Consider the following 71733-nt stretch of genomic DNA (forward strand, 5'->3'; position numbering starts at 1 on the left):
TGATTAAGTGTCACAATGTGTTTAATGTGTGGCCCGAGACACCAAAAGATGGACACCCCTGCCTAGAGGGTACAAGGTAAACACACAGGAAGACCTTCAAGTATTTTCACACAAAACTACTCACTGGACTCAAGAGTGGTCTTCCCATTAAAATTCCTTCTACTGGCAAAGGTACGAATGTTGTAATTCTAACATTTCTACTTAACCCAAAATAAGTTTGTTCCTTCTGCTTCGTGACAGAGTAAGTCAAACACACATATACACTTATCATTAATAATTCTTTATTTGAATGTCTCAAGGATCCCAAACACCATTTAAAATTAAAATTGCAAAGCATTCCATTCAATAAAAGCACATAAAACCCTCATAAGTATTACAATTCATGATATAGCTTTTACTCTGACAAAATTTATATTACCCTTTATTACAAAGGCACAGAAATCATTTGAGACCTCAGATATTTACTCTGCTGCATATTAATGCCGCACTGCTATTGTGCAACTTAATACAATTATTAAAGCTCAGGGTACGGTCTTCCAATGTCTTATCAGGAGATAAAGACTCTTTCTATAAATAATTAAAAGAAACAGTGGACTCTAAGAGCAATATAGGCATAACGAAAGGGACGTGGAAACTTCTGCCAGGGTGGTTGTATTTCTCGCTGGAAGTTAAGACTTTAACTGTGGAAGTCCTACTACCTGCAGCAGGCACACTGGGCCCAGCTTTGCAAAGAGCAAAGTAAAACGAGCAACTTCTAACAAGCTAAAAAAATACTCTGTGTAAGCTTGTATGAAAGCAGTACTGAGATCATTCATAGACGCTCCTATCACTCCGTCAGTGGCTGGTCTTTAAAAATATGTACCTTCCAGGTCAGTTCTGGATTCGGTTGTAGCCACCTTGCCCTGCAGTGCTGCTGGCTCCAGAGTCTCCCTGGGTCTCTTTGACAGGCAGGGGGGTCCCAGCCGAGTCATGGCCTGTGCTGGCGGCATCTGGACTGGCAGCCTCTTCTGCTCCCTGGTCAGCATTCACCTCATCCTCTGGCAGTCCAGAGCTGGCTGCACTCTCGTCACTCTCATTTGTCATGGCAGTCCTCTCTTTCCTCTTTTCTGCCAACACCTCCAGCCCCATCATCCTGAGATAATGAAGCCTTTCGTTCTTGGGCACAAAAGTTCGGATTGAAGCCTTTCCTCGCCACCCGCATAACACAATGGGGCACTGCAGGGTATCTGGTTTCCTACAAACAAAATGGCTCTGTGTAAACATTAGAAGTCCTCATAATTGCCTCTAAAGAGATATTAACATGCAAGCTCTCCAAAAATTATGCCACTGAGCCACTGGGAAGGCACTTCAGTCTGTGATCCTATGAAGGGTTTTCTCAAAGGAAGATCAGCTTCTTCCTTCATGACCTGAATATTATCAACACCCTCAGCTTGGCCAGTTTCTCCTTCTAAAGCTCACAGTGGAATCTGCAGATTTCACATTTTCTGTTACAATTTCTATACATATTTACTCTTCTCAAATTTGAAGACCTATCTGTGAAGCCTCATCCTACCCACCACCAGACATTTCAGTCCCCTTACTTAATGGCCCTTCACACATCGCCCTCCGTTTTCACAGATGAACAAACTGGGGCTCCCTGAGGCTGGACAACTGCACCCAAAGTAACAGTGCCAGCAGACTGGGCAACCAGGACTGCAACCCTGGACTGTCCATGGATTTTGAGACTCAGTGCTTCACATAATTTGGTGTGAGTGACCCAACTCTTCTTGGTTACACACCCACGTAACAGTACTACTCCCTGGGGAACAGTGCCCGTTCCCAGCAGGCAGCGCTGCCTAGGTCTGAAGCATTCCCGTCTCCCCCAGCCTGCTCAATCCCCTTACAGATGTGCCCTCTACTCGCCAGGCAGCCCCAACTCTCCTTACCAGAACTGAGAGGGTAGTCACTGTCTGAATTACTCATGCACCACTTACCAATACTATGAACATTATTTACTATACGTATCATATAATTTCTTTCAGATGTGACTCTGGTATACTTTTTAGGCTCCTAAAGACTCCATATAATTAAGCGTATGTCCCAAACCTACTTGATGCCAGAAATCAGTGACACAGGCTGAGAAAGAAATGAACATAGAAGGGGGGGGGCTGAATTATGTCTTTAAAAAACAAACAAAAAAAGAAAAGGGCCTGAACTAAGAGAAATAGACACTAAAAAGAAGGACCTTTTCATTTTTCCTAGGGTAAAGCATGGATAGTAAATTTATAGAAAATGAGAGAAAAACACAAGTTTCCCAATTTCTACTCTCAACTACTAAAAACTAGCACAAAATATCCTAAGGTTCTCTACGTGAACCGCGTAGTACCATGATTTTCAAAAAAACTGTTTCTAGGCCATCGCCCCTATGGTTTTGTAAAACCCCCACGTTCCTGAGACACTGGCAGTCCTTCCTTGTTTTCCATATCAGGAGGAAGCACGCCCCAACACCTCCAGCTTTAAAGCTTCTCTTGACCTGTCCACTCACCCTAGGAAGCCCCATGCACTGTGCTTCACAGCAAGCATCTCAAAATGAGCTCTCCACTGCTGTGTCCCAGCCACCACACCCACTCCCGCCATCACCACCCAGCCAATGTCAAGAGCCTTCACCAGGAGCACCCTCTTCCCTCCCCACTGAGTTCCCACAGCCCCCTTTCCCCTTGGCTTCTACAATATTTTCTCTCCTCCTTTATCTCCCACCTCCCCCCGCAGCTCCCATTTACTGCTCCTCTAAGGCTGACACATTCCAAGGCAAGGTCCTGCAGACCCTTCTCTTCTCCACCTATAACATCTTCCTCAGTTATCCCACTAAGCCTCAGGGCTTTAACAGGATCCACCCACTCATGAATCCCAAAGGCCTGTATCTAGAACATCCTCTCCCCTCAACGCCTGAAATTGCAGTCCAGTGGCCTACTCAAGTCTATTTGACATCCATTCCAGCAATTCAAACTCCTGTGTTAGTGCTTCCCTCACTTCCCTCTTTAGATGGCAACTGCTCAATGCAAACACCCAAAAGCCAACACTGAGTGCTCCTGTCCCTTCCCTGCCCTAAATCCATCTCGTCGGATCTACTCCAACAGACCCCAAAGGGACCCCTGTGCACCACTCTGCCCTCGTCTCCCTGCTGCCCTCCTTTTACCCCACACCCCTTGCCTCCCACCCAAACACAGACTGCTCTTCACAGCACCCAGAGACCGTGTGAAACCTGAAGCTGCATGGGCCTGTCAGACTGTGCAGGGTGCTTGGCCTGCCCTCCTCCAAGATCCACGGACTGCCTTCCAGCTCTTCCTACCTCAAGTCTGTGCTTCTCAGCTTCCTTCTCACCTTTCAGACTTAGGTTTAACGCTACCTTCCCAGACAACCTGCGATGGCTCCACCTAAACCCTTCCCCAAATTCCTCTGTAGTCTATACTACTGCATTTCACTTCCTCCTCCCAGAAAGTGTTTAATTTCACAAAGACCAGACTCCTGGGAGCAACTGCGGATTCTGCTATGCACTAGCTGAGGCACTGCGGGTGCCCACCTGAGTTCTCTGTCCCATTTCTGCAAAGTGCTGACAATCCAGGGCCTACCCCTTGCAGTACTCCTGTCAGACACTGCTGGTTGCATGAAAGCAGGGCTGGTCAATTGGTGGCTGTCAGTGAGCCACAGGGACCCCCGTGCCCCGCCCTGGAAGACTGCCTGATGCCTAACAGGTAATCCACACACTGAACCAACGAAGATACAGAGCTCAACCTCTCTTAACTGTTCGATCTTTACATTTATTCTGTTTAAGGCACACATTAGAATTGGATTCTAAAGCACAGAAAATACATATTATGCATTTTATTCTCTTGATAAAAATATATTTGGCCTGAGCTGAATGTTCTACTAAAAAAATATCTTCATGGTGATATAGAAGATTGGTATTTCCGTTCTAAATTTCCCCAATACTGTTTTCAGGGAACATTAATAAAACAAAAGGCTTCTAAGCCTCCCGCCCCCCAAAACAAGAACGCTGAGGCCCAATGGCAGGAGCACGCTCACTTACGTAGAGTCTGGCTCATACTTCAGGACGACGCTCCCCTTGGCTAGAAGAGAAACAGACAAGCATTGGCCAAGCTTTCTGGTCAGTGAACACCTCTGTTGAGCAAGTTTACTTGCCCAGAATCGTGGCAAGAGAGCAACACATAGTCTATACTCTTGGATTCAAGGATCTTGATGGAGGAAGAACTTTGTAAAAACATGAAGCCACCAGCTGGGCAAGCACCAAGTAGGGCCGTCGACAGCGTGGTTCAGGACCACGTGGAAGAGGACCGAGTCAGACCATCAGGGATTTAGGCAAAGCTACTTAACAAACCTCTCTCAGCCCAGGGAGGTGGGAACTAGCTACTGGTTAATTCTCCAAACTCCCATAAAAAAATGTCAAAAATTGTATCACAATCACCTATGGGTAGGTTAAAAAAACAAAACCAAAAACAAGTATAAACGGTTCCTTTATCCTGTAAAATAATCTCTTTGATTTGCAGTGGTAAATAAATACACAAGACGATTACAGAATTGTACACCTAAAAACCTACGTAATCTTATTAACCAACATCACCCAAATAAATTCAACAAAAAATTAAGAGGAATAAAAGGTTTTTAAACTGTATTTTATTGATGATGTTATTAGTTGTCCGGATTTTCCCCCTTTGCCCGCCGCCTCCACCCAGCTCCCACTACCTGAGGCAACCCCCCCCCACCCTTGTTCATGTCCATGGGCCATGTGTATAAGTTCTTTGGCAACTCCATTTCCTGTACTGAACTTTTACGTCCACAGGGCTATTCTGCAACTATCTATTTGTACTTCTTAATCCCGTCGCCTCTTTGCTAATTCCCCAATACCTACCTCCCATCTGGCCACCAACAAAAAACGCTGTGTCCATGATTCTGTCTCTGGTCTTGTTTAGTTTATTTCTTAGATTCAATTGTTGATAGATTTTTACTTTTTGCCATTTTATTGTTCATAGTTTTTATCTTTATTTTTTTAAAGATTTTATTCATTTATTTTTAGGGAGACAGAGAGAAGCATCAATGTGTGGTTGCCTCTCACAGGTGCCCCCAAATGGGGACCTGGCCTGCAACCCAGGCATATGCCCTGACTAGGAATTGACCTGGCGACCCTTTGGTTCACAGACCTGTGCTCAATCTGAGCTACACCAGCCAGAGCTGATCATTTTTAAAAAATAAATTTCTTTTTAACATTTCATGTAATAATGGTATTTTGATGATGAACTCCTTTATTTTGTCTGGGAGCTTTTTATCTGCCCTTCCATTCTAAATGTTAGCTTTGTTGAGTAGAGCAATCTTGGCTGTAGGTCCCTGCTTTTCATGACTTTGAATATTTCTTACCAACCCCTTCTAGCCTGCAGTTTCTTTTGAGAAATCAGCAGTGTCTTGTGGGAACTACCATATAGGTAACTATCTTCTTTTCTCTCACTGCTTTTAAGATCCTCTCTTTAACCTTTGAGCTTTTAATTATGATGCATCCTGGAGTGGTCCTCTTTGCATCCATTTTTTGGGGGACTCTCTGTGCTTTCTGGACTTGCATGTCTATTTCCTTCACCAAGTTACGGAAGTTTTATTTTTTCAAACAGATTTCCAACTTTTTGCTCTTTCCCTTCTCCTTCTGGCATCCCTAGGATGCAAATGTTGGACCTCTGGAGGTTGTCCTACAGGCTTATGCGATCCTCATTTTTTGGCTTTTTCTTCTTGTTCTGATTGGTTTTTGCTTCCTTATGTTCCAAATCACTTTTTTGAACCTTGGCTTCATCCACTCCACTGTTGATTCCCTATAAATTATTTCAATTAATGTATCCTTCGTTTCTGACTGGATCGTTTTTATGCTGTTGAGGTCCTAAGTTCCTTGAGCACCCTTATAACCAGTTTTCAACTCTGCATCTGATAAGATTGCTTATTTCATTTAGCTCTTTCCCTGGAGCTTTGAAATGTTCTTTCAATTGGGCCACACTTTTTTGTCTCCTCATTTTGGCAGCTTCTCTGTTTCTACGTATTAGGTAGAGCTGCTTAGACTCCATGTCTTGGTAACATGGCCTAATGTAGTAGCTGTACAGCCTCCCCTATTACCCAAGGTAGGTATTTTGTGTGGACCAAGTACACCCTCCTCTTGTAGTTGAATCTTGGCAGACCAATGGCGGAAATTTACCCAGGCCAGCCAGCTGCAAGTACTGGCTGTTTTACCACCAACCTCGACCCTCTGTGGAGGATCCACTGTGCAGGGGGCTGGGTGGTGGTGCTTTGACATGATCTGCAGCTGCCTACTGGGTGCCCTGGCCCTGGGGTTTCCTGGGTAACGCAGGCCAAGGTCAGCCCTAACCCTCACCCTTCCTGAGCTATAAGGCAATCTGAGATGGCTGCTACTTGTGCTCGGCTTGTAAACTACCAGGCAAGCCAAGCTGTGAACCATTGCAGTGCCTGGGTCTCAGAGGCAAGATGTTGCTTATTTGAAAGAATTTAGTAAGTCGTGAAGCGTGACCAAAGATTAACCATTCATATGGAAAAACACATTCAGTGGTTTAGGAAATGAGACATAGGGGGTCTGGGTGGGACCTTAAATGGGTATCTCTAGGAAGAACAGAGTCATGTTCTCTTCCTTATTCATTAAATCTTTGTATATATTCATCAAAGTGGGAACTTAACATTGTCTTGTGGGTAACTAGCCCTTTGAATGTTTGTAAACCTCCCTCTTCAAACATCTCTAAAGCAGTGTTCTCAAGTCCTTGTCTATGGAGTAGCTGTTGAGCAATAGGCCTCTAAGTTGTGTGGGGCAGAGTCTCTGGGGAACTCCAAGGTAGGTCAAACAGTGTTAGCCAGGTTGATGGAGTCTCAGATATGGTACCAGCTTGCCAATCTGTCAGGGGAGGGTTTAGAAAAGGGACAATAGCCTCTGCTCGCCTTGATACCAGATACATCAATTTCTCCCTGTATGCCCCTGGTGCCTTTTGAGCTGCTACCCTGGTGCTGCAGCTCAAAGGGAGTGAGTCTGAATGGATGAGTCTGTGTGTGGGTTAAGAGGAACTGCTTGGGGCTCCAGAACTTTCTTCCACTGACTCAATCCTCACTGGTTTTTGCAGCCAGAAGTTGTGGGGACTTATCTTCCTGGCACTGGAACCTTGGGCTGTGGGGCCTGATGTGGGACTGGGACTCCTCGCTCCTGAGATAAGCCTCCCAAATTTTTATCCACCACACGTGGGTGAGGGACCAGCCTGTTCCCCATCTGCGCCCCTCCTACCAGTCTCAATGGATGTGGTTTCTTTAATTCCATAACTGTCAGACTTCCATTCAGCTTGATTTCTGATAGTTCTGAGTGATGGTTGTTCTATATTTTAGTTTTAATTTTGATGTGGCTGTGAGAAGAGGCAAGCTATGTCTGCCTATGCCTCCATCCTGACCAGAAGTCAAAAAACCAGCATTCTTGGTAGAATTATTTTTATTCTTAGATAAAAACATCACTAGAATGATTTGAAGTGGAGATTTATGAAATACAAAATCAACGATACGACCAAGAATCTATCTGGATGAGAATCTCTCTTGGCTGGCTAGCAAAACCATCACAACTGCTGGCAAGGCTGCATATTCTGCTTTAACAGGATGGACTGAAATGCCGAACCGCCCAATAACCTGTGCTAGCTGGTGTCCTGCACCTCGTGACACAAGAAAACCCAAGCCCCTTCCCTGGCTGTCTGCTTGGTGGGTAGGTGAGACGGGAGCTCTGGCTGGTTGGCCGGCCAGGTCCTAGCAGCTGCAGACCACTGGTGGCAGCTGGGAGACGCAGCGTCTCTACCAGGGTCTGGGTAGTAGGGCAACCCCAGGAGTGCATCTGACTCTCAGAACAGAGATGTAACTTCTGTCTACACAAAACCCTCTGGGAACTGCAGTCAATAAAAGAAAGCTGTAATGTAGAGAACATAAGACTGAGAAAGATCCAGTAAAAGGGAACACCCACAGCTGTACTGTCTCTGTAAGCATTTGTAAGAACTAGTTATGCCTCTACACAAGTCAAACTGCTTACCCAGGTCCTTGGCTTGGCTGTAAGTCTCACTACTAAGTTTTCTAAAAAATGGATTTTCCTGGGTTAATAGAATTTTAACATCTTCCAATGATACATTGATAATTCTTGAATTAATAAATGGATACAATGTATAGATTCCCTGTGGGAACAAAGAAAGGTCACAGTTATGAATCATGAAGTGAGAGCCCTGCCCTCAGGGCCTTTCCAAGTCCCATGTCCAGCCCTCACCCAACCACAGCCCCCAGGCAGGTGTAGCACCCTGCCTGGAACCTGTAATAATCTGTAAGCAAATACTCCCCAAGCAGAAAACCAGCCTCAGAGAGCTCAACAACAGTGAGGGTCAAAGGGATGGCAGGGGCCAGTCCAGCTCTGAGCTGTCCAGACCTTTTGGGCTGGCTCGGAAGCTCCCACTTGTGCCCAGCTACTTCCCGTTTATTTGTGGCTAGTGCTATCCAAGTCTATTTCCCAAATTACCTCCTGGGCTAACCGGAAAGCACAGCCAAACTCTTCTCCGCTGTTACTTCGACACCAGACTTTTATCCCGGTGTTAATAACCTATAAGGGAAAGAATAGTCAGGATAAGCAATTAAAATAATCCCTTCTACTCTGAGGAGGCTGAGCTGTAACTGAAGAAAAGAAGGAAAAGAGAAATGGAAAACCTTTGAAAAGTCATCTTACTAAAACTGGGGTTAACAGCAGTTCTCAAAGACCAACTGATCCTCTTTTCAAATGGCTTTGGTTGATGTGGCTTATACTGACTAATAACATGAAACCAGCAATCTTTAAAAATACAAGAATATGCTGGCACACTCCATAGACCATCAGGAGTAAGGATGCTGTCACCCTGGAAACCACTGTGGACACCCAATATGGAGATAATGTTCTAGTACTGTTACAAAAATACTCTGACCTCATGGACCTCTAGGTAACACAGGCAAAAGGAAAAACAAGTTGGGAAAACAGTAAAGCAAATGAAAACAGGGCCTTAAAATAGGAAAACTGTACAGAAAGTGGAAATGACAAAAAACACCAAGCCACAGCAGCAGCACCCAAAGCCTCCAAACCCACAGCACCTTCCTCCTATAATACAAACAGTGGGATGGACAGTGGAACAGAAGGGACACAGGCCACAGGCCACAGAGCACGGTCCTGCTTAGGACTCTGACAGCACACAGCAGGCTCGGGGATTCAGCCCACACTACACACAGAAGAGCCAGCGCCGGGATCTGTTTCTTCCAGAGAAACCTGAGCAGGGGCCTCTATTATGCATTAGTTCCCAACTCTGGCCTGTACCTTCATCCTCTCACTGTTGTTCAGCAGCACGTTTCTCAGCTCCTTGGAAACCATGTAGAGTTGCCTTTTCTTCCCTTCTGTAGTTCGGGTTAATAAATTCATCCTTGGGAATGAAGGATCTAGAGCATAAAATTTCCTATAAATAGGACCAAGGTGTTTATAAGAGTATATATAGTTCAAAACTTAACAGACTGTCTTTAAGCACCCTATTCTTCCCTACAGAATTGCATTTCTCAAACTCAGTATGGTTTAAGGGCACTTGAACTCTACCCTCAATCTACTTCACATGAAACCTCCGGCAATGTTTACTCAGGGCACAACCAGATCAGCGCCCTACACTAACACGGGCAATTTCTCCCCCTCAATGGCTACTCCATGGACAAGGAGTTGAGAACACTGCTTCAGAGATGCTTGAAGAGGGAGTTTCACAAATGTATTCAAAGGGCTAGTTACCCACAAGACAATGTTAAGTGCCCACTCTGATGAATATACACAAAGATTTAAAGAATAAGGAAGAGAACATGAGACTATTCTCTCTGTTCCGCCTGGAGATTCCCAACTAAGGTCCCACCCAGACCCCCTATTTCTCATTTTCTAAACCAGAACCGAGTAACACAGCTCTCTGTTCATTTATCTAGTAACTCAACTAAGCAAGTTATATTTGGGACCAGAGTCCAGAGTTGTTCCATCTCTTTACCAATGTCTTTATCTTTGTGCAGCTTATTTTGTCTGATTACTACTCACTTTAAATTGAAGGGTTCAGAAAACACACTCTAAGGTTTCATCCAGCTCTAACTTGCAATTAAAGAGGAAAAATGGTATACAGAGCTAAATAAAAAACTATGGTTAAATGTGACCAGTTATGCTTTTACAACCCTACAGGAAATTCCTTTAAAGAATTAAAAAAGGTTGAATTAATCCTTACTGGATAGGTGGAAATAAAGGGTCATCTTCAGGAATAAACACAAATGGATCTTCTTTAAATCCAAATAACTTCATCTTCTTTGATGGAGGAGGACTAAGAAGGAATTGGGATGGAATTAGTTAGTCTAGAATCTGAGGAATACTGCTAATTACCAACAGCACACTCTTCCCTGCCCACTCAACCCTCACCCCAACTCTGTGCATCATGGATGGGGTTTTATAGATGTTGCTTCTTCAGGCCTTAAATCTCTCTCTTCAGATAACAGACAGCAGCACTCACACCCCAAGTTCATTAACACTGAGCTGAGTACTTTGCCAGCCAAAGGTGTTTTCACACTGCCTGCTAGAAAACCACTACAGGAAAGGCTCTGGGGTCCCAGTCCATCTACACAGCTGGGAAGACACTAGAATGTTGTTATGCTCAAGATATAACCGTGTTTCTTACCCACACACGCCATCTTTCTTATTTCCATTTTTCTCTAAATCCGCAGTCCTTTCCATTATTTCTGCATCACCAATTCCAGTAACCAGCTTCTTTTCTAGCTCTGAGGGACTTGCAGCTCTCTCTCCTGTGGGACCCGAAGGGCTGGACTGCACAGGGTCTCTCAGCTTTGCACACTCCCCCTGCAGCTGTCAGAGGGAATAACAAGTCCATTTAGACTCAAAGCATAACCTACTTTGCACTGCTACAAAAAAAAAAACAAAAACAAATAACAACAACAACAAAGAACACTGAATCACAAAATCAATCTTAACTAATTTTCTATAGCCTTTAATATACAAAAGACAACAGAATTTTTCAAAACAAGCATTTTAAACATTCTTGCTATTACATACAGAATTCATGGACAGTTTCTTTGAAGCTAAAATCAATTCTACCGTAACCCTATAAAAAGCACAGACAGCTGGTGGACAACGCCAGCTTGTCTTTGAATGCTACTGGCATCCACTCTTGCACAATGAGGCATGCAAATTAATCAGCACCATCCCTAAAATTGTAAGGAGTGCTGAAAAGACAAGTACAGGAATAAGCACAATGTAGGAAAAGATAGTAACACTGTTCCAGGGCACCTAGAGAAAATGCTGTGGAAATCAGAAGACTGTGCCTCCAGGAACCAAAGAAATACCAGTTGAATAATAAACTGGGGCACTGGTTCAAATGTGGTTTTGAGAAGCAAAATTTTATATACCTTTTATAATATAAAATCTTATATAAAAAATAATTTAAAACTACATGTCCTTTTAATGAATTTCCAAGACTGGCAAAAGTAGTAATTCCCAGTCCCTATGAAGTGAGTTTACAGATTGGAAACTTGAGCACAGAAAAGTTAAGTATGTCCCCCAGTTCACAAAACTGTCAAGTGGATGAGCTGGTGAGATTCTAAAGCTATTAATATTATCCAACACTGCCTCCTAAAGAATACAGTTTATTTAAATGTAGAAAATAGCAAAAAACAAAAACCACCATCTAAAACCTCTTGACAAGGCCAGCAATGGAATGCATCTTTTCTATCCCCTCTCTGCTTCCTGAAATGCTGCCCTCTTTCTCAGAGTCCATCTCAAATGTCCCTTTCTCCAGGAAGCTTTCTTTGTTCCATCATAATGACCTAATCTTGCCTTCCCCAAAATACAAGCAGCACTGTGTCAGTGTGGCTTTCGCTGACTCAAATTCTGGCTCAGAGTCTACATGCCTTCACTTCCACTAGATTCCAGCATCCTGAAGACGAAGAATCTCAGAATGGGCCTACCAGATATACTTACAGGCAACCAAGATATACTTACTCAACAAAATGAACAACAAACTGATATAATGATGGAAAAGTGGAGAAGTAGTATTTAAATAACATGTAGTTGTTCTAAAAAGCACGACGCCACATCAGAGGCAAACTTAAGGAAAAGTTCAAAACCCACTTACATAGGTGGTTATGTGACAAAGTATCAACATAACCCCAAAGCCAAGTGAATCTAAAGTATGCTTGTATGTAACAGGCTCTCAACCTGCACCGTATGGTCCAGTAGCCACCAGCCATGTGCTTTCTGACCCCTGCAAAGGTGCTAGGTAGGTAAAGGTGTATCCTAGAGTGTAAAATCAACACTATTTTTTAAAAACAGTATGAAAGCATATAAAATACCTCAATAACTTATTTTGATTGCAAGGAAATAACATTTTAAATATACTGGGGTAATAAAAAAACTTTTACTTTTTTTCTTTTACTTTCTAAATATGGCTGCAAAAAACCTCAAATCACCCGTGTCTGGGGCTCCATTTGTTAGCAGTGCTCTGCGCAGCCACAGCCCTGCTCCTGACCAGGGAGTCAGGGACCAACCAGAGTCAAGAATACCGCGTAGAGACTCTCCCTCTCTAAGGGAAGCACTCTAGCCCACCACCACCACCATGGTGACTGCCCAGAAAAGCCAGTGCCGATCCTGGGCCAGTTTAAGGCTGTGCACTCATATGTGTGTCTGGATTAGCCATATCTCGCAAATGTCTACTTACTATTTCTCCAAAGCCGAAGCATTATTTGTCCTAATCTTTAAGCATGCATCTGAAAGAAACACAGACCTTCAGACTGTGACTCCAGGCCACGTTCTCGGATTACGGAAGGCTGATGTACAAACAAAGTAACGCCAAGGCGATGACGAGGACAGCACACATTAGAGCACAACTCTGTGTGGAGTTTCGAAAGGCAGCCCTCTTTCCTCAACCGCGCTGCTTCATGGCGCCCTTACAGGGACCCAGGAGGGAGTTGAGATCATTACAACAGATTAGGGCTCATTCATGTCCTCCCAGCTAGGTCTGGACAAATTCTGCCATTGTCCCTCACGGCCAAGGTGAAGACAGGTCTGACATTAGCAGAGTTCCATCACCCTGAAATAGGCTAAACTGAACCAACCCACAGGGAGTTAGAGTTCAGAGCTAGTGTGGGGTAGGGTAAAGTCAGGGGAGGTTTTAATTTTGAGCCACAGAACAGTCTTTATGTCTTTTCAATTCTTATTAATGAACTAGATATGAGATGTAGAAGAAATGTATTCTCCAAAGTCTACCTTTTCCTATCACCTATCTAAGAAATTGCTTTTTGTTTGGAAAACTCAAAATTTAAATGAATCTCTACACATACCATCAGGCTCAGCCACCCTCCACCCCCCAAAAAACGTTCCACTGACCTCCATCAGCTTCTGCTTTTAATGCACAAAGAGATCACATGGTATGCTGTGGTATTTTGGAAGATGTTTACCTTTGGTGGACGTTTATTCCATGGCATCGAAGACTTCTTCACTAACACTGCCACAAAGAACCCTCCAGTATTTTGATGATGTGGTAATATTCTAAGACTAAAAAAACCACAATTCTCACTTTTTAACTGATCCAAAATACATTCTTTTAGTATTAAATATTAAGACAAATACTACAAAGTCAACATGTGACAGAGAAGTCATGTCTTGTAAGTATTCACACAGCCCTCATTCAGGAAATGGCCAATGTGTGATGCGTAGAAAGTTAATGCAACATCCAACGTATTCACATTAGGTTCTAACCACCGTCATTATTCACAAAGGCTTGATGCCAAAAGCTAACAGGTAAGTACTCACGTGTTGAAAAGTTCACATACCTGAGGTCAGCCATGGGCGCAGCCCAGGCCTCACAGGAGTGCCCAAGGGCCCAACCTCCCCGTCATCCCCTAACTCTGAGAGTTCCAGAAACTCACCACCGCTCTAGATGCATCGCCTGTAACTTCTCCGGGTCCTTTGGTGGGAACATGGTTGGCCGAATCTGGGTATGTCTGCTGTGAGGAACCTCATCCCACTCTGCAAACCACTGTCCATCTTTCGTCATCACCTGCCAGACAAGGGGAGAAGAGTCTGAATCACCAGCACTAGTAAGAAAGATCACAGGGTGCCAAAGTACATGGTCTCAAACACGACAAATGGCAATTCTCATTTCTCGCCAAAGCGAGGAAGACTATTTGCAAAGACAAAAATTCCATAAAACAGGACAATTATTTTATAAAGCATTTTCCATTTAGGAATTAAAAAAAAAAAAAAAAGAAGAGCCTCATTTGTTTCTAGTTTAAAACTAAAAAATTAATTCTTTCATATTACAAATAGAGATTGAATCCCAGCCAAAAATAAAAAATAAAGCAAAGTTGTACTTACATAGACAAGAATAAACAAAGCTGATGTCTAATTGGACAACAAAGGCAGGAAAACTTTTTCACTGCCAGAGAAAAACATTTGTATAATCATACCATCTAATATGTATAATTTTGACATTGATTTTAAAGTTCATAACCAAATGCAATATTATTCAAGTTACCCAAATGTGGGTGCTTTAAAACCTTCATAACAGCCAGGTAAGTTGTGCCTGCTCTTTTGAGGCAGGGTCCTCACAGAAATTTTACCTTCCACTGTGTGAGTCCAGGCATCCATTTCAGCCCTGGCAATTCAGAAGACACATCAGCAAGTTCCAAAGCACCTATGTACCAAAAATTAAAATAAAATAAAAATTTTTTTCCACAACATGCCCAAGAAAGAAGATGCAAAAGATCACATACTGCATTATTCTATATATTGGAAATGTCTGGAGAGGGAAGAACCATACAGACAGAAGGCACATTCCTGGTTCCCAGGTGAGGGTGGGAACAGAAGGGTTCTGCTTGGGGTAAACAGAATGGTCTAAAATTGGGCTATGGTAAAGGCTATGCACAGTTTGGTACGTCTACAAAAAAAATCACTAAACTGTACACTTAAAACAAGTGATGTTACAGTGTTAACTGGAGCTCACTAAAGCTCTTGGAGTGGGAGGAGTTACAGAGTCACGGGATGCAGCCAAGTCTGACTCCGTGACCCAAAGCCCCTCGAAGGCAACACCAGGCTAGAGCTCAGAAGTCTGCTCCCGGTTTTTAGACACATGCCAGTCTTTTCCATGCCTTTATGGCTAACAAACATCCCAGAACTAAAAAGCAACATTTTAAAGCAAACTATGGGAATTTTTAAACATTCAGTCTTAGGCCCCAGTTAGTTTTCTAAAACTGCCCATCAGGACAATAGTCTAGCTTTAAAAACAACATGTCTACAGTAGCAGTATTACCCAAAGCTGTGGGATGGGGCCAGGAGACTTTTCACATGAACTGCCACTCACAGACCACAGATGCACGTCTGACAGCCTCACAGAAGGGGAAACACCAACAAAACCCCATGGAAGCCATGAAAACCCACAGACAATTACAAAAACAAAGTAAGAGACTCCACAAGGGGGGATCTAGCAGTGAGACACCTTTGGCAAAAACTGACCTCCACTAGTATATCTGAGCAATCTTACTTGCAAAAGTGAACACTAAATAAGTGTTTTCCAGAACCTGGTTTTCTCAAATACTGCTCAGCGTGCCTCCCTGCCGGCATTTGGGTCAGAAGCTGCCAACCCCAGCCTAGTGTTTGCAGACTGAATCTCCATTATCAGCTGCCATTCCTCCAGCTAAGTCTCTGGGTGCTTTCAGGTGGGGATCACACCCCGTCCGGTCAGAATCCCCAGCAACTGTCAAGCACAAAGCTCAGCAGAAGTCTATGCTCCCGTGAAGCCATGTTTACACGGGAGCCTGTGACCGAGCAGGCGCGGTCCTTGAGATGAAGGGTCTACAATGAGGTCTCAAACAACCACACGCAGAATGGCGGCTGTGAAAGCAAAATCTAGACGGGAAACCCATCTGCCCAGCAGGACTCCCAGTTAATTTCCTATTCAATTACATCACCCATAATCCTTTTCACGTGCCTTCTGAGATATAGTACCACCAAAACTATGAAATTATGACCTCGCAAAAAAACATCATCCATAAAGCACACTTTCTGTAGACCACCATGAGCACAGAAAAAATAAAATAAATTAACCAAATTCAGACCGAAAGGACAACAATGAGGGCTAACTACACAGTACAGATCAGCCAGCCACTAAGCCAGCCACTGGAAGCCCAGATGGTTGCGGACACCACCCTCAGGAAATGCACGTTTGTCTTAACTTACTTTCCAAACACCCACGGAGTAAATTTGGTAGTGTGCAACTCTGGAAGTTCGAAACTTCTCATGATTTAAGAAGAATATGACGGGAAAGGTTATCATTTCAATGAAAACATAAAAGAAAAAATAATACTTTACATCAAAACATTATGGAAAGTGCTGTTTCAAAACATTTCATTAGACAGTGCTATAAGATCTCATGCCCTTTAGAATGGATACTATCAGAAACACAGGAAATAACAAGTACTGGCGAGGACACAGACAGCTGGAACCCTTGTGCACTGCTAGTGGAACTGTAGAATGGTACAGCCACTATGGAAAACAGCACAGTGGGTCCTGAAACAGGATTATCACATCACCCCAAAGAACTGAAAGCAGGGCTTCAAAGTTATTGCACACCATGGCAGCAGCAGCATCATGATGAAGAAGCAACCCGAGTGTCCTTCGATGGATGGCGGGACAAACATGACGTGGCCTACACATACAGTGGAATATCATTCGGCCTGAAAAAGGAAGGAAGCTGACACCTGCTACAACACGTGTAAACCTTGAGGACATTAGGCTACGTGAAGTAAGCTAGTCACAAAAAGAGAATGCTGATTCCACTCACATGAGACACCCAGACCAGTCAAACTCACAGAGACAGAGAACTCGGTGTGGGGAGGGGATAAGGGGACTCATTTAACGGGTTCAGAATTTCAGTTTTCAAGAGGAGGGACTCTGGAGACTGGCTACACAACAATGTGAACGTACTTAACACTACTGAACTGTGTATTTAAATACAGTTAAACGGTAAATATTAAGTTATATGTGTCTTACCACATTTACGTTTAAAAAGCTGTGATAGGATCCAATTGTTCACACTTAATAAACAAAGCGGGTAAAAAGCTTGCAATTCATGAAAGAACAATAGATCCATTATATAAGCTTGCTTCCTATTAAGACATCTCATTTTAGGGTTTACAGGCTAAAAATATAAGCAAATACCCAGGAAAAAGTCTAAAGGAGCAATTTTTAACCTTTTTCATCTCATGACACACATAAATTACTAAAATTATGTGCCACACCAAAAATTACACTTTTTGCCTCTGACAAAAAAAAAAGTGTAATTTTGACTCATTCTTACCAGATGGCTATTGCTGTGTTGGCTGTTTTCACTTTTGGGACAATTTAAGGGAAGAAGGGTCAGTGCCCCCGATTAAATTAGTCGGGCACAACAGTTGAAAATCACTGCACAATAGCAACGAAGTTTTTGAAAAGTACACACTTTCATTAAAAGACTAGTCCAGCACGCTTACCTTCACTTTTTTCCAGTAAAGATGCTATGACTGCTTCATCTTCAATGGGGTTCAGTGAGCACGTAGAATACACCATCCTACCGCCCTCCACTAGCTGTTCAGCACCCCGCGTGGCAATCCGCAGCTGCAAGCTGAGGGTTGGAAACACTAAGTCGGAGACTAAACACAGCCAGAAGCACCCACCATGTCACATATTCATTACAAGTTTTTAGGACAGACTTAAACTACTCTAAGTAAAATACATAATTCCCATAAAAAAACAAAAAAAAACAAAAAAACCCCTTACAGTTCTAAGTGAAGTTAGAAGAAACCCACAAAAGATGTGTCGTGTAAATAAAAAAAAAGCACCTGGTTATATAAAACTGTTTTGGCTGTTCTGTGTACCTTTCCCAGCACCTCAATAAGAAAGCATAAACTGATTAACAACTGAATTCAACATCAAATTTTACTATTAAAAAGCCTCCATATTTATACAAATATTTGATTTTTCTTTCCATGAACAACTTGTGTCCCTCAATATATTCCAATCCTAATGCCTGTTTCACAAAAACAGTGGTACTTAACAGAGAAGTAAAACCTCATGAAGTTATTAATGGTGAATATTCATTAATATACTTAATCATGCATTGCTCTTTAAGAATATGTAATTTTAATTTAAAATAAAAAATACAAAGTTCTACAGATCATACAATCAAAACTGTACAGAACAGGTACTTAAGAAATCTGTAGGCACTGAAAACTACTACAATACACTAGACATGACAGGAGTTATCTTTGAGGTATGAGATTCTCTTTCCTTTTAAAAATTCTCAAAAAATTTTTAAAAGACAGTAAAAAAATATTTCTGAGATCAAAATATAGAACAAAATAATTCAACACAAAAGAACAAAATAGACAGGAAAAAGACAGGTAAGACAGTAAATGGTCATTTCATAAAAAAATGTTTGAAGTGACATGAAATTCTTACAAAAGGCATTTTAAATCAGTATGTATCTAGTATGTGTACAATCTTCAGTTTTAAAAGCAACTACTTCTGATGCTTGAGCAAGCTCCCATGAAGTTGGCCCTCACTGATGCTCACTTCAGAGTCTGTCAAAGACCTGGGCGCCCAGTTAGGTGCTTCAACAGTAAACCTTGACCAATCCACTTGTCAAACAGTGCTGTCAGCTACAACGTTTTACTTACCCATGCAGCTGCAAGCTATTCAGGGTGGTCCACTTTTTCCAAACGTCAATGTTTTTTCTCATAGTGCCATCTCCACTGAAAAGATATTTAAAGACTTAAAACTCTCTACAGGTACAATCTGAGTTTAACAAATATGTCACATTCGAGCTAAATTATAAAACAGCTGTTGTTGTTATTATTATCATACATACCAACTAGAAAACAATCTAAATTCTTACAAACTACCATCACTTTCCTATTTGTTTTAGGGACACTCTAGTATATTAAGCTCTCTAATTATACTTCAATTTTCAATTCAGTAAAAAAAATAAACTCTTTCAACACTTACAGATTGTAATTTGCTTCCATTTGACAGACATACTAGCAAGACTTATTTTCAGTTCTCGGACAGAACCAGGAATACACATAAGATATTTTGGTCTTCTTACTCAGAAATTTGGTGAATCAAAAGTGGTATTTTCATCAGAATTACATGAATATGTAAACTTACACTCATAAAGGACTTTCCACAGCAAATTAATTTAAATTCTTTAGCAAGATTTTCCATGTATCAGTTAAACATTTTTGATTCCCTACTTTATTCAATGAAAATTATTTCATAAATTTTATAACACAGACTTGATTCATTAATCTTTCTGTCCATGCCTAATTTTATCCACCCAGATTTTCTGCATTAATTCCTGCATCTGTTGCTTTCTCTGTAAAGTTTAATTCTTCTTGTGGTCTCATCACATGTCCTTGAGATGCAGGGTCTGCAGGATGGAACTGTCCTATAACATATAATGGCTATCAAATGACACCCCTCACTTGTATGGTGGTGGCCTAAAATTCTGCCATATTAGGATTTTTTTTTTCAGCTTACAACTTAGTGCTCATACGGTCACTTCATTCTCACGATATTGAAACAAGAAACAAGTAACACTTCTGATCAAGAGAGCAAGGGTAGGAAAACATCTGTTCCAAAGGAAAATTAGAAAATTGTGACCCAGAAAAAAAGGAATGTACTTCATGACCAATTTTAAATTTTACTTTAAAAGGGAATTTTTCCAGATATTTAAAAACTCAGCCATATTCAGTGCTACCAGCTACAAACTGAGTTCTGCTACTAGCAGTAAATCTGCCACTTGTTTAAACAAGATGAATTTAATATGGATGTGTCACAGTTAAGCACTGTTCAGTGCTAACAAGATTTTGTGGAAGTTTTTGTATTCCCAGTCTCACCAAATCCATGTGTTCAAAAGGTATTAAATAAACCCTTGTGATCATTACCTATGTCACTGCCTCTGGGAACTTAACCACCATCTTTAGTTTGATTCATATTTTTTTTGGAAAAACTCATTCACTTGTGTCATGAAATTCTCTTAAAGGTAAACTCTAAAATGAATTTCTCTAAAGTCTGAACTCCTACATTGTGCTAAACAATGTAAGACTCAAAATGAAAACCTGATGTGATTATTTTATGACCGTTTTACATACTCACTGAAGTATAAACAAAACACTTGGGATGAGCAAATCACGCCAAGTGATCACATTTTGAAACGTGCAAGTTTATGATGCTTCCTTCCTCTAAGGTATTTTCTTCATCTCTTTTTAGACTCGCAAAACCGCTCCTTTCTTTCTGTGTTCCACGTGCTCAGTCTGCTGTACCACTAAAATTCTGTGTCTATCCTCTACCTTAGGTCACGAGGTCTCTCTTCATATCAGTTTACACAAGAATCGTATGTACCACTGTGTGTTCATGTGCACCTTCATTTTAGTCTGAATGTGACCTATTTCCTTAGTGGATGCGGGGCTTTCTGGCCTCTTGATAATCTAAATACCTGCAAGGGACATCACATAAGATACGGTCGTAGAAGAGAACCTCTTTCCTTCCGTTCACATCCATCATGAGTCTTGGTATGCTGGATGCGTCATGGTTGACCACCATGATGCAGGGACTGCTCAACCTTTTGGCCTGATGAACCAGCAGATAGCAGCGTTTGTTGTCCACATCATTCGCGATGACAAATCCCTCTGGGGACATAAAATTGTAGTGTTGGGTGACATGCAGCACAAGCAAACCCCCGATACACAAGACCTGTAGGCTGGCACGTGAGAAGTGAGGCTCCACCAAACTTCTGAGTGCACGACTGGCTAGGACTACATAAGTGGTCCAAAAAAAAAAGAAATGCAGTGGCTCAGCATGGATTTCATGGTCAAAAATTCTGAAACTTCAGGATTCATTTGGTCAACACTCACTCACTTTGTATCAATTATTATGCCAACAATGTTTCCTATTAGTAACTATTAACTAAAAAAGGAGGATGAGGGCAGAGAAAAAGGTGTAGAAAACAACAGAATCACCTGACAAATGTTTAAAACACTGCATTCGTGCTGGAGCACATTCCAGGCTCTGTGAATCAGACTCGGGGGCGGGAGGGGGGGGTCTAATGCTCCTGAATATTCCCCGGGAGCTTCTGAGCCGCTAAGAACCTGGTGGAAACTTTCCTGGGTGCCACCTCCTCCCACTCTGCTTCCTCTCTCATCTCCAGCAAAATGGTAAATATGCCTAGTAACATTTTATGGTCAATATCACTCTCTCTTAAAGAAAGTAAAAGGAGATAAAGGTACATAAAAATAGTGAAACTAGCAAACACTATGAACAGTATTTTCAAATCTTTATAAAACCCTCATAAAGGAACATCAGTGATACTATAATAGCTTCCATTTTCTGAGCACTCTGCAATCTGATACCACACCCTCCAGTTCAGGACGTGATGACCAGTACTGTCACCTAACTCACTTCATAAATATGGTGGTGGGATTTGAACCTGTGTAGTTGGACCGTAGCTCTCATCATAATCCCAAACTAAAGGCTGGTTGGAAAACTAATCAATGATGGTGGTGTGAAAACGTCCTATTCTCCTTTCAGGGAGGCTTCAGGCAATGTTCTAATCTTTTCCTGTCTACAACCCACCAAAGTAGCATTTCTACCTCCAAATCCCCAGTCCAAAGCATACCTGGAAAAGGGACATTCATGTCGGCATGCAGCATTTCAATTAATTGAGTGGTCTTTGATCCAGGTGCTGCACACATATCTAAGATCTATTAAAAAGCAAGAAAATGTGTGAGACTTTTAAGAAATTAAACAATCTACATTGAATTTAAAAGTTTAAGTCTTTCTAGTATTTTGATTTCTATTCAAAGACCTAAATATATTTCCTTATAGAATGAATCTAGACATATTTAACTGATAGGGAGCTCTTAATATAGAATGCCCCCAAATCACAGTGATAAAGATACTCTCTCCACAGGGACCGGGAACAAATGGCACTAGAAACCAGCAAGGGCAATATATTTAGGGATGAATGAGTAAAGGTACTAAATGCAGGAGCACTGTAACATTCTACTAAGGAGAGAGCTACCTGGACTCAAATCTCAGCTTGGCCAATGACTGACTAGTCCTGTGACCTTGGGCCAGTTATTTCAACTGTTTCTTGTCTCCTTTCCTCATCTGGGGACAGTGGCAGCATCTACCCCCCGGAGATGTGTGGACTATAAAATAAATTAATTCATGAAAACAATGCAGAACAATGCGTGGCTATGACAACCTCTCAGTACATGTTCACTATAATTTTCCATCTGATTTAGTCGATTGAGACCACTGACAATAATCTGTATAGTAAGTAAACAAATTAAGAAACAAACTGTAAAAGGAAAGAAAATAGTTAAGTGATTTATAAAAATTAAACAGGACAAAAATGCAAAAAAGAACCTAAAAGGAAATATATCCCTTTCTACTTTGTCCAAAGTGACAGAAAACAAAAACTCATTAAAGAGCAAAGTCTCAGCAAAACAGCACCCCCCACACAGGCAGCCCCTGCCCAGCGCGGCTTTCCGTATAATGCACGGTACCTTATGGTGAGGCTGAGCGCTGAGCAACAACGGCGGGATCATACTAACAGCTTCCTGACGACTGATATATCCCTTGGAAGATAAAATTTTAAAAATGTCAAGGATAACATTAAAAAGGCAGAAAATTTCAATTGCAACAGAAAAACATCGTATAATCAATCATACACAGAACAAGAGTTCATACTATCACCCAAACGTTATAGGATAGATATTCACACTACTGGATAAATGATTGAAGGCGAAGTGAGGGTAAGCATTCGCACCGAAACCCACTGTTAGAAAAACACTGAATTTCAAAATTTCATAAAAGGGGTTGTAAGCTGACATAGCCCCTACTCCCCACCCTCAGAACATCCAGACGCTGGATGAGCATGTCTCAAAGGCAGACAATGCCACTTAAATACCTTCAGCAACAGGAGCAATCAAAGGGAGCACAGGACAAACTCACAGTTAGTAAGCTTTTCCCTCTCAGCCAGAGCTGTAACTTCTATTTCTCAGTTCCCGTTTTCAGGTACAGCCCATGTCTGCTTTCAGTTCCTGAGAACTGCCTCTAACAAAGATGCAGACATCAACCACTGCTCCCCTCTTTCCTTCTACAAGATAAACTATCTAAAATTCCTCACTAAATTGTCCTCAAGATCTTCACTAGTGGGCCAGGGCATCTGTTAAGATGTACAGCTGTTCAGATTCAAACAAAAGTGTCCTGATAAATCCAGCACTTGCCTCAATCACAACTCGATCTTTAACAGCCTTAAGAATGAATGCTTAAAAGGAGGGAGCTGGCTACAGAACACTGGCTACCAGGAGGCTTCAGCCCCATTACAACAAGGGTCTTTTGAACTTGAACAACCCATCACTCATCTTATGCATCTGCCTGTCAGAATCTAAACACAGACTCGTACGTTCATACCTGCTAATTTTCATCTCACGGGTTTCAGGCCAGCAATGAGTCTGTGAAGACCGAATCTTGACCAAGTCACTAGGCACACTAACTCCAAGCTTTGTGATTTTGATAAGCCTGCCTTCCTTTCATCCTAGTTTTCAATTAAAGCTTCAGAGTGGGAAACTCTAATTAGAGAGGCCCTTGACTACAGAAACCCTGGCAATTAGTCTTGTTTCCTAAACACATCCTAAAGAGGTTGGACAGCCAGTTTTAAGTAATCCAGAGAGTATCTCATCCTGCTGACTTCTGATCAAAAACTGGACTGTTTCCCCATAATACATGCTGCCGACATCAAACTCCCATAACCTACCTGCACCTTTCCAAACTGCTAAAATCTGGCTCTTTACCACCTATCCACCTGTGTATCACTCCATTCCCCACAAACCTTCTGCTTGTAACAAGCTGTATCCTGCTCTCTGGCGGTTTGCTGATCTTTATCTGACCTTGCTTCTCAATGGAAGTTGAGTCAGAGAACCCTTCCCAATACCGGCCCAAGTACAGAATCATAAATGAAGCAGCATTATTCCTAATAATAAGGGGGGGGGTGTGGAAGTGGAAAGCCAGGCAAGCAGGAGCCCAGTTCACCGGGTTACCTAAATGAGCACCAAGCCACAATGGTAGGAAACAGCTGTGAGACAAGGCAAGGTTAGAACTGGGTAAGGTGAAGGGTTTTCCTAAATTGGTTGTGGCTTCAGGGGAAAAAAACATGAAAGTCATGTTAACTCTGTTAAGAGAATACAGAAGGGGGAAAAATAATATCATCTGTTGATACACACGTTTCCTTGGCTAGATTAGAAAGTAGGAAGGGGGAACTTCTGATTGAAAATGTGAGACTGTTAATAATTCCAGAATAAAAAAGGAACAGCAAAGCTTACAATATCCAAAGTTTATGAGCATTTATTTAATCATGTATTGCATGAGAAAAATAGCTATTTTGTTAGGAAAAGTTTGATGCTAAAGGTAAAAAGTTCAGTGACGGTAATGATAAACGTTCTCTGTAATTGGGAATCGGGATGGCACAGAAACCAAGAGGGTAAAGACAGCGTCACTCTAGAAGACCCAAAGCTGTCCTATTTAGGTTGTTTTTTGGTTGCTGTTGTTACATACATATGTTTGTCATGGCCAAGGTGGAGAATAGACAGGAACAAGAAAAAAACAGAAATGACAAAAAGTTCAAAAGTCTCAGTTTTAGTAAAATAAGTAACACAGCCATAAAAGCATGAGACTTTCTCGGTACAAGAACCTGGCAAGTGCACCTACGAAAGAGGAGGGAGTGGACTGAGTGGCTGTCTCTCGAACAGCAAGCTGTCCGGCAGAATGCCTCGTGCACCTCAATTCCCCAGCTGCCCGAACCCAGGAGTAGCAAGACACAATCAAACCAACAACTGTGACAGTATCCCTGGTAATGTTCACGGTTAGTACAGACAAGCAATAGCTATATAATCACAAATTACAGGTGGAACATACAGTTACACGTGTCTTTCTTACATGCTTTACCTACTCAATTGCTCCCAGTGACAAGCATGGTTAAAAATATAACTATGACACTAACGCGTATTTAAAGGTTTAAGGAAACCTGTCTTAAATTTATCCTCTAGATAAATTTGTACAAAGAACTCTACTCACAGATTCAGTTTCGCTAACCAGAAACTGGTGAAACTTTTCCAATTGTGGAGACTTTCTCAAGATTTTTCGGCTCAAATTTGTGTGCCAGGCAAGTTCTTCAGGATACCTGACCAAAAAGGAAGCAAAACATTTATGGACTGTACACATTAAAGTGCTCCCTTAACAACTTGTTGCTTATCCCGATCACACAGCCAACAAAACACCCAAATTTTTTTTGCGTGTCCATCCACAATCCTCTCCAGCACAGTCAGCCAACGCTGCACAATGTCCTGATAACACAGGAACATGGTTCTAACGGTATCATGGCCCAGGCAGAAACTGGGAGAGCCTACGGGGTCACAGGAGACACATGTATGTGACAGCAGTGACACCATGAAGACGAAGTTCTAAGATCTGATGAAAAAGCGAAGAGCTCTCTGCCCTTCACTGTGTGTGCTAAGTTAATGGTATAAAGGTCGTCAGAAAAAAGACATTAACAAATTTCTTCAATTTAAAGAAGTGCGTATCACATAGAATCAAAATAATGTAGCAGGGCAGGTATCAAAAAGTTTGGCAAATAATTTATTACAATTTTGTTACTACATTTTCCCCTATTTCTAAAAAAAGTCAGTCCGATAATGTACTGAGATGTTTTACATATCAAAAATACTTGGAAATTACCAATGCATTAACTTGAACTCCTGGCTTGTTATTTACTCAGAGCTAAGAATGAAACATCCCCATAAATATGTATGTTTTAATTTTCTATAAGTAACAGAATCACCGATCAGGAACTGTGTTATTTTTTAACCCGGCTTGTGCCTGTCCACTGATGACCAACCGCGTAAGTCAGAACACTGCCGACGCAGACTGCACCGTGTTCAGTTCACCCAATGCCACCCTAAGCATGGCATGGCATTCACTGATAAAATCTGATTTCCACTTCGGTACTTTTATTAAGTCTTAGGTGTAAGAATGAGCTCAATTTAATGATGCGAGGTCGCAATGTTTCCATGCGTCAAATACAGCTCAGGTAACAGCCATGAAAATGGAACCAGAAGGTCTGAAAAAGAATACATTTGCCTGCCTTGAAAGGTTGAGTGATTATGTGACAGAAACAATACCAGGCATTAAGATACCAGAGTTCCCTCACCAGAGAGAGAAGCTAAAAGTTAAACTGGCTAAATCTGTTCACAGCCACCTCCAATGCCCCCAGCGCTTTGGTTCTAGGCCCATTTCCTTCTTGAACACTCAACCTGCTTCAAAAATATAAAGTCAAAATACAACCATTCTTATCAGGCAATTTAAAAAAAAAAAGACTTTAATTTTAAATATTCCCTTTGGTCTCAGAGATGAAATGGTAGGGAAACATTCAAATTTGGCTTTAGCTGTGTACTATTCCACAAAATCTGCCACCCCCCTGTAACCTTCACCAAGGTGAGTAACTAACCGTTACTTCTGTGTAACTTCTGGCAACATTGAATTATCTGTGATGAATGACAGATGTGTTACCACCGTATCAACTCACCAATACCATGAATTTGAATTCTGCATGTCACTGCTTATTTTCAAATATAAATTAGCAGTTTAGATATAACTTGAGCAAATATTTCCTTGTGTGCCTTATAGATTGAATTTCTAATAGGTAAAATGTAAATTTATTATAATAAGACCAAAATTCTATTCTAAGTAATTATGATTGTGAAAGCTGTTAATTTTATGAAAAATTATTAAATACAAAACCAGGCTGTTAAATAAAAAAATGTTTCTAATACATTTTTAGAAACAATTTTTTGAGCCAATATTTATTAAAGTCTTAGTAGATTTTAACAAAATAGTCACAGAAAACTATATTTAACTTTTAGTCATGTAATTCAAATTTAGTTCATGATATTCTAAAGTCCTATCTAAAAACCAGTTTTGATTTTGAGGATAAATGTAAAGCACCACTGTCACCTTTACACTGCAAAAATTCTTAAAGGGAAAAAAACCTAAGTGTATACAATATCCATGGAAAAATCATCTTCAATCCACACATTAAAAAGAACAAAAAGAATGATAATAGGTGTGTTCTCTACAATTGTCAAAATGACTTTCATAGAAACTCTTTAGAAAAATTTCTTATAGTCTTCAGTCTATGAAAAGAAAAAAAAAAAAGAAACCTGCACAAGATGTAAGTCCTGTATTTAAAATTCCTTCTACAAAGCAGGGTTCCCACAAACTAACCTAAATTTTATTCTACTACGTACCAAAAGGTTAAGAAGATTATATATTTCTGCACTATGAGCAATCCAGAAAACCATCAGACATCTTGTTTCTGCTTGACTTGCTTGCTGAGAGATGTATGGGTACCCCACACCTGACCAGCGAAGCTGATTACATAAGTACTTATATAGAAACTGTCACGCAGTTGTCACTAGTACTGAAAAAAACTAAGTATTAGGAACCCAAATCTTATACAATATGTTGTCCACACACTTCAGTTGTTGTGTTCAGAAAATTAAAGCAAACAATAATGTAAAGAGAATGGCTGCCTATAATTACAGTGATTCACTTTTTTGTTGTTGTTGTTCAATTACAGTTGTCTGCATTTTCTCCCAGTGATTCACTTTTATTTTCTAATCAACCTCAGCTGTATACTGATTTTAGCAGTGGCCATTCATCATTCATCCAAAATGTGTATGCAGTGCACATCTGTGATGTGGACATTGAAACTCCACATGGCAATGAAAGAAAGAAAAGTACGCGTATCTACAGCTCACGATTAATGAAAACCTGACCCTGGAGGGTATCTGAAAAGGAAAAATAACATGATTCACTTGAACAGTCAAAATCTGCAAAAGTTGTCAGAAAATGTCAGTTAAGTTCACCTTTTTACAGCAATCATTCAATTTGGGGGGGGGGGGCTTTGTTAAAATTTAAGTGCCTCAAAGTTGATAATCTAAAATGTAGAACTATAACAATTTATTTTAATGACTCCCCAGGGTCTGGCTCTATGGTTTGTGCTTGAGTACTCAAGGCATTTTATAAGACAAGACTAAAAACTAGGTTGTCGACATAAGGGATCATCTTTAGACAACTAAGACTTGAACTGGGCCATGAAACAAGTAACCTACAGAACAGGGAAAAGAAAAAAATGGGGGGGGGGTGCTTAACAAGTAGGGCAGGAGTGTGCTGGGGCACCAGAGACAGTAAAGACAAAATCAGCTGGAGCAGCCTGTTGCACATTTGGCAGGTTAAGTCGTTTTTCTGAAAGTAGGGAAGCCACTCAGCAAGTTTTGACATGAGAAAACAGGGGGCTTAAACGGAAACGGTAGAAGTGGTAACATCAAGGAAGCAAAGGGGTTGAATTGACTGGGAAACATTAATTGAACTCAGTGACTCAGATACACAGAGCTGCAAATCACACATGAAAACTTGCACACCAATGTAAAGTAATCATTGGGTAAAAAACATGAAGATGTTTTGGAAGCACGTTCAGGTTCTTTCGTGCTAATAACAGACACATTGCTAAGGGGTACAGTCAAATGACAAAAAATTAAAATCCCAAAGACACATCCAACAACACGATGCCTTGTACCTACCAACTCAGGGGTTGTGGAACTTCAACTTTCTGACCATCCACCTCCAGGTTCTCCAATTCCTTGAAATACTTGTTCTTTAAACAATGTAAAATTTCTTTTGCATGGCTATTAGAAAAAATAAGCAAGTTTCAAAACAACCTGAAAGGCTACTAATAGCTTATCTTCTTGCGAATTTAAGATTGTAAGTGATTTAAAGCTAAGACCAGATTTGTATGGAGAGAAAACATTCTTTAATCACTGCCTTTTCACTCTTCCTTCAAAGCTTAAACAATCCCGTTGAATCACTAAAGGATGATAAGCTAATTTAATATTACTGCATTCCTTCCCTTCTAAATATTCCTACAGTTCCCTTTTTACTTGCAACTCATCTTGGAAAGACATAACTACAACTGTACAAAAAGAGAGAAACAGAAGCTTTACTCAAACTCATTAATGTCACAAATTTTCATGTGTTCCAAAGGGTGGGCGTCCTCGGCTCACAAGTCCTCGAGAATTCACCAAATTGCTTTTTCATTTATTTTAGCTTCTCATCGACCTACTCCACTGGACCCTGTCCTCCCTCCTCTATATTTCCAGGCTCTAGGATGCACACCGCTGACCTGCAGCGGTTCTCTAGCACTGTTAACACCCTCAGGCAAAACACCCTCGTTACTCTCAACTCCAGAGAAAATACAAGCAAGGCCTCTCACCTTTTGTAACCAGTAATTCTTAAAGTGGCCGGGAGGGGCTCCCTGAGCGCATCCATGAACTGGTCCCACTCGCCCTCTGGTACAATCTTGAGCTCCTGGTAGTAGTGCTCAAAGAGCTTGTTCTCCTTGACGATCTCGGGGTACCCGCCTTCCCAGCCCTGAGGAACGAAAGGGAAATCTACTCATGACCAAGGAGCTACCCCTCTCCGCCCCGCACGTCTCGGAGTCCGGGAGGCCCTCGCGGAGAGCCGGCCCGCCCTCGCTCCCCAGCTCCTACCGCGTCATTACGCTTCCCGCAGCCATCGGCTCCGTCCTCCGAGTCCTCCAGCCGCCGCTGTTGCGGCTGCTGGAGCCGCTTGCCCCGCGCCCGCCGCCCCATGGTCCACGCTGTCGTGCACGCCGCCCGTAACCACCGACCCGCCACCTCCGGCTGTGTGCACTTCCGTGCTGCCTCTCGAGGACCCCGTAGGTCTGCGCCTCCGCCTCTCCCGGGCCTATAAGGACCTTCAAGAAGTCAAAAGCACCGCGACCGGTACTCCCAGAAAACAGCGACCAACAGGATCCGCTGACAACCTGAGTGGGCAAGTGGCAACAGAAAGCAGCCGCAGAGGTAGTCTCCGTGCCGACTACCCGGGTTTCCCGCGCGGCTTCAGGCAGCTCCGTGGACAACCTGTGATCGCGCATGTGCAAAATGGCGAGGGTGGGCGGGCTCGGGGGTGGAGTTCCGCTGCGTGAGTGGCGTCTTTGAATTGCAGATCCGCCTCCCGCCCAGCCATCGGCATAGGATGCGGGCGCTAGCTCAGGTCCAAGTGGTTGGAGCAGCGTACAGGCTGCGGAAACGCACCAGAAGAACGGATCAGGGCTAGCGCGCCGGCTGCCCTCGCCCGACTCAGGGAACTGCGCCTCGGGCCCTCTCACCGCTGCCATACATATATATGGCACGCCACGGCCGCCGGGCGATGGGGCGCGCCTGCGGTCCTCCGCGATGGAGCTGGCGGAGCAGTCCCTGCTGGACGCGCTCGCCTACCTGGAGTGCGCCCTAGGCATCCTGACCTTCGTGCTGCTCAAGCTGGTGGGCTCGCCCTATGGGCGCTACGCGTCGCAGCATTCAGCCTGGCGACTGACGGCGCCCACCGCCTGGGCGTTGCAGGAGCTGCCCTCGTTGGCCGTGCCACTCTTCTTGTGCGCCGGCACACCTGCCGAGCGCCTACGCCGCTGGCCCAACCGCATCCTCCTGGCTATGTTCGTCGTCCACTACGTGCAACGGTAACGGGTGGCGGCCCCGTGCCTATCTCTGCGCCCCGGGCCCGGCTCCTTCTGCTTGCATCCCCTCGTCTAGTTGCTCTTTACCTGCGCCTCTGCCTGCCACTTCGAGAGTTCCCTCCCTCCTTGCTAGCTCCTCCCCACCCATTCATCCTCGGCGCCTTACTCTGCGCTCTCCCCCGCCTCCCCACCCCAGGCACCCTCTCCCTGCTGACCCTTTCCTGGCATCCATCCCCAGTCCACAGTCCCTGTTGTCCTCTCCCTGCACATCCTGCCCCCCCCCCACCGCTGTCCCCTGGTGCAGGGAATTGGCTTAGAAATAAGAATTAGTCTGGGAAAGTAGGGGAGACAGAAAGGACTTAAAGGGTGGGGGTAATAGAAGAGAGTTTTTTGTAAAATTTCGGCCTAGAAAGTATTAGTTATACAATAATACTGGATTTTGTTCAAGACTAGAGTGTATGACCAAAGGTAAATCTCCTACACAATATGTGTCTGGCTCCTTTTCTACTTTTTATTTTTGGTGTTCTTGTCAGGGGGGTGGCTTTCTCCTGGCTAGGAGGTCACCTAGAAAGCTGCTTTCCTGAAAGGACTTTGTGAATCCCCCTGTACAATATTCATGGGCAGAAGTCGGTCACTTCTGACACTTTCACCTCCACATTATGCATGGTGCCAAGGACTGTGGGAGTGACTTTCCAAACAATGACCTTAAACACAGATAAAATCTTAAAGATGACTCCCAAATCGTTTGGCTTTTGAGAATTTTGTTTGTTAAAAACTTTGTTTATTTTTAGAGAGGGGGAGAGGGAAAAAGAGGGAGAGAAACGTCAATGTCTGGTTGCCTGTCACGTGCCCCCCCCCCAAAGAACTAGAGCCCAGGCATGGGCTGTAGGTTGGGAATCGAACTGGCGACCCTTTGGTTCTCAGGCGGGCACTGAGCCACACCTGCCAGGGCTTGAGAAGAATATTTCAGTGTCTGAGATCTTCAGGTTCTTCTGATAAGTTGGGCTCTCTCCAGTTCTTAGGCTTTGGTTTTTACAGTTAAACCAAATGGCTGAATAAAAACTGGACATAAAAATTTAAAATTTTTGATTCAGACTTCAGAAGGCTGCATAGTTAAAAAGAAAGCTCTCTGCATCAAGAGAGCTGGGCTCAATTATTCTGTGAATGTGGGCAGGTTACTGAACCTCTCTGATTTTGGGTCCCATCTTACCACACCCACTGCTTAAAGAGGTAGGAAGAAGTAAGCATACTTGTGTGTGTGTGTGTTTGTGTGTGTGTGTGTCAGTCTGTCTGTCTAAGAGCCTCTCTTTGGTATGATTATTAGGACACAGGAGTCCTGCCTGGTTCAATGGGTCCTCACCTGCTTTTATGCAGGCACTTTAAATAGGCAGAGTCCATGTTCAACAAAGCATTTCTGAGACTGAGGCTCCTGACACTCCAAGAATATTTCATTAAGCAAAGTTTCTGTCATTATGCTGGATTTTTTGGTAATGTGGTTGAGCATCACGAAATTTGTGGATGCAATTTGAATATCAGTAGCGCTGTCATGTCTGTATACACCTACGCATACATATACCAGAACCTGTGTCTGTCCATCTGTCTGTTTTTCTAGTGGCTAAAAGAAGCTTTGGAGTTGTATTGCCAGGTGTTACCTAACTCCCATCACTTGGGACTTGAGATAAGTTACTAAGCTTCTCTCCATCATGTTTCCCCATCTATGAAACAGGCACAATGCCGATACCAGCTTGTGGGATTGGCATTAAAGGCAGCTCCATAAAATGCTTTCAAGGTGTTGGCAAATCTCAATGCTGAATACGTGATAAATAATGCCGTTTTAGGTTGCCACGCAGGTGGACAGATTCACATCCATACTCTGTATCTTTCACACACACTGCTGCCAGCTTTGAGTGCCAATAAAGAACTTTTGAAGAAATGACATTGGAAATGAAGAGAGCACTTTACAGAGTTTTGCTTGAAAGCCTGGAACAGAAGATTTTGAACTTAAGGCATGATGTTAAATCCATTCTGGGCTCACTCTAGTGAAAGAACGAATGCAGCCTCCAAAGGGCCAGAGGCACTTGTGGAGTTTCACGCAAGGCCATTGGACTAGAGACTGCAGGGACTGCAACCCTGGTGCCTCCACAAGTGGCTTTAGAAACCTGCCCTCGAGGATTTGCCCAGTCAGGGGCAGTTTTAAAACTGCTGGGTTGTTTATTTTTTAAGTCACACATGTTACTGTATACATAGCCTGTCCACTTGGGGGACATTGAAGATTTCCAAATAGAAAAGATAAACATTTTCCATTCTACCCAAGCGACTAATTTATTAAACAGTCATCTGACCTAAGTCGGTGAGCACTTGGAAGACAACAGAAGCACCAGCCGCATTTAGTACTTGTTACAAACCATGCAGCCAAACTGGCAAATAGTTAATGGAGTCCTTCGTTTATATGGGACAGTGCAGGTGTTACAGGCCTGAATAAGAGAGGAAACTGTAAGAATGAAGCTGGAATCGGGCTGGTGGCTGGAAAAGCATGAAACAGGTGGCGTTTTCCAAAGAGAGACTGACCAGGACCGAGTGGTAGCAACTTAACAGAGTTTGGCAAGTGTCTGTGAGGGCCCAGGTGCTGAGCTCTGAGGAGGGTGGCCAGACCTCACCCCTGGGTGAGTTTTAGCCTCTTGAGAGAGTTGGGAAGGACTGAAGCCAGATGGAGGAGCTTCTCACAGTCAGTGGCAGGGGTATTTGCTTAAAGGAGAGGGGAAACCTGGACATCTTTATGTATTCATCCAGAAAACATTTACTGAGGATTGATTTGTGTACCCGGCACTGTAAACATTATTGGGGATATAAAGACACTTGGCCTTAAGGAGTCAAGGGGTGGAAGACAAACTGCGTAGAATATGTGGGATCTTTTTGGCAGAAGAGCCAGGGAGGGAAGAAAAGTCCTGACTAGAAGGGGAAGAGGAGACAGTGGTGGGAAAGAACACACCACAACTGCCCAGCTTCCGGGGGATGGGGAAGCACATCTGTGGGAACGTTTTAATCCATGACAAACAACAATGGTCCCACTTAAGCACGTGTTGTCACTGTCTTTACCATGACCAGTTGGCATCTACAGAGGGAGGGTACTGAATGGCTGCCAGATTGCAGAAGTTCAAAAGCCCAGGGCGCCTCCTCTTTCTGACCGCTACTCTGAGGTGTGTGCTCAGCAGATCCGTGAGCTGGCAGGAGTCCTCGCTGTGATGCCTCAGAGAGCCTCCCCTACTTCACACGTGTGTTTCTCCTGCTCAATTCTATTAATGGCCCCTCGGCGAGAGCCTGGTCCAGCCTCACTTTTAAATGTGTCACCCAGCACGTATAAAGTTAAAAAAACAGACCTGGAGGGAGTGAGGGGCACACTGAATCCTTGGCCCATGCTTTGTGGAGTCAAATAATCTGAAGAAGGAAAAACTTTTATGCAAAAGTATAGAATGACAGTGAAATATCCATTGAGATCGTAACCTTCCCTTGAAAACGCAAAGTGCTACATATTTGCCTATTAGAGTTATTGAGAACTGTGTAATTTGGTCATCATTGCAAAAGAGTCTTTTTTTACAGAAGGAAAAGGGAGAAAAAGGAGCTGATCCAAATCTAGGAAGCAGTGTACACTCCAATGACCTCAAATTGTTGACCGCAAAGTCAAAGTCATTTAAAGTTTATTAAAATTAACCATTCTCAGGTGTAAAAATTTAAAAATAGCAAATGATTGCATCTGCTATTACTCCAGTTACTCCCAAATCAACAAATTAGATAGGTCCTTGTTTCCCAAATTTGGGGGTGCAGTGTTGTGTTGGCTTGGGAGGTGATGTCCAGTTGCTTTTATTTTGAGAATTAATTGATTTGCTGAATGAACACCCTGTTTTCTCACTGGCAGAAAACCGGGGTGTTATTCCAGTTTGTTGAGGAAACATTTCAAGAGAGAATTCTTATAGTTTACTATGTGATTTAAGCAGGCATGGGACTTATTTCTGGGATTATGAAATCGGACTTGAGATGTTTAAGGAATAGTTATTCCACGTGGTTGGCTGCGTTCAGCCTCTGAAAGGCATGCTTTCCCTCAAGTCTTTGCCCTTTAAGCAGATCACCTCTAGCAGGCGGGCACAGTGTTTGTTTACCAGCTAGGTGGTTTCATGCAGGTGTTACTCCTGGTTCCTTGAGAAGTCAAAAAAACCACTCAGTACTGCTTAGGAGGATGAGATGGAGGCCGAGAACTCCTGGCGTCACTCCTCAGTGAGAACAGACACGTAGTCCAGCTTTGGTGACTTTTGTTCTTTTGGTGATTCGTTGTACTTCCTGGGTAGCTTATAGGATACTTTTTTCCCCCTTAAAATTCACAAATGTCCCCACAAATACTCTCTGTGTTTGCTCACTAATTTTGCCAGATTCTCTCTAAGCCCTTCCATTAAGCAACTGCAGGTCTTCAGCCCAGGGAATCCCGTTCCTCCCTCTGGTTCACCTGGTCTGTTCGAATGTAATAGGTCAGCACTGACTTAAAGGGCTGGTCAGCATTGTGTGTAAACAAACCTATGGTTGAAGTACACGCTCGCTGTAGAAAACTTAGAAAACGAAGAGTAATTCAGGAAAGAAAATGAAAACCACCTGTAATTCCATTACTGAAAGATAATGATGACAGTGTTTTGGGTGTATCTCATTCCCATCTCTCATTGTTCTTAATAAGTTTTTGATTATTTTTTCCAAGCAGTAAAGATACACAAACATAAAAATACACAAAATCTCCTATCCCACTTTTGTCATTTAATATAATTAGTATTTTTCTGGCTTAGCAGAGACACTTAATAAAAATGACTTCTAACAACTATTTAATATGCCCTGGTGTGGGTAGATAGCGCCAGCTCTGCCCCCGCCCTGCGTCGCACAGGGTCCTTGTGATGTGGCAGACAGACTACCTGGGAAGGGGGCCTTGCCTTCAAGCCTGCCACATCTGTCTCCATCGCCCGCGCCTCCGTGTTCCTCAGATCCTCCAGGTCCTGTTCTGTTAAATAGGGTAGTAGTAATAGTTTTGAAGTATCAAAAGAGGCATGCAGTGTGGGGATTAGGAATTATTGGAAACATTGTAATCAGGAACTACGAGAAGCACTTTTACAACATACCTAGCCTTGTAAACGCACCCCAAAGGAGACAGGCAGCAGGCTGCCCTGGCCATCGAAGCTCCACAGAGATTCAGGCTTCTGAAAGCTCTTGGTTCGCCCCTTCATCAAACGCATTCCACATTACCCATCGCCTTGCAGATACAAAGACGTGCAAGTTTGCATGAGTAATTAAAAATAACTTGGTGAAAAGTAAATCTGTTGGTTTACCTGGAACAGAAGGAAAATAAAATGGGAAAATTGTAGCATGGTGGAGAACAAGTGTTGATTTCCATCCCACACCCAGCCTGATGAGTAGCTCCCTGGGACCTGGCTAATACTGTGTAGGCTTCAGCTGTCTGTCAACAAGGAAAATGGATTTATGACACATTACCCAAATAAACCGCTTTCACGTCCAGGTGCTTCATAGTTACTTTTAAAGATGGTTTCCATGTTAAGGGACTTTCAACTTCTGACTTAACTCCTTTTCTGAAAGAGGGGAAATGCTCGTTTCCCACAGTTCCTAGATGAAAGGGTGACTGTGAGTGCAGATGAGACAGCTTGTGAGAAAAGGCTTGTGAATATCCGGACCTGCTGTAACTGAGACACCCCGGACCCTGCACCCTGGATTGTGACAGGTGCTAAGTATGTCAGTCCAGCAGGTGTGCCGCCTTTTTTACTATCTAAGCCTGATCCTGCATCCCCAAGTGACTCTTCACCATGTGATGCTCCCTGGCATCCACTTTGGTCCTTGAGCTGCTGCTGTCCCTCTATCTAGCTGAAGTCTCAGATGAAAGCCATGCCCAGAAGCTGCCCTCTCTACCTCCATTCCGGTTCCTAATTGGCCCAAGTCAAAGGAAAACCTTTCTGATAACAGCTGCATGGACTTCCAAGGAAAAGCAGTATACTCAAAGGTAGTGACACAAAAGGAGAAAAACCAATCTGAAAGCCACAGAGAGGAAGCAGAGTGCTCCCCTCTGGGAGGTGTGCTGCATCTGGCTGTCTGTCTATTTGAGACCTGGCCTCGTGTGTCCTCAGAGCCAGGAGTACTTGGTCCGCCTGGGGGTGCTCGGGCTTGAGGAAGGATGGGGTGGAGTACCTTCTCCCTCCTGGAACTCTGAAGGCATAGGCAACGTTGCTGGAGCCTGCCTTTTCTCCTCCTGACCTTGACTATGGCATCAGGGTCAACACTGTCCTCTTCAAGGTCAGAGGTTAGAGAGCAGTACACTGCACCTGTGTCACCCTTTCTAAGGGCATTTAAGTTCATGGTCACTTTTCTGGCATTTACATGAGACCACAGAGAGGTAAATCTTCTCTCCTGGTCCTTCATGAATGTCTTTTCCAGGGTCCCCCCTGGGTGTACGCTGAGGCAGAGGGCAGTGCAACTCTGCGTAACTGAGGACATTGATGCACAAGGATGCGTGGTCCCCACCACGAGCACAAACGAGTGTCTGGCTGCAGCATCTGCCTGCAACCCAAGTGCCGGGTCTTGAGCAAGAGTATTTTTCTAAGAAAGTCAACATGATGTTTCCAGAACATAACTGTTTTAATCTAGACTGAAAATGGGCAAACTTTTTAAAGAAAGCGGCCAGATAGTGCACATTACAAGCTTTGTGGGCCAACAGGCAGAATATGGGCTACCGCATAGGTATTTACAAGAAAAGCAATCGAATGTTTACAAAAATTTTATTGACAAAATTCAGAATATAATGTCTCAGGCAGTTTTATCACTCAGGTGTGATAAGAAGGATGGAAGTCTCCTTTTGGTGGGGGATGACATGTTACTTCATTGGGCTTCAGAGTTAGTGTTCCCTGTTCCCTAAATCTGTCGTAAGTGTTCGCCTGTTAGTGCTGATCTGCAATGAGATTTTCTCTTAGAGAATGCCCCTTCACACAGGTAGGCATTGCCAGATACAGATGTCAGTCCGTGAGTTTATGATTTTAGTTGAACTCATTCATTGCTCAAAAGACATTTATCAAATTCTGTTAGATGCTTGATATTTTCCTTTTAGGTGTCATTATTTTTTAGATTAATATCTTCCAGTTGAAGATTAGGCGGCAACTTCCCAATTATAAGTTAAATGATTTTTGAAATACGGAAATCGTGGTTGAGAAAAACTGTAGTTTGAGCTTAGAAATTATATCCACTGCTAATTTCTGTAAGAATGGAGACCTCACCCCTTCTTTTAACTTGAACAGCATAGAAAGTAAGTAAAGGTGTTTGACATGACTTGTGATTCCAACAATGTCAGTTGCCTTTAATACAGTATAAGTTTTGCACATAAGTAATGTTTTACCTTATAATTTTGGGTTGAATTCACTAAGAAACATTATTGAGTCCACAGCAAAAGCTAATTTCCAAAGCCCTTCATAACAGTAATAGTGGATGAGGGCAATTTTTCTCATTAAGAAAAGTTTTTGTTTCAGCTCTGAGCTCAAAATAGGGTGAATGTCAAATTTGCTGTTAACCCTATTGGTTCAGTCACATGCAATAGATTGTTCTGGAAAGTACCAAATGATACAGGGAGTGGCATTAAACACCTTACATCTTTACAAGTTTTGTAAATTTGTAATGGGTCTATTTATCTCTTCCACGCATTTTTACCATCAGTTGTAACATCTTAGCAGGTTCCACTTTGGGTTGTACACAATTTGTGTTTTCTCAACTTCTTTGAAAATACTCTCACCTTCCGTTGTTCCACGCAAACTATTTTGAGAGCCTCATTTCTCAGTCTTGTCAACCTTGGCATTGAGTCCTTGAATAAACAACCAAGCAGTGTCAGTGACGTCCATGGACACAACGAGCCAAGGAAGACCACTTGCTCGATCTTGTGCCTTGTTTTTTAACTGACTGTTGGCGTTGCTTCTGGTGTTCCAACTCAAGTAGCTGCTCTCACGGAAAGGCTAGTTGTGCTAAACAGATTGGTGTCATACAGACATGTTCCTTTGGTTGCTGCTGCAGCTAATTATTTCCCCATTGGTGTATGGCTCTCCTTGCCTGCCTAACTAATGAGCCACTTCTAACTTCCTGTGATTGTGGCCTCATTTTCATTTTTTTTTTTGTAAAGATATTCTGTGATGAGATTCTGTTTTAGATTCTCTTAATTCTTTTGACCTTTCCTGTGAGTTGGGGATACTGTGATGAGTGCGTACTCTGGTAATGCCAACTTCTAGTATGTTCTTTTGGCACAGCTGTCATGCCATTGTGCACCAAAGAGTGCTTTGTCTCATGCAGTGACACTCACACTCCGCTGTGCTTTCAGGCCATGAAGAGTTAGCTCACTTGTTTTGACACGATGGGTATCAATGGTACTAAAATTAATTAAATGTGTGCTACAAGGATATACCTGGCACTCCAAAGGGATGTGTCACGGCGATGTGCAGTGCACCAGGCAGCCATGCAGGGGGGTGCAATCGCTGCTACAGGCTCCGTCACAGCCACTCAAGCCTGCAGGTAGTGTGTAAACAGGTGACCAGATGGTGTTCCAACACCACTTTATTTATGGACACTTAAACTTGAATTTCATACGATTTTCATATGTCATGAAATAGTCTTGATTTTTTCCCCTATTTAAAAAATGTACAAACCATTCTTAGCTCACATGCTGTACAAAAACAGGTGGTAGACTGGATTTGCTGATATCTGATCTGAACTCAGGTCACTACACAGCACAGGACATTAGTGACAAAGGAGGAAAGGGGTGTGAGGGAAAAACCAGAGAGGTTTCGGTTTCACCTTTCAAAGCTGCCAGCAGTTGTTTACCAGCATGCAGAATTCAGCCCTGGACTTGAAACTGAATTGAGAGAACTACTAAACAGTAGCCACCCGACATGATTCTCATATCCTGGAGGAAGATACTTCTTTTGCAGAATGTGTCCTCAAAGTTGCTTCTTAAACACTTCATTCATCTGCAGTTTAGAAACATGTGCATCCTGTTTTCTTCATAAGTTTGTGATTTATTGTTCTTCTGTTTTCTCTCTTTAAACTTTTAGTAGTGTGCACCTAAACCAGTGTGGTATAGCAGAAGAACGTAATCTTTGAGTTACCCAGGTTGACACTTAGACAGAGCCACTCACTAACCCTGTGACCTTGATCAGATTACTTAACTGCTCAGAGTCTTAAACTCATCCTCTGTGGAGTGTGTAAGAAGTGTCTGCTCTGCAGGTAGCTGTGAGGCTTTACAGGTACTTATTAACTGAGAGCCATTTGTGATGGTGGCGAATGATAAAGTGGTGTCCCCGAAATTGTATTGCTCATACTGGAAGGAGCTGTGGGTTTTAGGATACTGAAGATCTTGAGAGTTTCTTGAAACATTGTTTTCTTTCATTTGATGTACCTGTTTCACATTCTGTATAATGAGAATGCTGAGTTTGTGCACTATGGTGTACGTTACTGAAACATGGTTAATATTTTTTTTTATCTAGAAATTGTGCCTTTAACATATAGAGTAAATCAGCATGAGTGTTAACTGAGAATGAATTTTGTGCAAGGAAGCAAGATTTTGACCCCAAGAAACTTAAAATAGAATTGTAGGAATATATTCCTTATTGTTGCTGTTTTCATTTGTTTCTATTTCTCGTTTCCTAAGGTCCTTGATTTTCCCGTTTCTGATCCGAGGAGGGAAGCCCACACCATTGTACTCCTGTGTGCTTGCATTCGTGTTCTGTACCTATAATGGCTACTTGCAAAGCAGATACTTAAGCCAATATGCAGAGTATGCTGATGACTGGGTCACGGACCCCCGATTCCTAACAGGTGAGTGACCTCAGTGTTCTTTCAGTCATTTCCAGTTAGAAAGCCAGCACTTCTTGGGACAGGAAGAAGTCTGTGATGACTCGTGACCCAGCTGCCAGGGGACTGGGACTGGAGTGCTGGGGGGAGAGGCATGCTCTCCCACTGCACCTGGGCCCTCAGACACTGAAAGCACAAATACCTGTTCTGAAGGGAAACCTAACCACAGCAACAAGCTCCAGCAGCTGGAGCAGCTGGAAGACTTGTGGAGACTTGGGCACAAATTGGCCATGTTATCTAACTTAGCCATGCACCTCCTATGGTTTCTTCTAGATCATGAGAAAAAAAATCAGACTGGGTCATCTTCCAGCAAAGCAGCTAGATATTTACAATTATACTAAGTTAAACTTTTACCTTTGGGAAGTTTTGAAATTTTTAAATTTTTATCAGTTACTGTAAATTAATGTACCGTTTCAAGTTCTAATTATAACTAAGTTCTGAGCAAAAATGAAAATAAAACATGAGAATCAAAATATTTGCAAGAGTGTTAAACGCACATGATCTTAGGGCTCTTGTTTTTAAGGATATTCTTGTATATGTTTGTGTAGTTTACCCTCCTGGCATTTAGAAATTCTAGCACGTTAAGATGGAACTTGCCCCTGTGGCTGCATACTAAGAGGTATGAAATTATCCCTCAAATGTTTCAGCTGCCCCACAGCCTTTTACCCTGAACTCCATAAGGTTACCTTATATTTCATTGGGCTTTTTTCCTGAATAAATTCATAATAATAGTAAGAACTAACATTGAATAGTACTTTGTTGCTGACAAAGTACTCTTCCACTTCTCAGTCATAGTTTTTTTCCTGTAAATTAAAGTTTTGTTCCCAGGGCAGTGCCCTGTCATCCCAGAGTATTCTTACCAGGCGGGATCTGCTGCTTCACCTGTCAAAGGAAGGATGGACGAAGAGGTTTTTTAAGATCTTTTCTAGATCCACAAATCCGTGCCTCCCTGAAACACTAGACTAAATTATGTTGTTTCTCTACTACCCCCAAATATCCTCTCGATTTACCTGGTTTTCTTCTCCCCACCCATCAGAGGCGGGAGAAGGGACGGCCTGGCCATCGGCCAGGAGCTGCACACGTACGTGCCTTATGTTTCCGCAACAGCCGGAGAAGGGTGGGAATTTGGTCCTTTCACAGGAGAAAGGGAGAGTCAGAGGGTTGAGCAGCTGGTTCATCTAAATTGAGTAAGTAGCAGAGCAGGAGTTTAAACCTGCTCATCACACTGGAAGTAGATGGAGGGACAAGAGGAAAGGGACTTTTTAATCTAAAAGGTCAGGGTTTTAATGTTTTTTTGTGATTCTCACAGGAATCATTTCTGTGATGAACTGTTTGAATAATTTTGATGAACAACAAAACAAAAGAATCATTTTGGTCTGTGAATGTGAATGCCATTTAAAGTGGCTCTATAGACAGACCACATCACCTGCAGATGCCTTGGAAGCTGGTGTAAAATTTAAGACACCAGTAAGTTGTATATGAACCTCTTGGTGGTTTGCAATTGAACAGAAGGAATCAAAAATGAAAAATGAATGCCAATTGGGAAACAAACTAGGTTACTCTTTTTGCATTGTATTTATTTCAAAGAGTTTATAGTTTTTGTAAGGAGACAAACAAAATTACATAAATAATTAATTGATTACATTTATAATACTTAAGAGCTGAGCATATAATGATGATGATATCCTAACAGAAAGTTTTCCAGAGCAGTAAAACTTGTTAGTCATTTTATACAAAAGTTTTAAGATCCCAGAAATGGAATTAAATGTTTAGCTTAGATGAGCACAAATACTAGTTTTCCTGCCAGTCTCGGCAGTAAAGGGAGCTTGTCTCAGAAGAGGAATAAGTAAGCATGGAGTTTGGAAACATTCTTTCTGGAACCTTACATTGGGGACCACTTCACTTTGAGGAGACAACTGAAATGCAAGAAAGGTGGTGAATCAGCTATAAATTTATGGATTCGATAAGTGACTTATAAAACATCACAGAATTTGGTGTGAACTGTTTGGAAGGAAAGCAGCCTACAGTGGTAAAATGAGAAGGAAGAGCTCTTGAGACCCTTACCATAGACCAGGGTGCTTTATGTGACCCTGCTTCATGCGAGAAACTACTTGATGCCATCAGGATGACTGATGAGAAATTAATAATATTGCTCCGAGTGTGCATTTCTTTCCTATTGAATGAAATGCCACCATAAAGCAGCATTTGCCTTCCACATTTTATAAATATCTCAGAATAATCAACTCTTTTTTATCAAAATCAAGTTATTTCATAAAACACTCTTTTGGCATTTTGCCCTTTCTTGTTGGCACTAATTGATGTGATACTAATAAGTCTCCCGTAAGTGATGACAACCCACTGAAGACCTTCCGAATGGGAGGGAAAGCATTCAGGAAGCCATGGGGTGCCTAGGAGAGCCTGCAGTGGCCGTGGAAGATTTTGCTGGGAGCTGAGGCAGGTGGACAGACCTGGGAATGCGGATTGGTGAGTGACAGGAAACCAGCAGTGGGGAAAGCCGTGGGTGTGCGTGAAAACACTCAAACAGGGTTACAAAAGGAGAAGCGAGGGACCAGAGATTAGCTCCTGGGAACCAGCACCCCTGTGAGCCCTATGTGCATCGTGACGGAGCACGCCCTGAGATGTCCCCTCTCCTCCTCTGCCAAAAGCAGGGGGGGGCAGTCACGCCTCACATAGTCGTTATGACCTGAGTCATAGTTCTAATCATACTAGTCATTCTAAAAAGCAGATTGTGCCATCGGGCCAAAGTATTTTGACTAGATCAGATAATTAATATTATTAGAAAGACAAAGCCCTATGGAGCATACCTGAGAGCAGTAATTATCCTTGTAAATAAAGAACAATGTTTATTATATTGGTTTTGGCTATCAATTATGGCTTATATGTCATACTAATATATAAAGAGTTAGTGATACTGTTCATTCAAGCACAGGTTTGTAAATTTTATAGTTTATCAATCAATACTCTTGTGTAATTTTTTTTCCTTCAAGGTTTTGCCCTGTGGTTAGTAGGCATGCTGATAAACATTCATTCAGATCACATTCTAAGGAATCTCAGGCAGCCAGGGGAGACTGGATACAAAATTCCAAGGGGTATGTACTGAAAATGGAGAATTCGTTCTAAAATTGCATTACATGATGCCTTGTTGTTTTAGTTTGCCAGATCTAATAACTAAAGTGTAGTATGTATTAATCATAATTTTGTTTTTTTTTAATCCTCACCCAAGGACATGCTCATTGGTTTTTAGAGAGAGGGGAATGGAGGAAGAGAAACATTGATGTGAGAGAGAAACATTGATTAGTTGTCTCATACACGTCCCCACCAGGGACTGAACCCGCAACCCAGGCGTGTGCCCTGACCAGGAAATGAACCCGCGACCTTTTGGTGCGTGGGACAACACTCCAACCAACCGAGCCACAGTGGCCAGGAATTAGCTATAGTTTTTAATATGAGTCACTATTATTAATAGCAATCATTATGATTATTGTTTTATTAAAGTGATAAATTTTGGCTAAATGCTTATTAACCAAAAAGGAAACTCTACTTATCTCTGGAAAGAGAGAGTATGAGGAAGAATTTATGGTTTATAAGGGGTATCCTATACTTCATTTTTAAAAATATTACAGGATAGATACCTTCACTGACCCTCCCTCTGAAAACAATTAAAAATGTTGGATGAAATTTGGGGGAGGGGTGGCTCAAGTTTCTTTATATATAAAATAATAAAATCTTTCTTAGGTTAGTTGAGAGGTATTATTATTGCTCATAACATATAAAGGGTCAATTAAATCAATAAGAAAATGGCAAACAAACCAGTAGATGCTCAACATCAATAAAAACCTGTCTGTTCTTTTCATCTTATTTTCAGCTCTTTCTTGGCGTATTTTCAATATCTCAAGTTTCTTCGTCCATATTATCTTGAAATTTGCTTTGTATTTCCTCACTCCATGCCTTGCTGTCATTGGTTGAATTTTTAAAAGGTCTTTTTAAACGTATCAGTGTGGTGTCAGAGAAGGAAGTCGTCATCAGAGGGCAAAATCCGAGTCCCAGCGTCCAGAGCACACCTGTGAGAGTCTGTGGCCACCAGCTGCATTCGTGCCGCTTTGCAGCCCAAATTCACACCACTTGGCGAGTAGGAAAAACCTCAAGCCACGAACTACGATCCACGAAGTCCTGGTGGGTGGTGCCCTCATGCATGGGCCCGGGCACACCCAGATCCCCAAAGGCCTAAGAGAGCACCACAGACCACGTGCCAAGGAACAAGAGCCATATTTAAAGGTCGCAGACCGTTGAAGAAATCCGGCACGGGAGAGTGGTAGCACGATTAAACATGAGAGACCTCAGGCCTTAGCGTTGATAGGAGCAGATTATACAGTGAATACTTAGATGTTTAAAAAAATAAAAAGGGATTGAAGTTATGAGTAAAGAAGTATATACTATTAAAAGGACTAAGCAAATATAAGTTAGAAACCAGTAGAGCTTCTAAAAAAGAAGTCAAGTAGGTAAGACTAAAAACTTCAATGGAGCTGGGAAGTACACAGCCATACTTGGTTTGGAATCCTTCTACTCACCTACCTGGAAACCATACAAGGAGAGTAGCAACCTAAGGAACAAATGACCAAAAACATCCTACAAATCTCCAATTACTTAAACTGAGGCCCTGAGGGTGACCACCAGGCAGAATATGCAGCTCTGCCCTCTGGCCTCAGGGCCTTTGCTTTTGCTGCCTGGAGGGCTCCCACCCCCACAACTGTAGCCCAGCCCTCCCAGAAAGTTTGAGCTCAAACCTCACCTGCCAGGGGAGGCCTGTTCCTAGACACTGTTTGTGACCATGACCTCCCTCTACTCCTGGCTCAACCTGTGGGCCCTCCCGCCCTGCTCTGCTCCCCACAGGACTCCACACCCTCTGCTGTACTCCGTGTTTTCCTTGTTTAGTACAGTGAGGTCTAATGTTCCAGATGTGGGGGGTCGGGGAGGGTATCTTATCCACAGTAACCCAAGTACCTTGACCATGGTGTCTCCCATAATGTAGACTTGACAAATCGGTAAAGCTTTGATGAGTGGTGAATAAATGAATGAATAAGTGAATGAACAAATGAATCTGTCCTTGAAAATCAATAATGTCTTCAATTTTTGGTCTAGAGTGTTATATATGTCCATTTTATTAAGCTAGTTCATTAATTGTTATTCCGTATTCTCTGTCCTTGCTCAGATTCTGTCAGTTTGATACATTAACTAATGAACTGATATATATTGAAGCATATGAAAACTGTAGCATTTTCTCTTCAGCCATATAGGCAGATATTAGTACAGGTAAATAGTTACTACCAGAAATTGTGATACGAAATAATAGTAAAACTAGTAATGTTGCATGTGCTTCATTGATTGATGTTCTGAAAAGTTGTATTTTCCCATAATTGAATTTATGTGCTCCGAGTAGGTATTCACCCTTATCTCTTAAGTCAGGTGTTTTCTGGGCATCACTTTGTAGTCATTGCACCACTGGGTCTGTGCTCTCTTCTAGGAGGCTTATTTGAATACGTAAGCGCAGCCAATTACTTTGGAGAATTGGTTGAGTGGTGTGGCTATGGCCTGGCCAGCTGGTCTGTGCAAGGAGGGGCGTTCGCTCTGTTTACCTTCTGTGTTTTACTCCCCAGAGCACAAGAGCACCACCGGTAAGTTTCAAACACTTTTCAATGTTTTAAATTTGTTCTCTGACCTTATTACATCTGTGTTAAGGTCAGATTTTTGAAATGTTAATATTAATTTGAATTGCAGAATCTCATTTTATGTCATGCTTTGACTAAAAAGCTCAAAACCACACAAATATCTGAAGAATAACTCAGCTATAAGGAATCATCAGGTACACGTCAGCTTATTTTGTTCATCCTGTTCTGAGTCTCCTTGAATTTATGTGCTGGACTCTGGACTCAGCGGTCAAGTTAAAAGTCAAGCAGGGCATTTGGGATCTGACCTGCAACATGCTACTTACAAGGAGGAATGCTGACTGTGCGGAAATGGGAGCCCAGGAGGCCCACAGCTGGAGGGAAGGGCCAGTGTATCAGCCCTCAGAGCCCCTGCACACGGGCGCTCTCCGCTGTGCTGACCTGGGGTCCTCACGGACCCTGGGCTCTGCACTCCCCACAGCACATCCACATTCTTCCCTTAGAAGCAGAAGGATTCATACTCTGAACAGGCTTGGCTGAAATAACATGGCAGCACTTCAGACTACATATACATTACAGAGTCCTAGAAAATGAATAAAAACCAAAGCCAGATTTCCGGCATCAACAAGGACAACGACAGCCCTCTGATCTTGGCCCAGCATGAGGCCCTGTGTGCCTGAGAATCTGCTCCCCCTCCTCCTGCTTGACCACCTTCTCGTGGCTGCCATTGCCTCTGGGGGAAGATGCTACTCCTGGACATGTGTTAGGTTACATTTTAAGAAGCCAATATGGGCTAGTTTCTAGTAATAAAAACAAATGAGTTGATGCTGATATTTTAAGAAACTGGATCGGGGAATATTGAACAAGAGCATGCCAGGTCACTTGTAAAGATCTTTCCTCAAATGAAAACGGAACAGGAAAATCCCTCTCAGTATCTGAATGTGAAACATCCGGAATTAGAAAATACATAATTCCATTTTTTGAGGTATTCTTTGCATAAAGATTCCTGAATTGAAAGGGCTCTGTGTCATTTGTTTGATGTTTAAATTAATGTTGGTGCAAAACCAATTTTAAATTGCTGAATAATGCATCAATTCAGTTTAGTGGAAGTATGTTTACAAGTGTTGGTTTTACAAGCTGAAGACAAAACGAAAGCTGTCTTTTTTAATAATCCAGTGAACCCAACTAATTAGCCCACCAAATACACTGATTCCTAAAGAAAACAGTCCATGGGGCTACTCCTGCAGCAAAGCAGCATTTTGTTAAAACAGATTTCTCTCTGTAACAACCTGACAGGAAGTATTTAATTCACAAACGATTATCTTGATCGTTAAGCCCCAAGTCAGACACATGGGTCAGCTGTGCTGAGTGCTAACAGATACTCTGGTGGGAGGGCAACATTTCAAGGAGGTCTTTTTTCGCATGGCTTCCTTCCCACCAGCCTTGGGCAGCGCAGTCATGCACTGGACCAGGCAGCGCGCGGCCGCATACACTACTTCTGCAGCTGCTGGGTGACAGGCCGAGTACAGATGTGGACTTGGCACGTCCCAAAGCTGCACCTTGGATCCCAGCCTCTGAGAAGGGCCTCTGTTGCAATAAAGAATGATCATATGCTTACCTATTTGTTACTGTCACTTAAAAAAAAGTGATTCAATGTGTCGTTAAGGCACTCTGATGGACAGTGCAACAATTTAAAGAGTACGGACACACGAGAACATGTGTAGAAGTGCTGCCTTGGATTCGCAGCCCCACTCATCAGCGTCAGACACAAAGAGCACAACTTGCGAGCACTTGCAAGTGTGTGTTCAGCTGTCACTGGCTGTCCCCACCAGTTCAGCTGTCACTGGCCTGTCCCCACCAGAGCAAGACTTCCATGAGAGAGGTTTGGGAATGGAGCTCTTGGTGAGCCAGAAAAACAGTAACTGCTTTGAAAAATAATTTGGAGAGTTATCTCAGATTTAGCACAACCTGAATGTGATGAAGTGGGCAGTCCTTGGCTAGGGGTCATTTCTCTTTCAGTCAGAAGACAAGGGGGCATTAGGTCAGGCCTCACAATAAGAAAAGACAAAACATTGACATCCAGCAGTGGTCTTTGTCACATGAGTGACAGCTTTTTGATTCTAGACATAGAAAAATGAGTGAGAAAAATAATAGAAATCATGCTGCTTATTCCCTTTTTAAAAACATTTATGCATCTACCCACAATTATAAACCTTCAAATATAATTTCTTGATCTCAGTGATTAAATAATTGAGAAAATTTTACTTTAATCATGTAGCAAAGTATATTGCATTCCTATAAGGTAATTTCTGTGAAGTAAATTTAACACATTTGACAAACATAGCCTTACTAGGTAAGAAAGTTCTGCTCCAGTGAAGGCTCTTCGAAGCAGCACAGGGAATCCAGCCTGCTATACAGCAAGCACATCACCGCGTGGCTGTCTCGGGTCCTCTGGTACCCTGCAGGTGCATGTGGCTGTGGCTGTCCTCTTCCTCGAATTTTAAGCTGTCCTTTGCTACCACTCTTGCCCCTTTGAAGCTAATGTGTCCCTTTTCAATGGGCAGTTTCTAGGAGAGAGGAGCTCACCTCCTGCCTCTCCTGACACAGTGCCCAGTGCTGCTGACTCATGGGGGAACTCTTAAGATGCTAGCTCATGGTCTGTGTCCTAGGTCCGCAACAGGCTGTCTTAGTGTGTTCAGGCTGCTGTGACAAAAAGCACCATAAACTAGGTGCCTTAAGCCCCTCCTCTGGGTTGTAGACAGTACCATCTCCCAGTGTCCTCACACAGTAGGAGCAAGGAGCTCTTTGGGACCTCTTATCAGGGCACTAATCCCATCATGTGATTCTAGCCTCAGGACCTAATCGCCTCCCAAATCCTCACCCCCTAATACCATCACCTCGGGATTAGGTTTTTTTAACAAACGGATTTGGGGGAATACACATTGTACAGTTCACAGACCTATGAAAACTTGCGGGGGCTACTGAGTCACGGTGTGTATTATGCACATTCACGTCTTGGCACTGCTGTTGCCTGGGGCCACGTCGGCCACGGCACTCTTGGCTGCGGCTCATCCCTGCACTGGAGAAGGCCGTTATTGCTGTGACTGACCCGCAGGCCCACTGCCCAGCCTTTCAGGACTTTTCTCATTTCCTTTTGGGTGTGCAGACAGCACCTGGAGGTAAAGGGAGTAGTCTCTCCTGGTCCTCCGTCTGTGGCTGATAGCATTAATAGCCTCTCCGGAATCTACGATGGACAGGACTTCGCTCGCTCACGGTGTGCTGTTGTCAGGTATTGCTGCCGTGTTAACAAATAGCTAATGGTTTCTGTCATGGCTCTTACTCTGTTTTACCTTCTTTTGTGCTTATGGCAATTCCATTTTTCTATTTCTTCATCTTGTCAAAATATTTAAAATTTTTACTCTGTCCACTTAGTTTCCACCCTTCCCAAATAGCTGTTATCCCAAAACAAATGAGTATGCCTTTGTTGATATAGTTTATATCAAAATGGAAAATACCTGTCAGTCCTGAGTATAAGGCCCAATTGCAAATGACCCCATGTTGAATTTTCGCAGGTCTGTTTGACAGTCACCTGGTTGGGTGCCCTTTCCACAGACCCTGGGTCTGAGGCAGTAGTTCTCTCCTGGGCTCTGGAGAGAACTGTCAGTCACCAGGAGGTAGTTAAGATACACCTACAGGTTCCTCCCCTCTCCCCTAATCTGCTGCTTCCTGGGTCTGGGAAGGCAGCCCCACCAGACGCTAATCAGCATCTTTATCACACATCAGTAATCATGCTTGCCAACTAGGGGAGAATTACATGGGCCACTTCTTGTGACTCGTACTTTATAATCACTGATTACTTAATTATTCGTGATACAGACAAAATCAACTATGTATCTGAAATGGCAGTTTTTAGGACTACTTTTTAAAACTGTGCCTTTGTGATAAAAATATTGTTCCTTTTGTTAGTGTCTGTTACATGTTTAAGTCACAAAATTATTTTCTCTTTTTTAATGTCCTTTTTTCTTATTGTAGGTGGTACCTTCAGAAATTTGAAGATTATCCAAAATTCAGAAAAATTCTAATTCCGTTTTTGTTTTAAGTCCATTGTCAGTGGAATTATCTTCGACTTGAAGCACTTTGATGATGTTTCTCTAGGGATTGTATAAATGAATTCTTTATAATTTTCCCGCTACTTCATCTTTTCCAAGATTGACCCTAAGAATTGTTTTCCTGGTAAATTTGTAAGCTACCTAATAACAAACTGACCAAACTGGAATACAGGTCGAAGTATCGTACTGCATACCAGGGCAGGGGTCTGGCGCTCCGGGCAATTACTGCTGATCATGTCTCTGGTTTTGGACTTACCACTTTTGGTTGTGTCCAGCGAAGTGTGCGCAAGACCAGAACGTACGCGCCGTATTTGAAGGCCTCTCTGGATCAAAACCTTCCACTACCCCTAGAACACTTCTTTCAAGGTGACAGGCAGTGTTGTTTCTTCCCGCCACAGAGGCATGATCTGTCCTCTAGGTCCCTCTCATTCCACTGGGTCAGAGAGGCCTGGGGTACCCACAGTGTAGTCAGGGACTCAGGGGAACACATGGGCTCTCCTGTGGGGTACCGTGCAGGCAGAGATTTTCGGGATGGAGAAAGGAGATGCAGGAGGCCCAGGTGAGGCCTGGACAAAAGGCATCCGCAGCTGCTCCAGCCTGGCCCACCAAGTGATGGTACGGTCAGGGCAGGGCAGGGCCAGACACTGGGGCATTTATAAGGAGCAAGCTCTTCTGTCCCCCACAAAAGGGATTTTGTGGAGGCCAGAGGGTGGCAGCAGGCAGGTGGAGCATGGCAGTCTGCACCCCCTTCAGCTACCTGCTGTGCCCCCTAGTCCCAGGGCACTCGCCATAAGCCTTCACTGTTCTCTGATCTGAGGTGCTCTTCTTCCTTTTCTTCTAACTTCTAGGTAGAACTAGAAATTTTGAAGGCATTATTTTTTAAGTGCCTCTCAAGCATTGCAAAATGACATCTTGAAGCAGAATTTCTTGCTTTAGATGCACTTGAAAAGTCCTCTAAGATAAATGGCAGTGATACAATTTACTACCCATGGCCTGATGTTTGAAAGAAATCTCCAGTGAGAAGGCTGTTGACTCTAGGCTCTCCGTGAAAATCTAATGACCTCGTGGTAAAGGTCCCCTCCTCTTCACTTGGGACAGTGCTGCCTCCACAGTTGCTGCCACCTTTGCAGACATGGAAACTGGAAGAGAAGTCGAAGAGGCTGTTCACTTCGGTCCACTGGCAGTACCAGGTTGCAGGAGTCCTCCACAACTCACCTGAGGTGGTGTCCTGTCCGTGTACTCACTGCTACCTTTGGGCTGGAAGCGGGCCCTCGGCCCCCCAGCTCTCCAGACCCCAGCACCCATCCCATCAGCGACCCCACCCTCTCCAGGCTGCCTCCCTCATGAGCTGTCACAGAAACTGCTCTCCGTGGGTTCCTTACGGGGTTAGAATTACACAGGCTGCTGCTGTGCTTCATTTTAACTGAAAACGGAATGTTTTTGCAGAGAAATTTTATTATTAAATGAACTTTGGCCCTTTTTCTGACCAAACAATTACTTGAAACCTTAAAGCAATAAATGGGATCTTAGGAAAACTGAAATGGCTGAGACAGCCTTGATGGGTTCCGGCCCCTCCCTGAGTTCTGGGCTGGGCGCCTGGCCAGAAGGGTGTGTGTCTGAGAGCCAGAGAAGCTCACTGTTGAACGTTACTTCTTTTTTTTTTTTTTTTTTCTAAAAGTTTTTATTTATTTTTAGAGAGAGGGGAAGGGAAGGAGAGAAAGAGAGAATCATCAATGTGTGGTTGCCTCTCACACGCTCCACTGGGGACCTGGCCTGCAACCCAGGTACGTGCCCTGACTGGGAATCAAACCGGAGACCCTTCGGTTCACAGGCCGGTGCTCAATCCACTGAGCCACACCAGCCAGGGCTGAACATTACTTCTAAAAGCGCTGCTGCTTGGCGGGAATGGCCCAAGTGTACAGGAGTTTGGGTTAGCCCAAGATTTGATGCAGGGCTTCACATTCCCCCCACACAGTGGCTGGATTACTGGCAGAAGAAAGCCTCTTCCGTCTCTTCTCTCTACCCTTTGTTTCCTTTCTTAGTAAATTGTCTTCAGTTGTGTTAATTACACTAACTAAGGAGATAAATAAAAATTGTCAGAAGTCCACTCATTTTTGTTGTAGTCTTCATTGTTACTCTGCTACACTGACACTTCTTCACTCTAGTTCAGACAGCAACATTTTTAGCCCTGAAAACTTCCCACCTACATTAGCATGTCACAATATCAGATATTCTTACCTGTCTCAGGGGAGCCGTGTGACATTCTTTCTACAAATCTTGTGCCTTTCTGTTCAGATTATTTTTAGATGTTTGACATTTTGTTTGCCATGAATGACCGTGTGTTTCCAAATGCTTTTATAGCTAGGATAAATTACAGCTATTGAGGTTTGTATGTTTGGAACCCTGACTACTTGGAAGCAAATTAGTGGGTGCACAAGGTGACCTATGGGGCTGTCTCCTCAGGGGCCTTCTTGGGCAGAAGCAGCTACCAGAAGTCAAAGTCCCTGCCTGGGCCAGTTTACCCGCCCCCACCAGCACCCCCGACCCATGTTTGCCTCTCCACTGCATTACTTGATCTCATACTCAAAGTGCTGACTGAGTTCTGAAAAGCTTCACCAAGGAAGAGATATGGAGGGTATCCTTGGGCTATGATGAAATCTAAGATTGCCAAATAAATCATGACTTCAGAAGCTGTCTCTTAAGCTGATTGGTTCAGTGGTTCCTGGTCCCTCTAGCCTGCTTCTATGCCCTTAGGGAGGGCCCACTGTCTGTTTTTCCTTTTTGAACATATGTCACTCACCTACACTGTGACCAGATCTCAGCTAGGATACAATGTGGGACCCTGGCAGTGATCCCCCTGTCCCAGGCAAGAGGCTATTCCTCAGGGAAATGGCCCTTTTGCTGCAGGGGGCTGCAGCCTTTCTCAGGGACCCTGGGTCCAGCCTCTCTATCCGGTCAGGACCAGTGGCCGCTGGCTTGCTGTGCTCATCCATACCTCTCCGTGGTGCAGAATTCTGGGGACACCAGGTACATCCAGGTGCCTAGCCCTCAGCCCTTTACCCAACAAACAGAGAGCCTGACCACCCTGCCCGTAGCCCTGCTTTCTTCGGGCCGCCCTCAGAGTCTGCAGGCTGCTATGAGCCCGCTTCTTCCCCATACATGGCCTCCTCTGCCAAAGTTACTCTACCGTGGCCAAAAGCCCCTTCCGATTATGCTCTCCTGGTTCATCTGACCTGGCTCACCCTGCCCCCTTTGCCAAGGCCCAGGGAGCATCTCCTTCCTCCTTCCATTGTCCCCAGGTTTCTGTGTAGGTCCTCTGTTGCCTGCTGGGCCTTCTCTCTAACCTCAACCTGTGGTTACACTTTAATGTCGGACAAGGCACAGGACAGAGAGAGGACATGGCTTAGCACCAAGGGGGCAAAGTCAGCTGGGTTGTCATCTTTTTACAATTGCCAGCTGCCTTGTTTGTTTGAACCCCAAGTGATTTTCTATCAGCCCACCAGTCCCTTTCCATTACTGACCCAGAACCCTGGCCTTCTTTCTCCCTGCTGGACCTACCAGCATTTGGCTCTCTTCCTGGCAGGAACTTCTCTCCTTACTTTTTACCTGTTTCTCTCCCAAACCACCTGCATTACAGGCTCCTCTTCAGAGAGGACACTGGGGATGACCAGGATATCAATCACCTACTGTGTGCTATCTGCTCATTTGCCTCTATCTGAGAGAAAATAACACCCACCACTGTCTTGGCCAAAGCTGAAATCCAGCAAGACCGAAAACTTACTGTACGTCTGTGCTCCTCACTGGGTGCTTCTCCAGGGCCAGAAGTGCAGTCAACACTAGTTACTGAGCACTTTGTGTGTGCTCAGCACAGTCAGAGGTGCTGGGGCAGAGGGCAGATGAAATACGCCTTGCCTAGGCACAGTGACAGGCAAACAATCACTAAAATGATGGCAGGTAGGGAAGCGTGGCAAAAATAAACACAAGGCCCAGTTAGGAGATTAGGACCCCCAGTGGTGTCTGAACCTGTACCCCAGGCCACTGTGGTGATCAGACCCTGCCCACACCTCTTCAGACACTGACCAGTGTACTCCAGACCCTCTTGGGCCTCTTGGAGATGCAGAAGCCACCTCCACTTCCCTGTCCCCTTGCCCACTGGCAGCAAACACAGAGTTCATTGCGATGCATCCTTCCTCAGACTCCTCTAGCCACTTCTGTCTCTGTTGCACTCAAGGGGGTTTCTGCTTAGGGTTCTAAAGCACTGCAGTTTGGACAACTCTCTCCCACTGATTCCATCTCTAGAACCCCCTGTCATGTTGGAAGGATCCCTTGACATTACAGCGCAAAGAAGAGAAACCCAGAGAGGCTGGATACCTGATGGGCAAGCTCATGTGGGGAAGCCATCTCCAGTGGCAGCCTTGCTCCTCCTGGCCAGGCCGGAGGTGACAGGGTTACTGTGGATCAAGCCCACCTCTCAGGCATGCTAGCCACCTGTGTTCTGAGATTTGCAGTTACTGTTGGGAGTCAGAGAAAGGATTTTCAGCTTTAAAAAATCCATTTGAATCGTTTTTAAAAATTTTTATTTTATTGTTTATGCTATTACAGTTTTCTCACTTTTTCTTCCTTTGCCCCCCTCTATCCAGTCCACCCTCACCGTTGTCCATGTCCATGGGTCCTTCATATACATTCTTTGACTAATTCCTTCACCTTCTTTCAATCAATCTGTACCTCCCCTCTCCCTTCTTACAGCTGTCAGTCTGTTCCATGATTCGATGCCTCTGGTTCTATTTTACTCATTAGTTTATTTTGTTCATTAGATTCCTCTCATAAGTGAGATGATATAGTATTTGTCTTTTACCAACTGGCTTATTTCACTTAGCATAATAGTCTCCAGTTCCATCCATGCTCTCACAAAATGTAGGAACCCCTTCTTTCTGCTGTCTAGTATTCCATTGCATAAATGTATCACAGTTTTTTAATCCACTCATCTACTGATAGTCACTTAGGCTGTTTCCAACTCTTGGCTATTCTAAATAGTGCTTCTATAAACATTGGGGTGCGTAGGTTCTTTTGAATTGGTGTTTCAAGATTCTTAGGCTATATTCCCAGCAGTAGAATTGCTGGGTCAAAAAGCAGTTCCATCTTTAGTTTTTTGAGGAAATTCCATACTGTTTTCCACAGTGGCCGCACCAGTATGCATTCCCATAAGTAGTGCACTAAGGTTCTCTTTTCTCCATATCCTCACCAGCCTTTGTTATTTGTTGATTTATTAACGATAGCCATTTTGGCAGATGTGAAGTAATAACTCATCGTGGTTTTAATTTGCAACTCTCCGATGGCTAATGGTGTTGACCATTTTTTTCATGTATCTATGGGCCATCTGTATGTCCTCCTTGGAGAAGTGTCTATTCAGGTTCTTTGCCCATTTTTAATTGGATTATTTGTCTTCCTGGTGTCAAGTCATAGGAGTTCTTTATATATTTTGGAGGTTAAACCCTTGTCTGATGTATCATTGGCAAATATGTTCTCCCATACAGTTTCCTTTTAATTTTGATGATAGTTTCTTTAGATGTGCAGAAGTTTTTAAATTTGATGTAGTAGTCCCATTTGTTTATTTTTTCCTTTGTTTCCCTTGCCCTAGGAGATATATTGGCAAAAATATTGCTGTGCAAGATATCTGAAGTTTTACTGTCTATATTTTCTGCTAGGACTTTCATGGTATGTACCAGTCCAGTCCAGTTCTCCTAATACCATTATTTTATTTATTTATTTATTTGCTTTATAGGCATTTGGTTTTTAATTAAATTTATTGGGGTGACATTAGTTAATAAGATAATATAGGTTTCAAGTATACATTTCTTTTTTAAATATATTTATTGATTATGTTATTACAGTTGTCCCATTTCCCTCCCTTCACTCCACTCCATCCTGCCCACCCTCTCCCTCCCACATTCCCCACCTATAGTTCATGTCCATGGGTCATACTTATAAGTTCTTTGGCTTCTACATTTCCTACACTATTCTTATCCTCCCCCTGTCTATTTTCCACCTATCATTTATGCTACTTATTCTCTGTACCTTTCCCCCCCTCTCCCCCTCCCACTCCCCTATTGATAACCCTCCATGTGAGCTCCATTTCTGTGGTTCCGTTCCTGTTCTAGTTGTTTGCTTAGTTTGCTTTTGTTTTTGTTTTAGGTGTGGTTGTTAATAACTGTGAGTTTGCTGTCATTTTTACCGTTCCTATTTTTTATCTTCTTTTTCTTAGATAAGTCCCTTTAACATTTCATATAATAAGGGCTTGGTGATGATGAACTCCTTTAACTTGACTTTATCTTAGAAGCACTTTATCTTCCCTTCCATTCTAAATGATAGCTTTGCTGGATACAGTAATCTTGGATGTAGGCCCTTGCCTTTCATGACTTGGAATACTTCTTGCCAGTCCCTTCTTGCCTGTAAGGTCTCTTTGGAGAAATCAGCTGACAGTCTTATGGGAACCCCTTTATAGGTAACTGTGTCCTTTTCTCTTGCTGCTTCTAAGATTCTCTCCTTCTGTTTCATCTTGGGGTGTTCCTCCTTGGGTCCAGCTTCTTTGGGACTCTCTGTGTTTCCTGGACTTCCTGGAAGTCTATTTCCTTTGCCAGACTGGGGAAGTTCTCCTTCATTATTTGTTCAAATAAGTTTTCAATTTTTTGCTCTTCCTCTTCTCCTTCTGGCACCCCTATAATTCGGATGTTGGAACATTTAAAGATGTCCTGGAGGTTCCCAAGCCTCTCCTCATTTTTCTGAATTCTTGTTTCTTCATTCTTTTCTGGTTGGATGTTTCTTTCTTCCTTCTGGTCCACACCATTGATTTGAGTCCCAGTTTCCTTCGCCTCACTATTGTTTCCCTGTACATTTTCCTTTGTCTCTCTTAGCATAGCCTTCATTTTTTCATCTAGTTTTCTAACAAATTCAACCAATTCTGTGAGCTTATTGATTACCAGTGTTTTGAACTGTGCATCTGATAGGTTGGCTATCTGTTCGCTGCCTAGTTGAATTATTTCTGGAGCTTTGAAGTGTTCTGTCATTTGGGCCTTTTTTTTTTTTTTTTTTTTTTTGTCTTGGTGCTTCTGTTGCTTAAAGGGGCAGAGCTTTAGGTGTTCCCTGGGGCGGGGTGACACTATACATGGGGGAAGGGCCGAGAGGGAGTAATGGCGCCCGCTCTACTCTCTGCTGGATTTCGGTCACTCCCTCCACTACCCACAATCAAATTGGGCCCCTCTGGTGCTGGTTCCTGAGTGGGTGGACTTATGCACACTCTAGGCCCCTGTGGGTCTCTCCAACGACCTGTCCTGTGAGGCTGGGAGTTTCTCCTGCTGCCCCCCAACCCCCACGGATGTTTTCAATCAGAGGTTTGAGGCTTTATTTCATCGTGCTGGAGCCCTGTTTCCTGCCGTTTGTCCTGGTTTATCTATGCGCAAATGTGGGGCCGCAGGGTCTGCTAGTGGTCAGACTGCCTGCCCCGTTTGTCCCACACTCCACCAGTCTCGTCCCGCCACAGCAACGCAAGTTCTCTCTGCCCCGGCTGCCCGTCTCCGCCCCTCCTACAGGTCTGGATGAATGTTTATTTTTTATTTCCTTGGTGTCGGACTTCCTTGCCGTTAGATTTTCTGTCAGTTCTGGTTGTGCGAGGAGGCGCAGTGTGTCTACCTACACCACCATCTTGGTTCTCTCTCCAGTTCTAATACCATTATTGAAGAAACTGTCTTTACTCCATTGCATGCTCTTGCCTCCTTTGTCAAATATTAATTGACCATAATGACATAGATTTATTTCTGGGCTCTCTATTCTGTTCCATTATGCCAGTACCAGACTGTTTTGATTACAGTGGCCTTGCGGTATAGTCTGATATCAGGTATTATGATCCCTCCAACTTTGTTCTTCTTTCTCAAGATTGCCGAGGCTATTTGGGGTCTTTTCTGATTAGGGTTAGGTATTCAATGGTAAGAGTAAAATAAGAGATATGAAAGAAAAAGAAAGCAATAAAAATAGAAAAAGAAAAACTAATAAAGAGACTATGAGAAAGAAAAAATAATGAAAAAGAACAAGGTGGGATTCATCTCAGCAGAGTTTAGTGTTTGCCTGCTGGGTTCTCCCTTTGGATATGGCTCTGATGGTGTCTGAGGCTGGTGTAATACAATGTCAGATGCCATCTATGTCTAGCCAGCCCATTCAAAGCTCCAAGCAATCCACAGTTTGTGGCTGTTTCCTCCTAGCTTGGCTGCACCCATAGTGAGCCCAGCTGCTCTGCCAAGCTGGGTTTTATCAGTATTGGGCCCAGAGGTGTGTGAGCAAATGTCTCAGGTCACCACAGGATCCATCTCTGCCTGTCTCTGCCTGCTGGCTGGCTGTCAATTTTACCCTAGTTGCAGACCCAACTGTTTCTGAGAGGGCTTTTGGCAGAATCCAAGGGTGTGGTGGGGGTGGCGGGGGAGGTTGGGACTTCTGGATCTCCTGTGGCATGTGACTTCCAGACTTCATGGAAGATGGTAGGTGTGTTCTCCTGCCCTAAGCCACTAGTCTGAGTTTGTCCAGGGTTTTTCCCCTGTACTCCACAGTAGTCTAACGGATGGGGTCTCCAGAGTTCAGATTTTGGGTCTGCTAGAGGACGGTGTTTCTATGGCTCTCCCATGAGGGGGAAGAGCCAATCTGTTTCCTGGGAAAGTGTATGGTATGGCTGCACCCTACAGCCTATCTCTGACACTCCCTGGGTCTGCGTAGGTTGCTGTCACCTCAGCAGGGGTTGAGGTTCAGGATGGGAGAAAAGAAAGAAGAAAATAAAATAAAACCCAGATCAAAAAAACCCCCCAGAAACAAACAAACAAAAAAGATCTAGGGTGGGGTGAGCAGGATTGCAAAGGTTGGAAGGAGTAGTATCCCACAGGGTAAGGTAATTGCTTTTCTCCTGGGAGGGGCTTGCTCTTCTCCAGACTGAGGGCTGCTGCAGAATCAAGGTAAATCGCAGCACAGAAAACCCCACAGCCACTCTCCCATTTCTCTCCCCAGTATCTCCCACTCTAGCCTCTCCTTGCACAACTGCAGTCCACGCCTCCCTCCCGTCACTTGGGCCCAAGTTGAGTGGTTGCAAACAAAACCTGCATTTTGGCCCCTTTAAGAATTAGGAAAGAACTAGAAAAAAATAGTGGCTTTATCTCCAGGGGGTCTCATCTCTGCCCAGCAGAGACAAACCTCGTGGCCTTTCATCGCTGGGTGGTATGTGGTCTGCTGATCCCGGCACTGGTGCTCTGTGCTTGGGAGCCCGGTTTGTGGTCCCAGCTTCTGTCCTTGGAAGGGGAAGCTCCCACAGCCTCTTGGGTGCATTGGGACCCTTGAACTTGTCTTTTGTTTCCCCTTTAGGAGAGAGATAAGTTTTCATTTTGTTTGCATATTGGGCCTTTTCTGCCTTTGCCATGTCTTCACATTTTCTTTTCTCTTTAGCAGACATAGTCTTCCAACTCTCTAAGCACTTCTTAGAAAACTCTGAGAAGTTGACTGAAGCACGTGGGTGCCTCTTCTTGCGCTCCTCCTGGCAAGTCTGCACAAAGAAAGCATGTGATGACATTTAGCATCTTGGCTTCTTAGGACCTCCTGTGTCTGTGTTTAATGACTTTTTCTGATCCCGCAGAGTCGCCCAGTGCCCATGCAGGTCAGACTTACCCGGGGCTGTCTCCATGGAACTCATGTACTGCAATGGTTGTCGATTCTTTTTTAAGTCTAAGAGTGCCTTCTTGCATTGTGCTCTCAAAGTGACAATTTTCTCTATATAAGATTTAATAACTCAATAAGATGTGTTACTGTAGCAGAATAAATCTACAGTGGCCCCACAATCCCTGCCTCGTGTTGTTCACAGTCTTGTGTGATTCCCCTTCTGGTTTTGTCAGGGTGATACGGGGAAATCTGATCAGATCACGGGGGAGAAGTAGGGAGGGGCCACAGGAGGGGTTTGTGGAGGCAGTGGTTGACACTCTAGGATGCGATTGGCTGAGAAGCTGAATATCTCCAGAGCACATGGAATATGGGGAAGACAATTTGAAATAAAAGAAGGGCTGTCCAATGGGCGGGCGATGGCTGTCTCTGGCTCTCAGGCTCTTCTTCCTCGAGGATGGCTGGATGATCGAGCTGCAGCTGCCTGTGTTTCCCAGCAGGCAGTGTCTTGGATGGGGAGAAGCTCTGGGCGCGGCCTTGGGCCAGGCTGGCCTGGCAGAGGGTGGCAGGGTTCTTTTTCTTTGGGTGTTCTACAGGGGACAACCTCTGAGGCAGAAACCTGCCATTCCCCCAAAATTGTGTGTCTTTTGTATCTTACGTTGTTTTAGTTTGTAAACTGACCCTATAGAAATAAGATAATTAAACAAGGAGAATGATGGGAGAACTCAGGAGTTCAGCCTTAGTTGATAGGTTTAAGTGATTAAAGCTGTAACTAAATAGTTAGCCTTAATTGATAGGCTTAAGTGATTAAATGCACTTGGAAAGCTGTCATTCCAACATTGTGATGCTTTTGAGTAAAGACTCCTTTCCTTTATCACTGAAACTTTGCCTCTGGAATTTTGCCTTGAGGGTGGCGGCGGGCAGCAGGACCTCAGTTGCAGTTTGGTAACGAGGATTCTCCAGAGAAACAGAACCAATCCAACAGGATATATATAGCCAAGTGAATATTAGGATTGGAGATTATCCAATCTAATACATTAGGGGATATACACACACACACATTCATTATAAGGAATTGGCTTACCCAATCATAGAGATGGACAAATCTAGTCTAGTGCAGGCAATGAATTTCACTTCTTCAGTTTCACTGAATTAAAACAAGCTGGTTCTCTCAGTGAGATAACAATTTCCTTTTTCTCTTAGAATCTAGCCTGTCTGGTATAAAATACGTGGGAGGCAGGATTGTGGAAATATCTCAGATTAATTAGTGTCTAGCTCTTTGCACAATATTCAATAGCCTGGATTGGGTGCTTTCACCCCACTGCAAAGTGGCAGAATCTGGTCTCAAAGTCTCCCCGGGGTGGGAGATAGGGGGGTAAGGGAGCCTTAATCATTCCCTATTGTTTTTAGTTCTGATTGTGCTAATTTGAAAGCATCTAAAAAAAAGGAAATGTTACTTGGCATTACTGTTGTTCCCTATTACTTTTGAATATGTGTTAAGGGAATGTTTTGCCCATCAGTCTAGAAATATTTTCTCCCACAGTGATAAGCCAATTCTTTCTGCTTCGAATTGGAAATAATATGTCTCTTAGGTCTGTGGGGTGGTTGGAGGGGGCAACCCAACTGAGCGACACGCATTTGAAAGAATGCTCAATGTTATATGTCGTCAGGGAATTGCAAACTAGTACGACACTGCATATCATGACACACCTATTAGAACGGCCAAAATTCAAAACACTGATAGCACTAAACGCTGGTGACAATGTGCAGCAGAAGGAACTCTCATTCATTGCTGCTGGGAATGCAAAATGGTGCAGCTATTTTTGGAAGAAAAGTTTGGCAGTTTCTGACAAACTAAACCTACTTTTACCATAAATTCCAGAAATCGTGTGCCTAGGTGTTTACTTACGTAATTGAAGTGAGTTGAAGTTTACGTCCACACAAAAACCTGCACACAAATGCTTGTAGCAGCTTTACTTATAATGGCTAAAACTTTGAGGCAACCAAGATGTCTTGATAGCTGAATGCGTAAAGAAACTGGTATATTCGTACAATGGAAAATTATTTAGAGATTTAAAAAAATGGATGATTAAGCCATAAAAAGACAAGGAAGAATCTTAAATGCTTATTACTAAATGAAAGAAGCTAATCCGAAAAAGCTACTTACTGAATGATTCCAACTAAATGACATTTGGAAAAGGCAGAACTATAGAGAAAACAGGAAGACCAGTGGTTGCCAAGGATTGAGAGTGGGTTGGGGAGGGGTGAATAGATGGAACACAGACAACTTCAGGGCAGTGAAACTACTGTGTATGGTACTATAATCATAGACTCATGTCATTACATTTGTCCAAACCCGCAGGATGCACAACACCAAGAGTGGACCCTTTTGTAAACTATGGACTTCAGTTAATATTAACATTATATCATTATTTTGTTAAAATTATTTATTTAAATTTTAAGTTATTTTAATTATTAAATTTTAAAGTTATTTGGATGTACATTAATTTTATTTATCATATTATTAGTTGTATCATCAACTGTAGCAAATGTTCCACAGTAATGTAAGATGTTATTAATGCAGGAAAACTGTGTAAGGAGAGGTATATAGAAACTCTACTTTCCACTTGATTTTTCTGTAAACCTATGGGTACTCTAAAAAGTGAAGCCTAATAGTGAAATAAAAATAGCTGAGTGGAAAGTAAAGGCTTTATACCCATCTGACAGACTGTTCCTTCCTATGATTAAAGCAGCTGGGGAAGGTGAGCAAGGCCTGGCCACCACTCCTCAGGTTTTCAAGCTGCCAGGTTCTGATGCCCTGATGTCCGCAGGGCTGTGCTCCACCGCCCTGTGCTAAAGGTGTCCCTGGGGACAGAGGGAGGGAGGGGGCAGCAAACATTTAGCTCAGTGAGCTGTTTCGCAGAGCCGTTGTGCTGAACAGATTCCTCAAAGGCAGATCACCTGCCCGAAGATTCGACTTCTTAGGGTACTTGTGCCGCCCATTGGAAGAGCTACATCCCTTCTCCAAACTGGGCCCTGGGGAGGCAGAGGGGAGGACTGTTGGGAGGGGGCTACAGATAGCTTAGGTGGCACTTTGAGGCAAATTATAAAAAGGTTTTTTTCAAGATACTTCACGTCTACCTGTCAGAAAATTGTCACCATCACCACCACCACCACCTATCAGCTCCTGGCACATCCCTGCTGGTGGCCGGCTTCCTCTGTTTTCTAGGGCAGACCAGGACACTGAGAAGCTTCCTTCTGTTATGTGTGGGCCACCCTCAGGAGCCAAGGGACATCTCAAATGCTCTTCACAGACTCTCAGTGTCCACTCTGAACTTGGCCTCTCTCCCACCACAACATTCTCTCGACAAGCACTCATTTGGTACCTGCCCTGTGCCAGGCAGAGCGTCAGGCTCAGGTGCTGCAGACATGAACTCAGGGCAGTTCTTAACCCTGAAGCACTCGTTACCTAAGTTAGTACAATAATTTTTAATGCAATGTGGGGGGTACTGTGATGAAAATTATGTACAAGACACATATAAGTGGAGGGGGAAAATACCTGATTCTGCAAAAACATCAAGTGAAATTTCAGACTGGTCTTTTGGCAGAAACAATTCTAATTATTGTCAACCATTTCATTATCTTTCCAGGCACCAAGGATAATGACTTAACCAACCCCCTGGTACTTGAGTGGGGTCATAAAACTAATCCTGACTGATAAAGTGTGGGCAGACGTGATATGCTGATATGACACTTTCAGGCTAGCCCATTGAAAAAATATCTTGCACACCTCATTCTCTGTCTCTTCTGTGGCAAATTTGGAGCCACATGGAGAATGAAGCATTCCAAAATGGAAGGAGTCACCAGGATCTCTGACTCACTGCCTGAAAGGCTGTGCTAACTGGAAAAATCCTCATTAAACATTGGGTGAATGAGAAATAAACATATATTTTGTTGAGCCACTGAAATGTGGGGGTCATTTGCAACAACTAAAATTATTTGTTAAATGCCATGGAAATTATTACTTTGCAGTCAGTTGGTGCTGTGGCAAAAAAAGAAAGAAAGTGGACATTTTCTCAGCAGCCTAGCAAGAGGTGGGCAAGTAACATAGCATGATGCTGGATGGCTGGACACCTGTGTTACGCTGTGACAAACCATGTGGCAAAACCATCACCTACAGAGAAGACTTGGAAGGCAGACCCCATGACTATGCACTCATAGTGGGGGTCATTGGAAAATGGAGTGTTTGAAATTTGTCTTAATTGGAATTGGCTCTGTTTGGAAAGGCAGACAAGGAAGTGGTGAACTCAAGAAATAATTGGCTGTTTCATAAGCAGAAAATGAAAGGTAATAGAGTGTCCAATAATTCAGAGCCTTGTGAGGTTGTAATAGGTAACTGCTTCTGGTCTCCAAACAGTAAAATATGGGAAACAAAAATAATTTGAGTTGACAAAGTTCTAGTGAACTTTCTGAGTGAAAGAAAATGTCTCAGGTAAAGGTATAAGTAAGCATGTAGACTTCCCACTCAAGCCCAATGTCCTCAAAGAGGCTGCCATTATGTTGAGAGAGAATCATAGGGGTGAGGAGGCAAGGAAACATAGGCGATTCCAGAATGATGTCCAAGAGAGGTCTTGGGGTGTGGCTATTGGTACATGGAACTGACTGCAGGCAAATAGATCAGAAGTCACTAAGTTTTTGAGATGACTGTGCTACTGAGAATATCATGAGTCTGGATCAAAATATCCTTTCATTTTTTGGGACTCCAAAACAATCTTTTAGTCCTCAAATGTTTAGTCCTCAAATGAGCTGATGAGTGACTGTTTCTCTGATCTTCCACCTTTTTTCTCTGATCTTCCACCTTTACCCCTTAGCTCCTCCCACAACTGTAAGCCCTAATTCCTGGAAGTCCCTTATACTAATAACATTAACAGTGGCTCGGTTGTTCTGGAAGAATGCTGTCTCACATCCAGGACAAGAAGAATTGAAAGAACAGGAGGTTTATATTGTTAGATTGTACAATTCAGAATGAATATATAACTTTAATGAATCATCAGGTGCCAAGCAACAGTGCTTAAAAACAGACAAAAACAATTTAGAAATACAAAAAAAAATGGTAGAAAGGAAATTGATAGACAGTTTTATGCTCTATGTATAAACTAGAAAACACCAATGTTTTGCTAGAAAGACGCACATAACTGAAATGGATTTGATAAGAATAGAAAACCAGGAAAGAGCTCTTAAAATTTTAACTTTTCAAAATTCTGTCTCCAATAATGTTGCTGCAGTCAGATTTTACAAATCATCACCATAAAATCTTCAAGAAAAAAATGTCACTATTTAAACTATATAAGATCCCACAGATTCAAGAACTTCAATACAATATTCAGGTACTATCTAGTAGCCTGTTTCAGTGATAACCCACCATGTCTAAATATATGTTATTACTGAAATGTAGGAATGATTTAATGTAAATGAAGCTATTCTACATTTATTTTCTACTTTATTTTTTATTGTTTATTTTATTACAGCTGTCCTAATTTTTTGCCCTTTTCCTCCCTTACACCCAGCTTATCGCTCTTGCCCATAGTCAATCCCCTCTCCATTTTCCATGTCCATGGGTCATTCATACATGTTCTTTGACTAATACCTATCCCTTCCTTCCACCATTTCCTCTTCCTTCCTCCCTTCCTACAGCTATCAGTCTGTTCCATGTTTCCCTGTCTCTGGTTCTATTTTTCTTATTAGTTAATTTTTTCATTAGGTTTTGGTTATAAGTGAGGCAATATGGTATTTGTCTTTTGCCAACTTGCCTATTCCACTTAGCATTAATAGTCTCCAGTTCCATCCATTCTGTCATAAAAAGGTAGGAGTTCCTTCTTTCTGCAGCATAGTATTCCACTGTGTAGATGTACCACAGATTTTTAATTCACTCATCTACTGATGGGCACTTGGGCTGTTTCCAACACTGGGCTATTGTAAATAACACTGCTATGAATGTAGGGGGTGCATAAATTCTTCTGAATTGGTATTTTAGGATTCTTAGGGTATATTTCCAGTAGTGGAGTTGCTGGGTCAAAAGGCAGTTTCAATTTTAACTTTTTTAAACTTAAAAAAAAATGTTTTCCACAGTGGCTGTACCAGTCTGCATTCCCACCAACAGTGCACTAGGGCCCCCTTTGCTCCACGTGCTTGCCAGCATTTGTTGTTTGTTGATTTATTAATGATGGCCATTCTGACATGTATGAGGTGATATCTCATTGTGGCTTTAACTTGCATCTCTCTGATGGCTAGTGGTGTTGAGCATATTTTCCTATGTCTATGGGCCCTCTGTGTGTCCTCTTTGGAGAAGTATATATTCAGGTCCTTTGCCCATTTTTAATTGGATTGTTTGTCTTCCTGGTGTCAAGTCATATGAGTTCTTTATATATTTTGGAGATTAAACCCATAAAAAAGGTGTTTGATAATATTCACTCCTGAATTTTAAAACATCTTCTAAAACTAGGAATAGAATGTCATTTTCTTAATAATATAATAACCTATTATAAACCTGCATTAAAGTATACTTAGCAATGAAAAACTATGGGTACTCCCATTAAAATCAAGAAAAAGAAAATGCCTACAATCACTGGTACCATTCATCATTGATTTGAAAATTTTAGACAGTGAAAGAAGATGAGAAAAACAGGAGCTACTTACTGCAAAGTAGGAGACAATAACATCTGTCTGTACGGGCAATTTGATGGTCTACCTGAAAACTCAAGGGAGTCAACTTATTAAAAACTACTTTAATTGAATGGTTGGTTAGCAATCCAATATACAGAAATCAATATCTGTCTGACACAGCAGCAATATCCAGTCGAGTTTAAAAAAATCATGTAAATAAGCCCCTTTCAGGCCCTCTTTACCAGTGCTGCCCAGCTCTCTTTCCTTAAGTCTGTCAGGCACAATTAACTGTTGTTTCTCTGAGCCTCTATTCTCAGGACTAGGAAGATTACTAAAAGCATCACCTGCACAGGTGTTGTAAAACTTACACGAACAGGACATACCAGACTGGAGCACCTGGATCCAGAACCCAAAGGTAAAGGCAAAACAAACTGAAGCTGCACCATCAGCCGGAAACCCCAGATATGCAACTAATTGCCAAGAATACCCAGCTATAACTCCTTCCCCCTGTCTGATACAACAAATACTCAAAGCCCTACCCCTCAGGGCTGGTGCGTTTCTCAGCACCTAGCCCTTTCCCTCTCTTGGGAAAGTAAAAATAAAACTTCTCTCTGCAAAAAAAAAAATCATGTAAATATTTATAATAAAAAATAAAGATACTAGCAATAAACTTTAAAAGAATGTGCAGAGTCACCGGGAAGTCACTAATAACACTTTATTTGAGACATAAAATTCTAGAATAAATGAAGAGACATACCATTCTTTTGGGTAGGAAGACTCACATTAGCTCTTATTATATGTAATACAGACAATAAACATACCAATTTAAAATTTATTAATTAAAAGTGTACTTTTCTGGTTGAGGAATGGACAAACTATCAGCTTTATAAACTTTAGAAACACACTCAAGTGTTTGTAAGAATTTAGTATGTCATAATCTCAATAATCAGAAAAATAATATATTGGACCAAATGACTAATTATTTGAAAAAACAAATTAGATTTTCTATCTCACATTTTATACAAAGTTCAATTAAAATGTATTACATATTTTTTAAAGATTTTATCTATTTCCAGAGAGAGGGGAAGAGAGGCAGAAAGAGAGTGAGAGAAACATCCATGTGAGAGAGAAACACTGAGAAACATCAGTTGGCTGCCTGCGCATGCCTCTAACCAGGGACCTGGCCCGCAACCCGGGCAGGTAACCTGACTGGGAATTGAACCAGCGCCCTATGGTTCACAGGTCAGTGCTCAATCCTCTGAGCCACACCAGCCAGGGCCAAAATACATTACATTTTAAATGTAAAATATAAAAGCAGATCGTGGAAATAAATATACATATTTGATTGGGTAAAAGAATTTGTTTTTTTATGCTACCCAGCAAGGCTGTAATTTATTTTTCTTTATTTTTTAACCTTCATTTTTATTGATGACACTATTAGAAATGCCCCCACTTTCCCATCCTTTGTTCCCCTTCACCCAGTCCTCACACCCTCTTCACTCCAGCCATCACCACACTGTATTTGTGTCCATGAGTCATGCATATATGTTCTTTGACTAATCCTTTCACCTTCTTTCATCCAGTCTCCCCTCCCCTCTGCCTTCTGACAGCTGCCAGCCTGTTCTCTGTATCTATGCTTCTGTCTCTATTTTTTTCATCAGTTTACTTTGTTCATTAGATTCCACATATAAGTGATATCATATGGCATTTGTCTTTCTTTGACTGGCTTATTTTGCTCACTGTAATAATCTCCAGGACCATTCATGCTATGGCATAAGGTAAGAGTTCCTTCTTTTTTACAGCTACACAGTATTCCATTGTGTAAATGTAACAAGCTAACTCAACACCAAAATGAAATAGAAAAAGAAAAACAAACAAAGTCCACAGTAAGTGGAAGGAATAAAATAATAAATATCAAAGTGGGAATAAATGTCATAGAGACTAAAAAAAAATACAAAATATCAATTAAACCAAGAGATGGTTCTTTAAAAAGATAAATAAGATTTGATAAACCTCTAACCAGACTCATCAAGAAAAAAAGAGAGAGGGCCCAAATAAATAAAATCAGAAATGAAAGACCAGAAGTAACAACTGACACCACAGAAATGCAAAGGACTGTAAGAAAATACAATGAATAACCATATTCTAACAAATTGGACAACCTGGGAGAAATTGATAAATTCCTAGAAACATGCAATCTTTCAAAACTTAATGAGGAAAAAGTAGAAAACCAGAATAGATCAATTACAACTAAGGAAGTTGAAGTGGTAATCAAAAACTCCCAACAAACAAAAATCCTGGAATGAATGGCTTCACAGGTGAATTTTACCAAGCTCTCAAAGAAGAACTAACATCCAGCCTTCTCAAACTATTCCAAAAAATTTAAGAGCAGGGAAAACTTCCAAGATCTTTTTATGAGGCCAACATTATCCTAATTCCAAAACCAGATGAAACATTATAAAAAAAGAATATTGTAGGTCAATACCCCTAATGAACATCAATGCTAAAATCCTCAACAGAATATTAGCAAATCAGATCCAGGAATACATTTTAAAAAGTCATATACCATGATCCAGTGGGATTTATTCCCAGGATGCTAGGTAGGTACAATATTCACAAAGCAATAAGTGTGATATATCACATAAACAAAATGAAAGATCAAAATTATATGATCCTATCAATAGATGCAGAAAAAGCATTTAATAAAATCCAGGATCCATTGATGATAAAAACTTTCAACAAAGTGGGAATAGAGAGATCATACCACAACATAATAAAGGCCACATATGACACACCCATAGCCAACATCATGCTCAATAGGCAAAAACTAAAAGTGTTTCCCTTAAGATGAGAAACAAGACAGGGATATCTGCTTTTACCACTCTTATTTGACATAGTACTGGAAATACTAGCCACAGAAATCAGACAAGAAGAAGAAATAAAAGGCATCCAAATTGGAAAGGAAGACATAAAACTGTCATTATTTGCAGACAACATGATATTGTACATAGAAAACCCCGAGGACTCCAAAAAACTATGAGAGCTAATAAATGAATTGGGCAAAGTAGCAGGACACAACAATAATATTCAGAAACGGGTGAGGCAATTCTAAGCATGACTCACAGCCAGAAAAAGCATTCTAAGAATAGTTTTCTTTATTTTGGTTCATTATTCTTAAAATATTATACTAACCCATTGAACCTTTGTTCATGATCCACCAGGTGAAAACAGTATACATGTTTTTCCCTCAAATTGTTCTCTCATTCAATGTTGGGGGCTGGGATAAGCCTGAAACAGGCTGATACAATCAGACTTGAAGGTTGCACCGGAATAACAGGATGCTGCGGTCAGGAGCCATAGAAACCCCCCCCTGGACACGCAGCTGGCACACCAATCAGTGCCTTGATCACGCGCCCGCCATGCACCCCCTGGCCAATCGCAGGCTAGAGCACACTTTGAAGCCACCTATCCACTGCACTTCCTCTACTGCCCTCCTCTATATAACTCCCTCCGTTTTGAAATAAATTTGCAGCTTGATCAGAATCCTTTGTCTTGCTGCCGTTCTTTCGCGCCTCCTGTCCCATCCCTTTTCATCCGTTGCAGGTATATCGGCGGACCCCGTTGACTGCCTCGCAGGCCGAGGCAATTCAATAAACTCATGAATATAGAAGGTATTTTTCCAGTGTTGGGCTTACATTTACCATAGATTTTTCCCCCTTTAACTTATATGTTATGTTTCAGACATGAGGAAACTGGGTATTAAGTGATACCAATTTGAATTTAAACTTGTCTAGCCTTTAAAAACTTTAACTAGCAGATTATAAATAATGTGCCAGTATTGTCAATGGTGGTTCGCAGCTATTTTAATATTTCGAATTCTGGAAATGCCTTTGCCTCCACAGCATGTTTTGTTCACTTTAGTTACTTTGCAAATAAGAAGCTCTTGAAACAGAACTTTCTATCTCACCCTGAAATAGTCCGAGAAATGCATCTATGATTTGTCTTTGTTATTTTATTATTTAGACATGAAACAGATGTGTCTGTCTCTAATGAAGTCTTTATTAACTAATAATACAATTACAGCATTTATGCAGATATGTCCTATGACACTTCAAATTTCACAAACTCACTTTTAGAAATTCATGGTAAAAGAGCAAAGTCAAAGACCCACCCCTACCACCATAGCTGTGTGTTTTGTATAAAACATGTGCTATGATCTGTGTCTCTAAAACATGCTAAGTGCATTGTCCCGAAAAGTGCTGGCTTTTTCTGGGAAAAATAAGAACTAAAAACCCTGAGCCAAGATCACTTTCTCTTACTTTATGATAAAATGTAGTGATCTAATAAAAGAGCATATATTCTATTTGAAAAGAAGTGAAAATGAATTTTAGAAATACTTGATTGAGCCAAAGATGAAGACAAAATGAATACCTTCTTTTACTATAAGTGACATTTTCTTTGTAAGTTTTGGCACCAAGATGTCAGTAATTATATTAAATTCATAAATACTACATGACTAATATAATAAAGTGACTCATTTCAATCATTTAATTTTTACTTAATAAGTACTTACATTTTCAAACCAGTGTGAAAAACCTCTTTCTCTCTTGCTCTCTCTCTAGTTCCTGAAGTTGAGATCACCTGAGGTGGCTGGTTCAGAGCCTGGCACCCTTGGAATGGAGTAGTTATTCTTTAAGTATTAGAGCTTCAAATGTGTGTCTGCCCCAGACTCTTCCTTTTGCTGTCCAGAGCATTTGGAGGTGAACAGTGTCTGTCTCGCGTTAGTTTGGGACTTCTATAGTTCTTTTAAAAGATTTGTACCAATTGTTATTAGGCACGTTTATTCCCCTTTGATTCTGGGGTTGCCTGTTGCAGTCCCAGGACCACCCTCACCTGCCCTGC

At 42.5% G+C, this 71733-nt stretch overlaps 2 protein-coding genes across 6 annotated transcripts; one reads left to right on the forward strand and one right to left on the reverse strand.

The window, feature by feature from the left end:
• Nucleotides 1-259: 259 nt before the first annotated feature.
• On the reverse strand, nucleotides 260-30158 carry NSUN2 (NOP2/Sun RNA methyltransferase 2). Of its 2 annotated transcripts, XM_024578388.4 has the most exons (19): nucleotides 29791-30158; nucleotides 29514-29671; nucleotides 28825-28929; nucleotides 25262-25367; nucleotides 22693-22764; nucleotides 21798-21882; nucleotides 20619-20811; nucleotides 18799-18873; nucleotides 17614-17744; nucleotides 14707-14780; nucleotides 14014-14144; nucleotides 13543-13639; nucleotides 10752-10936; nucleotides 10308-10400; nucleotides 9383-9518; nucleotides 8564-8644; nucleotides 8090-8228; nucleotides 4067-4106; nucleotides 260-1234 (listed from the first exon to the last, which is right to left on the reverse strand). In XM_024578388.4, exons 1-19 carry the CDS (start codon nucleotides 29890-29892, stop codon nucleotides 871-873), a joined length of 2367 nt encoding a protein of 788 aa, XP_024434156.2. In that variant the 5' UTR covers nucleotides 29893-30158; the 3' UTR covers nucleotides 260-870. The 2 variants fall into 2 exon arrangements, with proteins under 2 accessions (XP_024434156.2, XP_053769760.1); XM_053913785.2 differs by lacking the exon at nucleotides 28825-28929.
• Nucleotides 30159-30248: 90 nt separating this feature from the next.
• On the forward strand, nucleotides 30249-52588 carry SRD5A1 (steroid 5 alpha-reductase 1). 4 transcript variants are annotated; one of them, XM_024578537.3, is made up of 5 exons: nucleotides 30249-30779; nucleotides 40492-40658; nucleotides 43703-43804; nucleotides 46237-46387; nucleotides 50411-52588. In XM_024578537.3, the coding sequence occupies exons 1-5, from the start codon at nucleotides 30499-30501 to the stop codon at nucleotides 50475-50477; spliced, it is 768 nt and encodes a 255-aa protein (XP_024434305.2). In that variant the 5' UTR covers nucleotides 30249-30498; the 3' UTR covers nucleotides 50478-52588. The 4 variants fall into 4 exon arrangements, with proteins under 4 accessions (XP_024434305.2, XP_053769764.1, XP_045042314.2 ...); XM_053913789.1 differs by lacking the exon at nucleotides 50411-52588 and adding an exon at nucleotides 49545-50389; XM_045186379.2 differs by lacking the exon at nucleotides 50411-52588 and adding an exon at nucleotides 46491-49525.
• The last annotated feature ends 19145 nt before the right edge of the window (nucleotides 52589-71733 follow it).

The sequence above is a fragment of the Desmodus rotundus genome, chromosome 1, assembly GCF_022682495.2.
Source record: "Desmodus rotundus isolate HL8 chromosome 1, HLdesRot8A.1, whole genome shotgun sequence".
NCBI lineage: Eukaryota > Metazoa > Chordata > Mammalia > Chiroptera > Phyllostomidae > Desmodus > Desmodus rotundus.

Excerpts from the sequence above, each read along its gene's own strand:
- NSUN2 (XM_024578388.4), bottom strand. The coding sequence starts at position 29,892 with ATGGGGCGGCGGGCGCGGGGCAAGCGGCTCCAGCAGCCGCAACAGCGG. Across the intron at positions 22,765-25,261 it reads TGGTTAGCGAAACTGAATCT|GGATATATCAGTCGTCAGGA; the intron begins GTGAGTAGAGTT and ends TTATCTTCCAAG. Across the intron at positions 14,781-17,613 it reads TTTACTGGAAAAAAGTGAAG|GTGCTTTGGAACTTGCTGAT; the intron begins GTAAGCGTGCTG and ends TTTGGTACATAG.
- SRD5A1 (XM_053913789.1), top strand. The coding sequence starts at position 30,499 with ATGGAGCTGGCGGAGCAGTCCCTGCTGGACGCGCTCGCCTACCTGGAG. Across the intron at positions 40,659-43,702 it reads GGACCCCCGATTCCTAACAG|GTTTTGCCCTGTGGTTAGTA; the intron begins GTGAGTGACCTC and ends TTTTCCTTCAAG. Across the intron at positions 46,388-49,544 it reads AGAGCACAAGAGCACCACCG|ACAGCACCTGGAGGTAAAGG; the intron begins GTAAGTTTCAAA and ends TTGGGTGTGCAG.